The sequence below is a fragment of the Ylistrum balloti genome, unplaced genomic scaffold (genome assembly GCF_031769215.1).
Source record: "Ylistrum balloti isolate Yb309-2 unplaced genomic scaffold, AGI_CSIRO_Ybal_v1 Utg371230, whole genome shotgun sequence".
Lineage (NCBI taxonomy): Eukaryota > Metazoa > Mollusca > Bivalvia > Pectinida > Pectinidae > Ylistrum > Ylistrum balloti.
Window position 1 is genome coordinate 30,223 of NW_026782666.1, and position 72,089 is coordinate 102,311.

Consider the following 72,089-nt stretch of genomic DNA (forward strand, 5'->3'; position numbering starts at 1 on the left):
AAACAAATTAAGATCAAAAATAAACTTTACCCCTCCCGATGGGGGATATGTGAGACCCAGGGGCCATGAAATTCACACTTTTGGTAAAAATGCTTCCATTCATGAAGAGTATTTGATTCTACCGTATATGAGTCTTAAGAAGGAGGCTTTTGAAATCAAAGTAAATTTAACCCCTTTTGGCCCGCCCCTCAGGCCCCTTGTAGGCGGGGACTGTATAATTCACAATTTCAATTCATCGTAGGCCAGGGAAGGTTCCTGCAAAATTTCATTGAAATTTGATCAGGGCTTTTTGAGAAGTTGAAAGTGTTAAATTGTTTATGGCCGTAACTTAGAAATACAAGCATGTCAACATTATCATAACCCAAGCTCTGATTCAATGAAACTTGGGCATAATTTGGAGATAAGGTTTACACAAGGACTCCTGAAAAAGTATAAAAAGAATAAGACCAGGCTCTCCTGATGACATCTGCCATGTACATCTTGGTTAAGTTGAGTAAGTAACGCCACTTAACAGAACCAACAGGCATACTAACGAGAATCCAACACATCCAGCCTTATAAAGCACAAAGAGAATGTTTCTCAATGAGATTATTACGATGGCGGTTGTATTTTCACTTGTTTTTTATCAACCTTTAAGGTATAGGTAAATATTGACCAAACATGGGTCTAGTACCAAATTATCATACGAGACAAATGTTTTCTTATATATTTCACAGAAACAAATCACACAGTGCTAGTATATTCAACGCTTTTATTTATTCTGGCAGTTTAACATATCAGATAATTATGGTAAAAATCTGTGTAAATAAAGAAAGTGATAAAGGCTGTTACAAAACTAACACAAATTAGATAAAATAACTTAATGTTACTGACATTTACAATAAATAAACACATCATGATTAACCTTCCTAGACTGATTTAAGCATGGTGAAATCTGTACTTGGTTGGTTGACATGTTAACGTCTCTCGTAACTCCTCCTGTTACTGGATATACGCTTTGTCTCAATGACGATCAAAGGATATGTCATGGACGAGATACTTTGCCCAAAAAATACACAAAGAAACAAGCACAGTTATCTTATTTTGCTTTATACACTTTCATACTTTTCTCCATCCACACACAGATACATCAGTACAGCTAACATTACTTACAGGTGAAGTAGATACATCATCAGTACAGCTAACATTACTTACACGTAAAGTAGATACATCATCAGTACAGCTAACATTACTTACACGTAAAGTAGATACATCATCAGTACAGCTAACATTACTTACACGTAAAGTAGATACATCATCAGTACAGCTAACATTACTTACACGTAAAGTAGATACATCATCAGTACAGCTAACATTACTTACACGTAAAGTAGATACATCATCAGTACAGCTAACATTACTTACACGTAAAGTAGATACATCATCAGTACAGCTAACATTACTTACACGTAAAGTAGATACATCATCAGTACAGCTAACATTACTTACACGTAAAGTAGATACATCATCAGTACAGCTAACATTACTTACACGTAAAGTAGATACATCATCAGTACAGCTAACATTACTTACACGTAAAGTAGATACATCATCAGTACAGCTAACATTACTTACACGTAAAGTAGATACATCATCAGTACAGCTAACATTACTTACACGTAAAGTAGATACATCATCAGTACAGCTAACATTACTTACACGTAAAGTAGATACATCATCAGTACAGCTAACATTACTTACACGTAAAGTAGATACATCATCAGTACAGCTAACATTACTTACACGTAAAGTAGATACATCATCAGTACAGCTAACATTACTTACAGGTGAAGTACATACATCATCAGTACAGCTAACATTACTTACACGTAAAGTAGATACATCATCAGTACAGCTAACATTACTTACACGTAAAGTAGATACATCATCAGTACAGCTAACATTACTTACACGTAAAGTAGATACATCATCAGTACAGCTAACATTACTTACACGTAAAGTAGATACATCATCAGTACAGCTAACATTACTTACACGTAAAGTAGATACATCATCAGTACAGCTAACATTACTTACACGTAAAGTAGATACATCATCAGTACAGCTAACATTACTTACACGTAAAGTAGATACATCATCAGTACAGCTAACATTACTTACACGTAAAGTAGATACATCATCAGTACAGCTAACATTACTTACACGTAAAGTAGATACATCATCAGTACAGCTAACATTACTTACACGTAAAGTAGATACATCATCAGTACAGCTAACATTACTTACAGGTGAAGTACATACATCATCAGTACAGCTAACATTACTTACACGTAAAGTAGATACATCATCAGTACAGCTAACATTACTTACACGTAAAGTAGATACATCATCAGTACAGCTAACATTACTTACACGTAAAGTAGATACATCATCAGTACAGCTAACATTACTTACACGTAAAGTAGATACATCATCAGTACAGCTAACATTACTTACACGTAAAGTAGATACATCATCAGTACAGCTAACATTACTTACACGTAAAGTAGATACATCATCAGTACAGCTAACATTACTTACAGGTGAAGTACATACATCATCAGTACAGCTAACATTACTTACACGTAAAGTAGATACATCATCAGTACAGCTAACATTACTTACACGTAAAGTAGATACATCATCAGTACAGCTAACATTACTTACAGGTGAAGTAGATACATCATCAGTACAGCTAACATTACTTACACAGATAAACATGAATTGACTAAATACCTTATTCATGTAGAGTTTTTTCAAACTTTGGCCTTATCCATAGCATAAGCCCACTGAACAGTCATTAGTATGTTGATAAAGGCGTAGTATATGTACACTATAGTTTAGATAGGTAAAGTTTTCTATAATATCATGTACATGTATTAAATACAGATACAAACAAGGAAATATTTCCACAATGCTGATCCACGTCAATAAGATAAGAAAATTTACAGATTCCCTTTCGATGGAAAATTACAATAAATGCATCAATGATAAACAGAGAAGAGGCCAAAATGCCCGTAAAGTCACCTGGGTAAAGAAATATGTCGTACAAAGAGTAAATCTTAAGTTCTGCAAAGAATACATACATGTACAGATATCTACATAAAACAAACAAAAAAACATCATACATGTGCACAAAATATCAATTGGATAAAGTATCTGTGAACTTTTTAAACAAAGAAGTATACATTTATAATTCCAAATACATTAAATATCAGAAACAGCTTCAATATCAGAAACAGCTGAAATATTAGAAACAGCTGAAATATCAGAAACAGCTGAAATATCAGCTGAAATATCAGAAACAGCTGAAATATCAGAAACAGCTGAAATATCAGAAACAGATTAAATATTCAAAACAGCTTCAATATCAGAAAAAGCCTAAATATCAGAAACAGCTTAAATATCTGAAACAGCTGAAATATTACAAACAGCTTAAATATCAGAAACAGCTGAAATATTACAAACAGCTTAAATATCAGAAACAGCTCCAATATAAAGAACAGCTTCATTATCAGAAACAGCTTAAATATCAAAAGCAACCTAAATATCAGAAACAGCTGAAATATTAGAAACAGGCCTGTGTGGATACAGATTCATACAGCAGGCAGAATTATTAATAATATTCAATTGTGTGTAGGAAATATCAAAAAGATGAAATATGAGTAAAGTTAGTTGATAAGAAGGCTGGTAAGGCTTATAAAAACCAAGTCTGAAAACTTCGTCTCATGAGGATATATACATTACTTGGCTTCTGTCAACACTCTCTAAGGTAGATAACTCTGTTTCATGATTTTATTTACTGAGCAATTCTAAGATCAATTTCTACAGGATGTAGTTCTTGATTGAGATTTTTGATCACAAATCATGCAAATAGAAGTATATTTTCATTATTTTCAACCCAAAGAAGTACCTGCACAAAAGATGTAGGTACATAGATTATCCTGCTGTTATGGAAATAAATACAATCTGATAGAAACTGTATATGATAAAATCTCACTCTGTATACCAGTACAACTTTATACAGGTACAACTTTACACTGATACATTTTTACACCGGTACAAATTTATACAGGTTCAACATTCCACTGGTACAAAATTATACAGGTATAACTTTATATAGGTACAACTTTACACCAGTACAAAATTATACAAGTAAACTTTCCACTGGTACAGAATTATACAGGTTAACTTTCCACTGGTACAAAATTATAGAGGCATAACTTTACATCAGTACAAATTTATACAGGTATAACTTTATACATATACAACATTATACTGGCAAAATTTTATACAGGTACAACATTAGAGAGGTACAATGCTGTACAGGTATAACTTTACAAAGGTATGCTTTATACAAACAATTTTTTCAGGTACAATTTTACACTGATACAACTTTATACAGCTACAATATCTTAACCTAGTTCAGAATGAAATTTAGATAAGGTTTTACCTAGATTGAATTTAAGTCATCAAAACTGTTTCTACTCAGATCAGCTGTCATCGAGCTATACCTATATAAAAGGTACTGGTTAGTATGGCTTTATAGTAAACAATGTGGCTATATAGTATACAGTGTGGCTATATAGTATACAGTGTGGCTATATAGTATACAGTATGACTATATAGTATACAGTGTGGCTATATAGTATACAGTGTGGCTATATAGTATACAGTGTGGCTATATAGTATACAGTGTGGCTATATAGTATACAGTGTAGCTGTATAGTATACAGTATGGCTATATAGTATACAGTGTGGCTATATAGTATACAGTGTAGCTGTATAGTATACAGTGTGGCTATATAGTATACAGTGTGGCTATATAGTATAAAGTATGGCTATATAGTATACAATATGGCTATATAGTATACAGTGTAGCTGTATAGTATACAGTATGGCTATAGAGTATACAGTGTGGCTATATAGTATACAGTATGGCTATATAGTATACAGTGTGGCTATATAGTATAAAGTATGGCTATATAGTATACAGTATACAATATGGCTATATAGTATACAGTATGGCTATATAGTATACAGTGTAGCTGTATAGTATACAGTATGGCTATATAGTATACAGTGTGGCTATATAGTATACAGTGTAGCTGTATAGTATACAGTATGGCTATATAGGATACAGTGTGGCTATATAGTATACAGTGTGGCTATATAGTATACAGTGTAGCTGTATAGTATACAGTATGGCTATATAGTATACAGTATGGCTATATACTATACAGTATGGCTATATAGTATACAGTGTAGCTGTATAGTATACAGTATGGCTATATAGTATACAGTGTGGCTATATAGTATAATGTATGGCTATATAGTATAAAGTATGGCTATATAGTATACAGTATATACAGTATACAATATGGCTATATAGTATACAGTATGGCTATATAGTATACAGTGTGGCTATATAGTATACAATATGGCTTTATAGTATACAGTGTAGCTGTATAGTATACAGTATGGCTATATAGTATACAGTATACAATATGGCTATATAGTATACAGTATGGCTATATAGTATACAGTGTGGCTATATAGTATACAGTATGGCTATATAGTATACAGTATACAATATGGCTTTATAGTATACAGTATGGCTATATAGTATACAGTATGGCTATATAGTATACAGTATGACTATATAGTATACAGTGTGGCTATATAGTATACAGTATGACTATATAGTATATAGTATGGCTTTATAGTATACAGTATGGCTATATAATATAAATTACTGTCACACAATTAACTGACCCAGCATAAAGCACGCCTCTTTGACTCTGTCAGAATGTGTTTTTGTCTGTTCTGTTCCAAAATAAAACATTGACTAACATAACAAAGTTAGTGTCAGGAAAACAATAGCATCTTTACATTTCTGACGTTAAACTTATCATTGTAAAGAGTAATGAAAAGCACCCTGTCCCAACTGAGGTTCACTGTACCGCAAGACAAGGCTAGTACTCTCAACTTCTACAACATGAACTTTTGTTTGGTAAATCAAGTTTCTTATGTTATACTTGTATAGAGTTGTACCTCTCTAATGTCGAGCCTATATTAAAGATCACCTTTATATAAAGACCTCTTGTTTTCGTTCCCAGTGTACCTGTGATATAATCCATGGTAACTGAATCTAAAGGCCATTTTGTCTGCTTAAGTGGCATTTATAAACAAGTTTGACAATACAATCAAACCCCGTTATCTCAAACTTGCATTACTTGAAGACCCTGTTTAATTTGAAATATTTTATCAGCCCCTGCCTTACTTTACACAAAACATTCAAACTCACTTAAATCCTATACTCAGTTATCTCAATTTTTTTTTATGGTCCCGTCAATTTCAAGATAACAAGGTTTGAATATATATATAAATTGGATCAGAAGCTACTAACCAATAGTAGAATTTGGTCAGCAATGCAATGTCCTCGTTCAATAAAAAATTTCTGAAAGCTTCATTTACATGACTATTTTGTTAAGATGACGTAAAGTCACTTTGATGAATGTGTTAAACAACTATAAAATAATGAATTTGGCATTACAATACCAGAAATAACAAAGATATTAACACTATTGAGATCATGAGATCCTGGTTACAATTTTTTTGAGTTCCTGTATCCATGGCAACCCAATCTGGAAGGTAAAAATCAGCTGGATCTAGATCCTTATCAAGACGAGTACCAGGTTCTGGGAAATTTCTGTAGTACACAGTATGTCCACCTGCCAGCCATGCACCCCACCATCCATATGTCCCTGTGGTAATGATGGAATGGTTGCACATGCTCAAAATTGCAATATCTACAAATTGATGGTTCTGCGGAATAATAACAGTGTCAGGTTCCCTTAAATGCTTAGAACACCAAAGGTAATCATCCGATACAACCAGAAACTTTATAGTTTTACCCACAAATTTTTTGCGCATGTAACTCATGGCATTGTTAATATACTCTAATGGCGCTGATTTAAATCCAAGTTTTGTAGAACTTGGTATCATCATATCAGTTCGTCGAACATGAACACTTACATAGATTGATGTGTTGGAGATATTCTCTGTGTAGTTAAGAAAAATTGTCCTTGCTTTAGAATATATATTTGGCCAAAATGTAAATTCTTTCCGAACTTCTGATTCATAGCCTTCAAAGTATTTCCAGGACTGAAAATACTGCTTAAGTGTCAGGTTTATTCTAGGGAGATTTTCTGTGTGATAATCATATTTACAAGGGTATTGTTCTGTAAAGTCATCCAGACATACTGGTTGCCATGACAATGTATGTTGTAACTTGAAAATTGAGGAGAGACTACTATATTTAGAAATGAATGGTTGACGATTATTTCTCATAGCGATTCCAATTAATGATGCATACGCAAACATCCAGTTACCAAGACGACCATGCAGTGAGAAGTTGATATAGAGTGGTGAATGGATCTCTGTTTCCTGGTGCAGAACACATTTTGAGTATTCAGTATCCCAAATCTTTCTTACAACAGGGACATGAAGTATAGATGGAACCATCTGTTTCAGGGACAACCAGAGATACAAAACTGTACAGGCCATCCCAAGAAACAGGATAATACACGACTTGAAGTGAATCTTTATAGTCTTGTCCATCTTTCAGTCTGTGAACCATTTCTCCTTTGAGGCATCTGTACCATTTTACATCTCAAAATCTGTCTCCGCATTTATCAAACTGAAAAAAAATAACAGAAATTTCAGAATAATTTGGTTGTTTTTTAAATTACTTTTAGAAGGGGTGTCCATTGTTAACTTGGTGAAATTGACAACACAAAGCATGTAAAATATTTTTGGCAGAAATATCGTGTCAATATTTCCGGTTCAGGATGTGAAGAGTCCTCTATACCAGACTCAATAATGCATGTTAAGTTTCAAGATTCTATAACAAATAAATTATGCATGTTTATCTATTCACTTTCTGCAAACAAACTTTTCTTTCTTCTTTCTTTATTTTTTTTTTTTTTTTTAACATTTCCCAAAAGCAATCGTCTTGTCAAAAAAAATCAGTTCCTAATCAGGTTTAAACATAATACAATTACCTCAGGATACCTCTGGATATTATACAGAACACAGGCCTAGGAGACCTCTCTATTCGGCTCCTTTCTAATTGTTCCAGGTGGAGCAGCTCTATAGTCATAAATAAATTCCTCCCCTCGCCAGACCTTATCCAGTGCAATTGCAACAACAAGTCTTTGTTTTTAAAGCTTGATTTAAACCGACTTGAGGCTACCGCTCAGTTTAGTTTAAAGGGGATTTTGTGATACAAAGCTTTATTTAGTAAGCCGATAGATTTATTAACTTCAGGATGTGGCTCCGAGGGCGATCAAGCGTCGCGCGTTAGCCCGTCACAGATTATTAACTAGTGACATGCTTTACTCAAAAGCATCAAACAATTACAGTCGATCATGGATACATAAATTCGATCTCCCATACCTTTCGAGAAAGTTTATGACAACTGACATCCACACGAGATGCCACAAGCCACTGTCCGTCTCAGAATGCTGGAGTAAATGCAAGGGAGATAACTCTACAGAAATATGGCCTATGGGTTGATCTAATATACGGACACCGCGCACTCAACCGGAACACGACAAGTTCATAACTATTTACATTTGCTTTTCTCATGTTGAAGACCAGTTATCATGTTAGTATACAATGAGTGGCTAATAGTAATCACAAATCAGCTCAATGAGTCTATTGTATATTTTAAGAAACTCATCGTCACTTCAGTATTCATTTTCTGGCTGTATAGTCTGAATATCATGATCAGCGATTTTATTTTTAATTGATCGAGGTCGAGAATATGCAATTCCTCGATATATAAAAACGCAACAGTTTAGCTACCGCAGTCGACATTCTGGCTTTATATAGTTTATGCCATAGAGATAAATATAAATCACACATTGATGGAAAGATGATAATTTTTTCTACTGACTGCTATGGTGCGAAATGAAGCAAAAATGTTGTGGACTTTATGTGTTTCCTCTCTCTCTCTCTCTCTCTCTCTCTCTCTCTCTCTCTCTCTCTCTCTCGTTTTTCTCAGTTTTTTTACAACTTGACTTTCTCGGTATACTTACAATGACCGTCTCTATACGGATTATGTCTTATTGAGATCGAGGATAGAGAGTCGGATTTTCGTTCTCATATTCCGACACAATTCTATCAATCAACAAAGCAATCTTGATACTTGGTATGGATCAGAAGATCTTTCAATATTTATTTAAAGCTGCATTAATCAGGTCACACTTGAAATGAGTCCAAATCATTGTGATGTCCTATCGACCTATAAATTTTGACTACAGATGTACAGTATACGTGTGGCGCCAGGACAAACTAAGATATTCTAATGATTGAGAACGTTCAATTTTATAAATTTCATGTAATATAGACACTTGTGTTAGATCATATACACTTGCTAAATTGTCAGTAAACCAATATATGTTTCACTGGTCACTTTCCTTCCAACCGGACACGCTTTGTACCAAATACATTTAATCACTGCAAAATGTCCAGATTATTACAGTATTGTTTAAACTCGGAAACCGAACAAGCTGCCTGACACAACTTCTGTTAATTAACTGGAATTAAAATCTACCTGATACGACTTTAAAGCAAATGTTCGCGGGCTTATGAAAATATTTATTTATCGTTCAGGTTTTTAATAAAATAAACATGTACTATTTATTTATCCCATTCAATGTCATTTGAACTGTGACATTGTTTTCCGCCAAATGACGCGCTGCAAATAGCATCAGTCACGAGATGTCCCTGGCTGTCCCCTACAAATTACATAAACGAAAAGTGCATTTAGTATCCCAGTCTTTAATTGTATACTTCAAATACAATGAACAGCAACTGTAGAAAGAGAATTTGTTTCAAGGTGTTCATCTTTCAAAATGTATAATATCCCGCACAAGACGCTATCTCTCATTTTTGCTCACTTTTGACATAAATCCAATGGACATAGCAAGGCTGCAATATTACAAGAAGAGACATGTAATTAGTGTCAAATTGTGCCAAAACTTCATCGTCAAAAATAATATTCTTTTAAAATCAATTTCAAAGAAATCAAAACAGTATGGTATTATTGCATATGTATTATAAATAGAAAAGGTGAACCCGCATACACTAGTTGTAGATAATAACATCTTTAATCTATATTTAGATAATAAGTTTTCTGTATGTAATGTAATTTTAAAACCACCAATGTTTTGATCCCTGAACCTTTGTGACACCTCTATAAAGAGATAATGATATTGTAAACAGGAGTGCCTTTTATTACACACTGAATCACTTCCGTTTAACTTTGTCCTAGTTAAACCCTGTAATATAACGGTCAGTTACCTGTGATGGGCCTCAGGGGGAAACGCGTCACAATATATTGGAATTATTCATTTTTGCGTTGAATTTTATTGTAACGTCATCAGGGCAATTATCATGTATCAATCATTTAAAAATTCTATCAACTGTGGATGGATTGAGTAATTAGACATGTAACTACTCCATATTACACTTTCAGTATCATTTAAAATGGTTGAAGATCCCTTTATGTACCCCTTTAAAATAAAAATATTCTGAACCGGAAGTGCAAATTATATTAGATTTCTGTCTTCGACGCATGCGTACTTGTTATTTTGGTTTCACTCGCGCCATGAAAATGTGACAAGTCAGTAATATTATATTGTATATGTGCAATACATGTGGATCAGGGTAAGTTCTGGTGCTGTCTGCATCGTGTGGAATATACTTATGACGCGTGCGAAGAAAAAAGTATATCGGAATTCGTTGTAGATCCGTTAGAAACACTTGCGATTATAGCCAGCCCCGTTCGCCGATGGTTTGTTTTGGTTGGTGCCACTAAGTCTAGCTGTGCAGCATTGAAGCGACTTGAAGATGATGCATGATTTATTTTAAAAGAATTATCATAAATTACATCAATAACGTAATGAAACAGTTCCCAAGTTTCCAACTAGACTGTTAATATGACACTACCGTCGTGTGGTAAACTCCACTGTCGATATTCCCAACTGCATGCAACTTTATTTCTTTTTGGCATATTCAGCGACGTTTTCTTACAACAATATCTAGCCCTTATAATGAGATGGAAAATAGCGCTCAGTAATGATCATTTGACATTAATACTTAATGATGCAGATTACTATGTTTTAAAGCTTATCTACATCAACGTTACCTCGACAGAACATTGATTTTCGGAGAGACAACATCTAGCGATAGAAATAGGCACAGAAGAACTGTAATCAGCCATATGGATAAATAACATTGTAGCTGTATGCAATGTAATGTCTATCAATCAATCGTCTTGAATTTGGATTTGGTCTCAAAATTGTCACATATTTGGGTTCTTAATAAGTTAGAAATAGGAGCAGCTGGCTTGCTTCCATATTGCCATTGATCTCCAAAAAGCTTTCAGATCTAGGCATCCTGTTATAAAGTATAAACGTATTATACGTCCCTGGTATAAACAATGAAAATAATTTATGACTTAGATGATCTGATGGAAAAAGAATGTATGGCAGAGATTTTTATGATTAAATGTGTTTTAATACTTTAACAGTTTCTGTAATTAAGGATAACTTAGAAGATACCTGATCTTGGTCACCAAGAAGCTTATCATGTCCACTCAGGCCCCGACATCGGCGGACGCCTGCCTGAGTATCGTCCACAGCCTCATGTGCCACAGACAAGGTGGTGAGAGTGAGAGTTTTGGAAAACGAGCAATTGAAAGTCTGGTTAAAAAATTGAAGGAAAAACGTGATGAATTAGACAGTCTTATAACGGCCATAACAACGAATGGCGCCCATCCTACAAAATGTGTAACCATACAGCGAACCCTAGATGGAAGACTACAGGTAAAATACTGTAATAACAATGAAAGTCTTGTTTACAATTAAAATAAGAATGTTTATGGACAGAAAAGTCTGTCAATTGTAAACTACTGAACTTTTTGGTCAGAAATAAACTATTGAACTTTTTTGGTTAGAAATTCTCATCATGTCTTTTTGATCAAAATGATTTGACATAATGATATCATAGATATTTCCAAATTAAGGCACATGTCTTGGAAACAGATTTGCCATTATTGAAATACATGTAAAGTACAGATATAACTGTAAAATGTTGTCTTGGTTTTCAATGTAAAGTGATTATAAGTTTAAAGCAGTTTATTTAATGAAGAGGTTAGAACCTGGGCGTTTTTAACTATGTATAGGTCAAATATTTTCTGTCCTTCATATTTCTGATGTAGGGAATTTACTTGCAGGTGGCAGGAAGAAAAGGATTTCCACACGTGATATATGCTCGTATTTGGAGATGGCCAGACCTGCACAAGAATGAATTAAAGCATGCTAAATTCTGTCAGTACGCATTTGACCTGAAGCAGGATAGTGTGTGTGTAAACCCTTATCATTATGAGAGAGTTGTCTCCCCTGGAATAGGTAAAGATATCTTGTATCATTTATAAAATTGGTATATTTAGCTGTTTGTGATTTGAATGTGAAAAAAGAAACAGATTTGCATTAGATGTTTTCTAATTTCTGCTGTACATCTACACGTAAGACAGTTCAAGAGGCTCAATATAGCCAATCAAGTGATGACAGCAAGAAAAATGGTTGCTTTTTGTTAATAGTGAAATTTGTCACTCAAGTGTAGAACATAATTTGTGCTAAATCTTAATGTGACTGACTGGCTTATCAGACAGATAGTTTAATTGTGGTCACCTTAGTGTCAGAATCATGCTGTGAAACATTGGCTGGACATGCTCTCCACCGTTGAGACATTAACTGGTCACAGTTTAATTGTAGATCAGTAGAAGACACTTTCCCTATCAGAATTGGATTATAATTACTTTAGGATAAACTGTAAGATCACAGCAAATAGAGTCAGTCCTGGTGTGGCCATGGAAGGAGTAACTTGTTAAGCTCGATACTCAGGCCATACATGTTATCATTGTTGTAACTTGTGCTAATACTCAACATTTGTACTTGAAAACGGTTGTTGCTGGTCTTTTGTATAACATAAGGATAGTACAACATAGAGGGGTAACACTTTTTATAACGGTAATATGGCATCAGGATTTACAAAATATGGTCAGCCTGATATCTGATGTGAAGTTGATACTGTAAATCACTTACATTTCATTTTGGATTTACTTTTGCATTAATAAGTGAGGAGAATCAATCACAGATCCCCTCAGGAAATTTGTACAAAAATAACTTGGGATGGTATGTGTGTTGACTTGGTTACTGATTGTTGAGTCCTGAAGAGTCTATAACTCGGATAGCTCATCATTCACCAAATTAAAATCATTTCTAAATTATTTTTTAAAATCATGTATTCATGAATATGTTTGTAGAGGTAAGCTGGCAGAATAATGTATTTGTGGAATCAAAGTGGTTCACAGTAATCTAATGACACATGGTCACCGGCATAGTGGTATAATTCTCCTTTCACTTTGGTGACAGGGGTAGGATTGCCTGACTTGGCATGGATATTATCAGGTTATGAAACTAGGCCACCTTCCCAGTCACACGTTTTCCTTCCTTGCCTTCCTTTCTGGTCCTAAATATTCATATCATTATCGTTCATGGAATTTATTTGCTTCTTTGTGTTCGTATTAAGTTTCAGAGATTTTAGAGACCCAAATATTTGAGTCCTGAACTTCCATTTTTTTCTGTTCAAACTTCATCTGTCAGTAAGGTGACTCATCTTGATATTAACAATTGTATTCTTGATTAGTCTGATCAAATATTGATAAAATCTGACACAGATAAATTAACATCAAAGTGAAATGTAGGTAATAAAATGTAATTTTATGTTTATTTGTAGACTTGTCTGGATTGACAATTCAACACGCACGTAAGTATTTAAGAATTGTAACAAACAGCATTTGAATTTCTGTATATTTACAAGCACAGATTGTAATGTTGTTGAAAGTCTTTGTGTGCCACTCCCTTTGGAATGAATAGTTACCAATTTACATAATGTATCACCATTCTTTCTTTGCTGGATAAATTGTCCTGTGAACAGCCAGGGTTATTTTGAGACAGGGTCCCCTTCTAGTATGTGGCTTCTTCAAAAAACATAATGTGGAATGTCAGCCATATGTAGTTTGAAACATTTGCTGTTAAAGTGTCTTGCCCAGGAGTGCACAAGACTGTCATGACCTCAACTTTCTAGGAATTGCAACCTGTCCTAGATATAGATCAATCTACACATTTCAAATTGATTTTCAAGTCTTTACTGTGGGACTCACTCGGCGTTGTGACTGGACTTCTCAGAATTTTTGAAATGGTGCTCTGGACTCGCAATCCTACAAAAATTACTGATTGCATTAGTCAGTATGCTGTACTGACTGAACTGCATTTTGTGAGAAGTTGACCTAAGGCGTTCTCCATATCTCTACTGTACCCTCATGTCTCCAATCAATGTCATCACACTAGACACCTCATTTTAATAGGGATTGTGATTAAAGGTGAAATAAACATCAATATAACAAGGATGAGTTGCCAGGTCACTGTCACTATTAAGGATTGATAGACCTGTCTGAGTACTAAACAATTTGTATCCAGTGAACCTGTGATATTAGCCAGAAATAAATTAAGGTACTTAGATTTATTATTGTATCCAGTGAACCTGTGATATTAGCCAGAAATAAATTAAGGTACTTAAATTTATTATTGTATCCAGTGAACCTGTGATATTAGCCAGAAATAAATTAAGATACTTAGATTTATTAAGGTTTGATGGAAAAGCAGCCATTCAAATTGTACTCGCATTACCACAACAGATATGTACTGCTGTTGAATATAAGGTATCACATGTTTAAACCCAGAAAATATTGTCATTTCATATTTTACTATATTAATTAAGCTGTATAAATAAGGATACATAAAACACAGTCTATCCATTGGAAACCTCAAAAAATGAAAGGTTTGGATGTTGAATGTTTAGTACCATTCTCTAATAATTGTCATCCAACATGTTTTGTGGCCCAATTAAATCAGTCCTTTTTTCTCTTGCAAAGCTCTTTTCATCTGACCAAGATATTGTTTTTCACCGAGTAATAGATTTTACTGTAAAATCAGATCTGATAATTGGTTTTACAAAAAAGTCCCTATTTTGTGGGCAGTTTATTTCATGGATAAATATGACTCAATAAATCTTTTTTTACTAATCTTAACATTTTGTTGTCCTGTAAATTTGTGATAAAGAGTACACTTAAAATCCACAAAAATTAATGATATGACTGTAACTAATTTAATTTGACATCAGCAAATTACAAGTCACAACCCAATGTGATGTAAATTTGTTCTATTTATCTACCTACAGACAATAAGGATTCGGTTATTGATCTGGGTACAAGTAGGAATTTAACACCGAATACAGAAAAAAAATTATGTATTGAATACAAAGAATTCTTAAAGTTCACTGTTTCATTTCTGAGCTTGCGAAATTCACTCTGAAGCCTAACAGTTAAATCACCATCACATGGACCGACTCCTCTGGTCGTTTTCTGAGGAATGAAGGGGTTTTATTTCTGCACTTTCTTGCACTTTTTATCAGTATTTTTGTTTGTGTATTATGTATTGTTGTGACTGTTGTAATATGTGTTGCTACAGTTAGAGCTTGAAGTGGTTTTAGATTTTACCAACTGAACGACTTCATTTTTAACCAATTGATAAATGTTTTATGTTTAATTTTCTGAGAGGTTCTAGTTTTTAATCCCAAATTCACTGTTCATGTGAAGATCACTTTCTGACAGCTTGTCATTTGATTTTGAAGATCTGTAATTCTAAGTTTTGAAAGTTCTTTAACAAATTGAAAACTAGCTATAGTCATACTTGAATGTAAGAAATGTTGCATTTGTGTAAGTATGAATGAAAATGAGGAGAATTTTCTTTTGTGTAGAAAAGAATGGATTTGAGGATAAATTTGTCTTATGTGAAAATCAATTTGTGGAGAATTCTGTTTTACACAAAGAAAAGAATGGTTTTGGGGAGAAATTTGTCATATATCAAATTCAGGTTTTAGAGAAACAATTTTTTGTATAGAAAAGAATGGAATAATTTTATTGAGAAATCTGTTTATGCTGAGAATAGAATTGTGAAAAAAATTAAGTTTTTTCTTTTTTCATTTTCTTAGAAAAAAAATTAAGGAGGAAATCTAGGAAATCCGTTTTGTGTAGAAAAGGAAAAATCTTTTTTGTGTAAAGAATGGATTTATGGAGAAATATGTAGTATTGTTAGAATGTAAATCTAGAATGCCAGATTTCTTATCTTGTAGAAAAATATCATGTAAGGTGAAAAGGCGGAATACGATGTAATCACTAATAGCTATAACCAAAACCATAAAAAGCTAGGTAATCTGTTTAGTTGTTACGCAGCCATCTGGATGTGTACAAAAACTTGTTGCTATTAACAATGCCACAGTGCCAATTATTACAGCGCCCCCTAGCAGGCTTGTGAAGGATGAGTACCAAGGAGGTAACCAGCACCCAGCCATTGAGGCAGGGGACAACTGCCAGACCATACAGCACCCTCCACAGGACAGCTTCACCAATCGTGCACTGCCATCTTCGGCACTCGGTATGGTATCCTAGCCCTTACACATCTTAGTAGCCTTAGACACTGGCTGGGTCATCATTTAAGCCATTTGTGGCTGCGACCCATAAGCATTATTGTGTATATAAAATTTTCATCTAATCACTTTGAGCTTGACCTGTTATGGTCAGTTTTCAGAGGAGGATATACTATGACTCTTAACTTTGGCTTTTGAAGCCAGTGTCACTTTATTTTTGAATCTCTTACCTTGTGATTAAAGGGCCAGTCACCTGACTTGGCTGCTGAACTTTGGAGCTGTTAGAATTATATATAGATCCCCTTGCTCCCAAGCTGTTCATAATCTTACATGAAACATTTTCTATATAGTCAGGCGTTAACTGAAAGGGTTAAACTATATTAAGGTTTGGTTTTAAATCTCAGCATGTGAACCTATATTTTATATTTGCACAAAATTTAATGAATTTCATTATTTTTGAAGTTTTTATTATTCCTATTTTTTACCATATAACCTATGCAGTATGTGGCACTTTTTGCTTTCCCATATTATTTCAGAATTCATTATCAATTTTTATTTCCACAGAAAGCTTTGCAATGTAATTTGTTGTTCACAAAGATATGATATTGATGTGATTCAGTGTCTTTTATATTTAATGTTCAGCATATATTTGCATTTTGACAATTTGATTCAATTGTTTGAATTGCTGTCAGTGTTTTACTTTGTGCTATTTCAATGCTATATACTGTATCTTTATGTTCTGCACAATTTTAAAATGTATTTTATAACTTTATTTTAGTAAGTTATCTTCCAGAACCATATCGTCATATAATTCCAGTTGATCTATTTCTTTCAGATAAAAATATTTGAATTATTTTAACTTTTTACTGTACAAAAGGAGTAATGCATTTTGACTGAAAATCTTTGTGGATTTTTTTTATTTATACAGTGCAGAACAATTGAATCTGTTGAGATTTCATTGGTGGATTATTTTTTAGAGTACAGCAGAAAGTGGCATTGCGATAATTTTATTGGTTATTTATCTAGGTCAGGGTTCACCGAGCCCTCAGTCCACTGGGCAGCACCAGACACACCATCCGGCTGTTCCTCAGCACTCTAACACGATAGTGGGGCGAGGTGGCCCCTCCCAGGGGGCAGGGCCCACGGGGTCGGTCTCTGTCCCCCTCCAGCACACTCCCTTGTCCCCCCAGGCTCTTTCGCCTCAACCCTCAGGTTTTATTTTTGTGTCTGTGTTTTCTGTTTGTGTAGCTTGTTGCTGTTTGTGTTGCCTGCATTGTTTTCTTCTGTCTGCCAGTCGTGGTCTAGGGCCAGCACTGACCATTCTCCAAGTTCATTCTTAATTAATGATTATTTAAAAACAATTCAACATGAATCTCTATAAAGAATTTCAAACAGACGAAGTTTGTCATCTACTGTGAAATCAAGACTTAATGATACAAAACTGTGATCACAAACCATAATGAACAGCTAGTGTCATTGTTGTTTAAAGGTGATAACCAAAATATTTTTATTTTATTATCTCCATCATCTCTTTTGTTGATTTATCAGTAGAGCAATATATTGTATACAAGTGTGATAAATCCATTATAACATTTGTGTCAGTGAGAGATTTAATCGTCAGACCTAAAGTTACCCATATGAGGCCCCAATCCTCCCTACACCTAATATACTGAAATTTCCTAGATGAACCTGATCACAAATAGAAGATATGGAAGTTCTTGGGTGAACAAAGCAAGAAAAAATGTAAGAAATATCTGTATTTCCAGTTTCATGACAGTCACAGTTTTTGTTACTGACCCTTAATTTTTGTAACAATTTTGTCAAAAAATTCATAAAAAATTACTTTGTCGATTTTGCTGATGTTTTGTTTGCTGGCCATCCCCATAAGTACAATTGACCTGAGACAAATTCACCTATATGCTTAACATACAATGTATATGTTATTTATAGACCAATTTCAAACATACTCTTGACGTCTTTCTGAGAAGAAACTGGGATATTAGTTTAGTTTTGATATGATGGTTGGCATTGAAAAAAAAGATTCATATTTGTGAAATTGTCAACTTACATCAAATGTACGTCTTGAGTCTAATTATAATTTTCCTAAATACTTAATGTTGAAATTAAGTGACTAAGACCTAGCTTTGTGCATAGGTTCATTCCTATGTATATATATTACAGAAAACAAAAAAACTCCACAAAAATTTTAAAAAAAACAATAGTGCCAACACACAAGACACAATTAATGGAAAAATGGACGTCACACAAACACAAGGATAAGAAAACAACTGAAAACATCAGAAACAAAAGTAATTGTTTCTCAGAAATTCATTTTTAATAATCAAATAGCTTAGATGTTGTGAACATCTTCTGAGCATGATAAATATCTCCTGATATACACATCGGCGCATAAACATACATGACACACAAATGAACCATTCCTTAAATCAGTGTGGTATTGAGAACTTGGTGTCAAGAGCAAGCAAACATTAGTTTTAAAAAGTGATTAGGGAAAAAAACCAGGAAATAAACAAATCGCTGTCTTAAATGACCATGATTTTTATTCGAGCAATATTAAATCAGCAGCATGATGCTTCTCTTTATAACTAGTGAAATATGACATTTTTTTTATGTGGATTCCTCTGATACCAATTATCAGCTTGATTCTTAAGTAGAAGGTTTTCCTTCATGATGTCAACAAAAAATATATTTTAGTTGTTTAATGTCAGTTTGTGTTGTTTTCATCCATTTGTAGCTGGTATGGCTTGAACGCGAGCTCAATGTTTATCCCTTAGTATGGAATCTGCTATTTGTACAGCATCACCTTTTCCTTTAAGCCATTTCTTTGCAAGAACAAATTGTCCAAGAGTCCTCTTGATATTTAACCCTGTAACATTGCTAGATTTTGAAGTGGATATATAATTGGAGTTAGACTCCGCTTTGGAGGTCACTTATTTGAGATTTAAATGAATGTTTTGTGACAGGCGTGGAATACCCGGGAGTGATGTACATTCCTTTGGCCTCTTGTTTCAAAATGATTAATCTTATACCCATTTTTGAAGAAAAGAAATAACAAATACTGACAAGAAAGATATGAATAGTGTTTTTATATCACAAGAAAAGTTTCTTTGAAAAAAAATAGATTGAATTTTGTACTGATGACAAACCTAATCCTCTTCTGTCCTAATGTGATGTCATGGCTTGGTAAATTACTGCATGGAGTATATGAAAATCAATCCATGTGATTTGTAGTGAAGACAACAGTTACTATAGTTACCAGAAAAACAGATGTGTGATTGTGGTTGACTAGGAAGTACACATCACCCCACCAGCCCCCTGACCCCTCAGTATCTTTTGTACATCAATATAAACACTCTTTTTCATGCAGTGGCTTAATACACACCAAGCTTTGATATATTAGCACTTGGTATATACTCTTGTTGTGTGATTGCCTTCTATGCCCCAAGCTTTGATGTATGAGGATGTATATGCGTAAAGACTTTGTTGCTTCAATCCAGCTAACCTTTGGTGTATTAGCCCTGTAACCTTGTTGCTTTGTGTGGTATCACGTGCCTTGTGTATTTACCAACTGACACCTGTGTAAACCTACAAGCTTCTGCTAGCTGCACCTTATAGTAGTTAGAATATTGACTTTCAGCTTAATTTTTCTTGCAACGATCTGCTTTAAATCCTGAGTTGACTTTCACTAGACACATCCTACCCCAATTATATCCATTTTATACCATGTGATGTCCCACTCAAAATATCTATTTTTAGATCACCTGCGCTTAAGTCATGGTGACCTATCGTCTTTTGTTTGGTGTCATGTATCTAGCATCCATAAAAGATTTTCACATTAAGGTGCTTTACTAAAATTGCGAGTTTCCAGACACCAGGATTTCACATATCCCCTTGAGGAGAGGGTAAAATTTACTATAGTTAATATGTGGAAAAATAGACATCTATAAATCTTGATTAGAGTCTAAGCGATAGATGACAGCTTGATGGTATGCACACTTTGACCCTGGCTAACCCCGAGGAGCTGATGGGCAGGTCTGAAGAGGATAAAATGGAATCAAATTTCAAAAATCTTCTCAAAACCTAGATATGGTAGAATCAATTGTTCTTCATGGTTGGATGTCTTTAAGGTTCTTTACCAAAGTTTAGAATTTCATTACCCCTAGTTCTCACATTTCCCCTTGGGGAGGGGGTGAAGTATACTACAGTTTTTATAGAAAAATGCATTTTTAAGCATGACACTGTTTATTTTCTGTTGGGAAATAAATTGGAGAAAATTATTATTATACCATATCTATAATATTACATACCATGTGATGTCCCATTCCAAATATCAATTTTATACCATTTGACATCACTCTGAGAATATATATTTTATACTCTGTGACATTTCCCTCTGAATGTCTATGTTATGTGACAGTTTGGAGGTAGACCTTATTTTGATTCTGTTGAAGTCCTCATTTCCATTTCATTCCAACTTTTCAGTCAATTTTGAATATAAACATTAAACATTAAACCTATTAACTGTATAACTACTGTGTATACACACATCAATATTACTCAACTCGAGTCCTCTGAACCAAGTCTATTGAGAAGTTCAATGTCGCCTGTGTTCACCCAACTGAATTATTAAATCTATATAAAATTAAGGTAAATTTTGACACTATATGTAGAGATAAGTAACAAATACAAATCTCATCTGTAACATTACCTACCTGGTGAGTTGATTAATGGACGACCAAATATATAGTGTGTTGATAATTCTGTGTCTGGTGTGTTTTTAGATTCAGAGTGATTGATTGTGACTGCAGAGTAGAACTGTGGTCATTTGTCTTTACCATGCGAAACCCCCAACCACCACCATCTTGACTTTTCCTTGTAGAGACTTTGTACATGTTTTTTTCTGTCCTGAACATGCTGTATTTCTACAGTATAGTGTATGTGTTGTGATAAGCATTTTGTAGTACAGCCAGTACATTTTGTACATGTGTTCATGAGAAACTTGTGGGATGAACAATTCAGCTTCTGTTTCAGTTCAAGGAACAATCAACTCTCGTGCTGTCATCTTACAATAAATGATATCTTTAATTACAGAATTCACAAATCACATCATTTCTTGCTTCAATTTAAATAATTCTACAATTTCTTACATTTTAAAAAAAAGTTCTACAAACATTTGTTGTTAGATATATTTGACTAATTTCTTTCCTTTACAAATGAACCCAACATATGTCCGGTTTATTATTTTAATATAGGAAACATTTTCTATCTGATATAACTTGAACAAGGGAGATAATTTGAACACATCTCATTTCTTTATAGTATAAAAAATCATTTGATATTGTAAATGTTTGTATTTCAAAAGGAACTTCATTGTTATACCTGTCTGGGATAGATATAATGGTTTATACATATTGAGTTATTTTGTTGGGAGGATATTTATAACAGCTGGATTGGACAGCTAGACTTTTAACTGGATTCATGTACTTGATTCAAGTTCTTTACCACTACTTGTATCTTCTCCTCTAGTTAAATGTTTCTCCATCATACTAAATAAATTTTGGTTATCTATGAACTGTTTGAGCACTGATGACTAGAGCTTGTAGTTAGATATCTGATAGCTGACTCTGCTTGTCTAGGCACTAATCTCTTCTAATAGCTTAACCTGTCAAACAGAGCATATTAACTAGTATTAATCACTTCTATATAAACATGACTTTTAAATCATTATTTGAGTTTTACACGTTTTATATTTTACATATTTTTAAAGATAAATGATAATAATAGATTATGATTTTCAGATATATTTTAATTATTGAGAAAAATTGAAATCTTGAAAACTGCTACAGTAAGGTTGAATGTTTGTTTATACTGGCTGATCATTCAATTGGAACAGGAAGGAAAGTGATCTGAGTAAAACAAAGTATGGAAAAATATTCATTGATATATTTTTGTGTTCTGGTCACAATATTTTACCTGTTGATAACCATGATAACCTCATTTCAGCTTCCAGTAGTATTGGTTTGTCGTCACCACTTGCTGAAAACTACCCACAAATACCTCACTCTAGCCAGGCCAATCTGAGCCCATTTCCAAGGAGTGAGTATTGTTATAGCATTACAGATTTGTAGAGAGTAAATACAAAGTTATTGAATATATTGATGGTGTAAGAAGTCATTTGACTCCCTTGTATGTCAGTTTCTTAAAGATTTCATCCAGATGATATATACCTTTGGAACCTTCCTTATACTAATTCATTGTGTATCACAAGTTATTAGTATCTGTGTTTTTATGAGGTCACCTATTCTAATACCCTTCATCTAGCATTGTGCATCGTGCACCATAAACAATTTAACACTTTTGATCTCTTCTCAAAAACCCCTGATCCGATTTCAATGAATTTTTGCAGAAACCTTCCCTGGCCTAAGATGAACCCAAATTGTGAATTATACAGTCCCCACACTCCAGGGGCCTGAAGGGCGGGGCTAAAAGTGGTCAAATTGACTCAGGTTTCATAAACCTTCTTCTCATGACCAGGATATGGTAGAATCAAATACTTTCGCTGAAAGGAAGCATCTTAAGGTGGTTAACCAAAATTGTGAATTTCATGGCCCCAGGGTCTCACATTTCCCTGGGGAGGGAGTAAAGTTAACAATAGTTTTTATAGGAAAACTAGATTTTTGAGCATATTTTGTTTAATATCCATCAGAAATATGTTAAATGTGGTTAGAATTATGATTGAAGGGTGATGGCTTGATGGCATACCCATTTTGATCCACAATGACCCCTAGGGGTTGATGGATGGGACCAAAGGGTGTCAAATTAACTTAAATTTCAAAATTCTTCTTCTCAAGACCCAGATATGGTATAATCAAATGTTCTTATGGTGCTTTGATAACCAAAATCAGTCTCACATTATCAGTATAGAATGACAGTTTTGATGGAATGTATGTATTAACACTTCCTATATTCAGTGTCGCAATTTCTGTTTCATGCCACTTGACAACTATCCTTTAACCTTTATATTCAATATTACTTATCTCAGAAGACCATCAAGGCCACCAGGCTTCTTGTTTAATGTTCATATTTTTGTCTAATTTCTAATTATTTATTGTGGTTTCAGATTCCTCGAGTGCAACTTGGGCTGGCAGTAGTACAGCTACCTACACACAAACACAGGACCCACAGTTCTGTAAGTACAGTTACCTACACACAAACACAGGACCCACAGTTCTGTAAGTACAACTACATACACATAAACACAGGACCCACAGTTCAGTACACCTACCTACACACAAACACAGGACCCACAGTTCTGTAAGTACAGTTACCTACACACAAACACAGGACCCACAGTTCTGTAAGTACAGTTACCTACACACAAACACAGGACCCACAGTTCTGTAAGTACAACTACATACACATAAACACAGGACCCACAGTTCAGTACACCTACCTACACACAAACACAGGACCCACAGTTCTGTAAGTACATCTACCTACACACAAACACAGGACCCACAGTTCAGTACACCTACATACACACAAACACAGTACCCGCAGTTCTGTAAGTACAGCTACCTACACAAACACAGGACCCACAGTTCTGTAAGTACATCTACCTACACACAAACACAGGACCCACAGTTCTGTAAGTACAACTACCTACACAATCACAGGACCCACAGTTCTGTAAGTACAGCTACCTACACACAAACACAGGACCCACAGTTCTGTAAGTACATCTACCATACACAAACACAGGACCCACAGTTCTGTAAGTACATCTACCTACACAATCACAGGACCCACAGTTCTGTAAGTACACCTACCTACACACAAACACAGGACCCACAGTTCTGTAAGTACATCTACCTACACACAAACACAGGACCCACAGTTCTGTAAGTACATCTACCTACACAAACACAGGACCCACAGTTCTGAAAGTACATCTACCTACACACAAACACAGGACCCACAGTTCTGTAAGTACAGCTACCTACACACAAACACAGGACCCACAGTTCTGAAAGTACATCTACCTACACACAAACACAGGACCCACAGTTCTGTAAGTACAGCTACCTACACACAAACACAGGACCCACAGTTCTGTAAGTACATCTACCATACACAAACACAGGACCCACAGTTCTGTAAGTACATCTACCTACACAATCACAGGACCCACAGTTCTGTAAGTACAGCTACCTACACACAAACACAGGACCCACAGTTCTGTAAGTACATCTACCTACACACAAACACAGGACCCACAGTTCTGTAAGTACATCTACCTACACAAACACAGGACCCACAGTTCTGAAAGTACATCTACCTACACAAACACAGGACCCACAGTTCTGTAAGTACACCTACCTACACACAAACACAGGACCCACAGTTCTGTAAGTACATCTACCTACACAATCACAGGACCCACAGTTCTGTAAGTACATCTACCTACACACAAACACAGGACCCACAGTTCTGTAAGTATATCTACCTACACAAACACAGGACCCACAGTTCTGTAAGTACATCTACCTACACACAAACACAGGACCCACAGATCTGTAAGTACATCTACCTACACACAAACACAGGACCCACAGTTCTGTAAGTACACCTACACACAAACACAGGACCAACAAATGTGTAAGTACAGCTACCTACACACAAACACAGGACCAACAAATGTGTAAGTACATCTACCTACACACAAACACAGGACCCACAGTTCTGTAAGTACATCTACCTACACACAAACACAGGACCAACAAATGTGTAAGTACATCTACCTACACACAAACACAGGACCCACAGTTCTGTACATCATCTACCTACACACAAACACAGGACCAACAAATGTGTAAGTATAGCTAAATTCACAAACACTCTAAAACACACATACAAATCATGTGACCAATCCATATTTCCACTGACCTTTTTCTGGAATTTTATAGTTAGTATGCATTAGGATTTTTGTTTAAAATTAGAACTATTCATGTGACATTGTTCAGGAATAATATTAAGTCTGTTGATAATAGTTTTTCAGGATTGATTCATTTTCCACCAGGAAATTGTAACAATAACATCTGCATTGTTTCTCTCCATTCTTCCTTCCTTCTCATGTCAAGGCTCTATTGCCTTCACTGTTTATCACTGTAACTTTATGCGCATTGTCTGGGTCAACCTAGGTGACATTTACCTATATTTTGACCTTTGAATTACATTATGTGGGCACAATTTTCTATACTTATTGTCAAAGTAGCCCCTTAATTAGGTCCAAACTATGTGAGGAGTTAGTATCAAAAGTAGATCACTTTGATGTACTTTTTAACCTTTGACCCCAATCCAGGTTGAATACTTTGATTCAGATTAATGATATGAATTATTTGTTTGGATGTCTGATATTGCTAACGAGTAATTGTCATTAATTAATTCATTCCCTTTTTTACCACCAAGTTATGTGATAACACGCTGCACAATACATTGATGTGATTAAGAACTGTACATTTTACACCTAGTTTTGTTCTCACAGTTGTTGCTACCAAACAGTTAATAATTTTGTAACGTTATATTCATTTATTAATATCACTTTAGATATTTAGTCCACCATCATCTGATGGTTGGCTATTCAAATCGCCCTACATCCATTGTACATGGTCCGTCCGCCTGTCTGTCCATAACCAATTTTTGTTATCGCTATTTTTTATGGCTATTTCTCAGATTTCATATGTAGGTTCCCTTTGGTCCCTAGTTGAGCCTGTTTGATGTTGGGAAAGATCACAACAAAAATGGCTAACAGGTGGCCATCTCGGATTTTTTCAATGAAGTTTGTTATCACTATTACATGAATCCTTCTCAAATTTCCAATGTAGGTTCCTCTCGATCTCTAGTTGTGCCAGTTAGATTTTGGTACTGATTAAAAAAAAAAGTGACCTACAGGAATCCATCTTGAATTTTGACTTTAAAATATTGTTATAGCTGCTTCTTGAGAATTACCCCATAGATCTTTATCATGCTCTTCTTGGTCACTAGTTGTGCCTGTTTGAATTTGGGAATGACCAGGAAGACAAAATGGCAGACAGGCAGCCATCTTGGATTTTGCCTAGTAGAGATTGTTATCCCTATTTCTTAAGATGTACTGAATGGATCTCTCAAATTTCGTATGTATGTTTCTTTTGGTATCTACTTGTGCCCTTTTCACTTGGGACTAATCAGAAGAAACAAAATGGTTTCCAGGCGACCATTTTGGATTTGGTAGGTAAAGATGAGTGCGGTGATTGCTCTTGGATCTCTTTTTGTAGTACTGCAGTAGTTTTTGTCTCTAGCTATTTCACACATTTGCATCCATATTTTGTTTGTTTTAGGGAACAACAATCATTTACAGACATCGGACAACATACCTCTTCCTCCGCTAACCAATCAGCAACGTAAGTTTAGTTTCTCAGGTCTAATATTTTACGGTTGTCACGATATTTTGGCAAGTTCATGAGAATTCTATTTTTGTTTTCTTAACATTTAGCTGTAAACAAGAATTTGTGTTCTACATTGATATCCTTGTGTGTAACATACATTTTTAGCTCATCTGACCCGAAAAGATCAAATTTCTTAAAATATTTATATGACTTCTTCTCATGAACAAAAGAACTAGAGGAATAATTATTTGGCTGGTATGTACCTAAGATGAAGCCCGACAAAGTTTGCAAAAACAAGTGACCTTGACTGATATTCAAGGTCATTTCACAGGAGGCAAATTTGTTAGAACATTTTAACAACTTCTTCTCTTGAACTAAAAATCCTAAAGAAATAATAGTTGGCTGGTATATTCCAAGGATGAAGCTTGAAAAAGTTTTTGAAAAGAAATGATCTTGAATAAAATTCAAAGTCAAAAGGGTCAAATTTGTTAAAACCTTTAAATGACTCATCTCATGAACTTCAAGGCCTAGAGGCATGATATTTAACAGGTAGATATATACCAAGTGAGTGCTGTAGGCCCATTGTTTGATATTTTGAATCATTTTGAAAATTATTCCTAGTGTTTGATTTTGCACTGTCTTTACTGACACTATGTCATCATAATATCAGTGGCTCTATGTATTACATTTTTATTAACTTGGCTCGACTAAAAATATTTAATATTACAATAATACGCTTGTGACCGCTTTGATTAAGACATGATCATGTTGATGTCTTTCATGATTTTACAGATTCAGTTTTCAATAATTTGTGAAATATTTTGTGATAGTGACCTAGATATTCAATACACCATGACATATTTTGTGATTTTGACCTGATTGTTTAATATGCCATGACCAATTTTATGTTTTTGACCTAAATGTTCAATATACCATGACTTAAATTATGATTGTGACCTAAATGTGCAATATACGATGACATATTTTGTGATTTTGATTCCAACAGCTCCTGAATTCTGGTGCACCATTACATATTTTGAGCTGGACCAACAGGTGGGCGAGACTTTCAAGGTGCCATATAGTTGTTCTACAGTAACTGTTGATGGTTATACTGACCCCTCCAGTTTGGACCGCTTCTGTCTCGGTCAGTTGTCTAATGTCCACCGAACGGAGGCAAGTGAAAGAGCAAGGTGAGTTACTGAACATCAATGAGCCACAGAAAGGTGGCAGCTTGTTATGAAATAGAATGGTGAACTTTTTAGATGAAAACATGAATAGGTTGATCCTGACTGACCCCCAGGTGCTGTTAGGCAGGGCCAGTTAGGCAGGGCCAAAAGGGATCAAATTGACTTAAATTTTAAAAATCTTCTCAACACCGAGGTATGATCAAATCAAATGCTCTTCTAGGATGGAAGCTTCTTAAGGTGCTTTAATTACCAAAATGGCTGACACATTTCTTCCTGAAGGGAGGTTAACCTGACTATAATTTTTATAGAAAAAAATCATTTTTGAGCATAATTTTGTTATTTCCAACTGGAATAAGATTTACTAGTATAGGATGACAGTTTTAATGGTATGCACGTATTGACACTGGCTTACTATCATCAATGTCACAATTTCTTTTTCATGACACTTGAAAGCTACTTAACCTTTAACCTTTATACTCAATATTGCTTATCTCAGGTGACCATCAAGGTCACAAGGCCTCTTGTTTGTTTTAATCTTACTTTCATTGTAACATCTTTCAAACTCTTGGGGAAATCTTTAATGTATAACAATCTTGAAAATATACAGCATTCAATTTGCATCTCGGCATATCTTGAAATTAAGACTATTTTGAAAATCAGCTAGTCTTAAAATTATTCAATATTCTTGTTATTTAAAGAAAAAGATGTATTCTGCTGCTGTCCTTATGAAGATTATGGAAAATATAATATTAACATTACATAGGCATCAGATTTTGTGTGATATATTGCCTATTCATGTTGTAGATAATGAAATGCAGTTGAATCTTGCTCGAGTCAAAATTTTTTGTTTGAGTCAAAATAATTTCCAAATCCTGATTATGTTCCTTCTTTATCTTTGTAATTTTAGTTTGGATGACTTGAATTTCATTGAGTCGAATCTTGTTGAGTTGAAGCGATGTTTCAGTCTCTTCAATAGTAAAGTCATAGAAAAAATCATTTGTTGTCTTAAAATTAATTAATGTCTAAGCAGTGAGGCGTCTTTCGAAGAAATCAGTCAATACATACATAGAGTCAAATATCATCTGTGCGTAAGGCATGGCTCATTATGGCTTATCAGTGTATGTACACACAACATTTGGTCTCTGACAATTAATTACCAGCTTAATTATTCAAATAAATGCTTGCTTCTTAATTAGTATCACTATCCTATAGCAATGAATTACCAGTGTGTTAAACAAGTAGCGGGAATACACAAGCTTGTGGTGTACATCTTTAGGAATGATAACAGCTAAACAGCCTATCCAGTACAAACATTTCAGTGAATCTGATCCCCAAAATTTTGAGAAACTAATATGTGTGCTTGTTTGTTAAAAGACTTTATACTTTGCTTGGACAATGCAGTGCTAAAAGCATTTTTTGTTGAAAGAGTCTATATCTGTGCAAGATTTGTTCAGTCTGGTGCTTGTAAAAGTTCTCTTTAAGAGGTAAAAACTGATCATTTACTGTTACATTGTGAAATTGTAGCTGGTACCCTATTCAACATCAGAAAACTGATATTGTCAACCTTATTCAGATACTTTGTTTAAGTCAAAATTTGGAGTCCAAATATTTTCCGTGGTCTCTCAAATTTGGAGATAAAAAGTTTTGACTGTTTTGATGAATTGATAAGACTATGGTTTGCTTTAGGTTACACATAGGAAAGGGAGTACAGTTAGACTACCGAGGGGAAGGTGATGTTTGGATACGCTGTGTCAGTGACCACAGCGTCTTTGTCCAGAGTTACTACCTTGATAGAGAGGCAGGGCGTGCTCCAGGTGATGCTGTGCACAAAATATACCCAAGTGCATACATAAAGGTGAGATATAGTCAGATAAAGGAAACAGAATGAAGATGGCACAGGGAATGATTACCTGGTTATGATATCTGTATTAACATGTATACTTACCAATCAGAAGATGTGTCATAACATCACATGACTTTCTACTACTGGTGCATATTGAATTGTATTATTCCTTGTGTTCAGCTGTATCCTTGGTTACTGTTTTGATAAACACACTTAACATATGTGAATTGGAATGCATTCCCCTAATAATGATGATTCTGCTAATTATATAGATTCCATTGTTAATCCTTATGTATTCCACTGTGAAGGGTTCGTCATAATATTCCCTTGTAATTTTTTTCTGCAGGTATTTGACATAAGACAATGCCACCGACAGATGCAGCAACAAGCGGCCACTGCACAAGCTGCAGCTGCAGCTCAAGCTGCCGCTGTGGCAGGAAATGTTCCTGGACCAGCCTCTGTTGGGGGTATTGCCCCTGCTGTTGGTAAGTCAGTGGTATTATAGGACATGACCGGTGTTACATTTATTGCATTACATTAAGCTTAATTATGTGATTTGTACCACAATGTGTTATTGATGATGGGGGGATGTTAACAACATCTGTTGGTCCTGCCAAGTCACACATGAAATTTCATCCTGTGTTATCCCATTTAAAATCATTGCCATATCATGTTAACCCCTTCACAGATTTGCTTCCCATTGACCCTGTATTATCATGACTCTGGTAAGCTAAAGAGAATTCATTATCTTGTATATGTACCTTAGGTCTCAGTCTGATAAGAAGTTTAGTCTTGACGTAGATTAATGTTTTAAATATTTTTCTTCCTATTATTCCCAGCTACTCTTTTCCTAGCTTTAGATACTTTTTAATTGTGAGAAGTATAACAGATTACATTCTGATCTCCCTGAGTTATTGCCCTTTGTTTTCACTCTGTCAGTACCTCTGATGTATCCTGCCAGTTTTTTCTGGGTCAAGGCTCAGTCATGTGACCTCTCTCAGCCAATTTGTGCTTTATGTTACAAAGTTTTGAGAAAATTGTTTTCTGGGTAGAAATTGGGAACAGATAGGTTTACACCAATCAGAACTCACCTTACATACACCGTTCTGTTTGAGATAATAGCTGAGAACATACATCATTATAAGTTTCTGCATTAATATTCTCTAATTAAATTTGACAAGGTGTTGATTTTCTAATTAATCATTAATATATAACAATATACATAGATGGATTTGAACAGTCTTAACGCTTCAGTTTTTATCAAACAGTGACTGTGTAGTAATGTGCAGATACCTGAAGTTATCAATGGTAGTATTCAATTCATAGAACTATATTAAATCACATGACATCCTTTACAAGTCGTTCATTATTATATCATACGAAGGATGTTTTATGGTTCATCTGAATAAAAAGAAGTGTGCTCGTCAGTAATGGACGTTGAAACATCTTTTTAATGAGACTTAGACCAAGGATTCATCGTGCAGATATATATACTATAGATACATAGCTGGATATATACTTAAGTAGGATATGGAAATGTTATCAAAACCAAGTAAGGTGACGATACTTTTTCACGGAAACTTTTAATATGGTTTTCCTTTCATATTTATATTTGAAAATGTATCATTAATTCTCAAAATTCTTTTATATCGGTAGACGGCTGTTATAGAATACTGTGACCTGTTATCATGAAAGTGATTGGTTGATTTCAAAATGTGTTTATTAAGTCATATTCTCTCTCGTAACTCATGTAAGAATGTTTTGATCTGCTGGTGCGGACTTAGATATAAGTCTATATCAAAGTCTGCGGTACTTGTGAAGGGTGAGCCTCTGTTATACTGTAATAAAGGTGACATCTGATCTTCTAGCGTTCTTATCCAGGTGAATTCACAATTCCAATTAACTTTTTAATGTCAAAGTTTGGTGTGACCCCTAATCTTCTCTGACTGTCATGCTCACCGTCGCACAACATACCCATTTAGCTGAATTTATAACCCAAGGCGCTAACAAATAACAGGTCCATGTATAACAGAAAGAAAAATGAAAGATATTGAATTGAGTGTCCAATGGGATCTGCCCTTAATTATTGCATAAGGAAGATATAATTTTCAGATCAAAAATAAATGCATGATAAATTAACATGGACATACATATATATTTATATTTGGATGAACATGTATGATTTTATTGAAATTCTCATTTTTCCTGAAGTGAGCTGACCAATCATTTTGTTGGTACTAAGGTATTCTGATTACCAACACAAATTAAATTATACAGAACTAATAAAAAGGAAACTTGCTTTAAAACGTCTGAAATGTTTTGTCTCTGATCTTTTGTTTAAGAAATGTATATATATCTATATCAAAATCTGTGCTTTTCTTTTGTCCATTTTTAACATCAATGCAAATTTTTGATATCATCTGCCGAGAACACTTATATTTTCTGTTCCAAATTTCAACAGTTTACCTAACAATATACTATCTACACAGAGAAGTATTATTGATCACATGTGCTTTTACCTGTTCACTTCAGAAGTAAATATGATCATATATTTCTTACAACATTTTATTATGATAGAGCTTTGACATGTCAAGAGAGCAAGTTTCAGTCCACATCAGGTTTGGAAGATTTTTTGTATCGCTGATTCTGATTGGTCAGTGCAAAAAAGGAGCACTGTGCATGTAATTTAGAAATTATCTCAGGATAACCAGGAGGATAGTATAAGTATGATCTTGGCAGACAATGAGGGTTCAGAATGAACAGATTGCAGAATAACTTATTTGTTGATTTTTGTAAAACCTTAAATACACATTGTGTTGCTGTGTTACTAAGTTATATCGTTCCTTACCTGTATATTCCATTTTCAGGTCTTAGTGCGGCTGCTGGTATTGGTGTAGATGATTTAAGACGACTTTGTATTCTACGTCTGAGTTTTGTTAAGGGCTGGGGACCAGACTATCCCCGTCACAGTATTAAGGAGACTCCATGTTGGATTGAAGTTCAACTCCACCGCCCACTACAACTCCTGGACGAAGTTCTACAGACAATGCCACTTAGCAGCGAAGTACGGCCACGTGGCTTCTTCCTAGGCTAGACTCTCATAGCAGTTTTTATTTATCACATTGCCACCACTTGTTTCCTGGACTACCACACAATGATTATTTCACTGAGGAAAATATCCAGCATTTTAAACAAATGCAGGTTACTGCCATAGCTCATTCTAAAATGTGACAGAAGTTGGTTTCCAGTGAGAAGTGTTCAACCCTGATGTTCAATGTGGAAAAGGGAAAAAAATTTCAATGTCCAAACCAAGTGCTGAATTTCAAAAATCTTCAACCTAGAGTTTGTAATTCCTTTCCATGCTTTTCTTGAGAAAGACTTGAATATATTATGCCACTGGAAAATGAATTACTGTGCCAAGTAAGCTGCTCTTACCTAAGAAATAGACCAACAAATCATTGATCTCTACAGAAAGAGTAGAATATGTAATAGACAAAAGGGTTATGTTTTCTGTGTGGGCAATATAGAATTCTGAAAGGAGTTAAACCACAAGATGTGACGAGATGCTGAACAATATTTTAAACATTAGTGTAGAAATTCTGTAAGATCTCTAACAGTATTGAAGAGATACTGTAATGTCTTTGTTACTGAGACAAGATGCTATAAGACCTTTGTAACTATAATGAGGAGATGCTATAAGACCTTTGTAACTATAGTGACATGATGTTGTAAGATCTTTGTAACTATAATGACAAGATGCTATAAGATCTTTGTAACTATAGTGATGAGATGCTATAAGACCTTTGTAACTATAGTGACGAGATGCTTTAAGATCTTTGAAACATCGGTGTTGAGATTCTGAAAGATCTCTTTCAACAATATTGACTAGATGCTATGTGTAGAAATCACATAGAGTTGAGATTTGTTAGGGAATAAAACAGCCACATTATAAGGTACTTAATGATGACCAGTACTGACTTGAAAACTTTGTTAGATTCTGACATTTAACTCTTGGTGCGTATATCATGTTTAATTTGTTGTTATTGTTTGTAAAGACATTCTTGTTCCATAGATTACCGGTGCACCACAAATGTAAATATTGTACCATCACCGACACCATCATTACTGATAATAAACATTGTAACCAGTTCTTCCATGGTTACTAATGGTAATCATATGTAATCATCATTCATGGATTTCATGGGAGTCAAATGATTTTTATAGTCACTGACAGAAACCTGCCCATTGTAATCATTCATTAAATCTTAATGCAGAAGTTTTAGTTCATCATAGGAATAAGGAAAGGATGTGGATTTTTGTTAAAAATTGACTGATCTTAAAAAAAAAATGACGTGAAGTTATAATGTTATAAGAGTGCATACAAACAGTCTAAGGGTCAATTTTTCTTTAAGGGCTCATGAACAAAGTTTGAGAACGGCATTGGAAATTGTCTGGTCTATAAATGCCAACTGGAAGCAATTCAATGCTTATATAAGATTTGTTTCTAAAGATAAACATAAATTGGTCTTTTTTATGCTAAAAAAGTAAACAAAGCTTTATTTCAAAGGTTGTGTGATGGAGATTGTTGAAATGGTATCATCATTTAAGAAAATAAATGTTTCATACGATCAAACTTTGGTGTATCATGTAAATGTTGTACTGTTACCTTTGTCAATTTTCTTGTCCTTCTAGATACACAGATTGATTTTAAAAGGTTTGTTATTTTATAATTGCACGAATTTCATTTACATGTTAATCATATTTATGTAGTCTGTACAATTCTACATATCCATAAGTCTCCTTGAATATTCATAAACCTTCATAAATAACCATAAAGCTTCATAAATATGCATAGTCCTGAATGCATTAGAGCGCTTTGTTCCATCCGTCAAAATTATAGCTGTATGCTTTTGGGGGTCTTTAAAAAAGATATGGAAAAAGTCAATAATGATTGATTTTAACTTGTGTTAATCTGTGGGTAATGATCCTGATAATTCTGATGTACATGTAAAATGTATCACCAGGACAAGTACATTAATATTACCATGTAATTCACAGAGTTTTACTTTATAAAATACTCTAAAATAATTTGATCATCTCTGACACAAAAACAGCAGGGCTTTTTGGCAATCATTAGCAGGCTGTCAACCGATTCCTATATTTTCCTATATTTTGGTTCAAAACTTATATTTTGAAAGATCTCCTTTATTTCCTTTATTTTCCTATTTTTTAAAAAAATATTCTTATATTTTTCAGGAAATTTTTCGCCGATAAATGTGAGATTGTAAATATTTCTTTAATACTGCATTTTGGCTTCAGTATTTTAGTTTTTAGTCTTTAACAGCATCACCAGCCACCAGAAAATGACTCAGTGCATCTCTTTATTATTTGTATGGGCACTTGCAAGGCAGTACAAAAGGATATTGGCCTTTTAGGTGCCCATGGAGATGATGATGATGATGATGATGATGATGATGATGTTGATGAGCTATGCAGAAGAATTGTTAGTATAAATGCCTTTGAATGAAATGATTTTCATTTGGAGAACTCTTATATTTTGCCTAAGCACTAGAAAAAAACCTATATTTGTTGGAAAAAATATTCCCATATTCCTGCTATATTTTGAAGGAGACTTGGTTGACAGCCTGCTTAAAGGAAAAGCTCTAGTAGAAATCATAAGTAGTAAACTATATATTTTGGGAATTCGGCCATATTATGAAATAAATCGAATTGGGAATGGGACCCACAGAAGAGGTCCCAGGTAAAACGCTGCAAATATGAAATTTGTCTTGAATCAGAATTCAGGCAAAGAAACCACTTTTAAACAATGTTCGTTAGATTTTATGTGGTAGATATTTTGTCTACAGGATTCACTTGATTCATTAAGGCTCCATAGTACATGTTCATCAACATATATCATCATGTTGTCTATTTATGCATGCATCTTTACCTATTCAAAAAGTCTGCAGATTCTCAGACCATCATATTGTTTATTTTTAGCTCAACTGGCCCTTTGGACAAGAAATGACCTTGACTTGTATTCAAGGCCACAGGGGTCAGAATTGTTTAAAAAAAACTTGAAACTACTTCTCCTCATGAGACATGATGTTTGGCTGGTATAGAGCAGATGAGTGCTGCAGGCCCATTGGTTGTCTTGTTGTCTTAACCTATTACTACCAAAAGTCTTCAGATTCACAGACCATCATTTTAAAAATCAAAACCAAACAAAGGCAAACAAAAATTGCAGTTTGCAAATATTCATTTTAATTTCCCGCCTCCCCACCCCACCACTACCACCACACACACACACACACACACACACACACACACACACACACACACACACACACACACAAAAACCTTTTGTTTGTATCAGTGGGATTACACCACTGTAATTTGCAATGACATGAATGGGTGAATTGTTACCTAAATGTTCTAAGGGATACGTGTGTTTATTTTAATCTCAAAAGTATTACTCCGAAATCATAAATTATCTGATGGAAACAAGTTACAAGAAAATCTACAGTGGAAGAAAAATAGTTGTCATGGTGATTATTTATGATGATCAGTAAAGTTTAAAAATAATCAGTATTGTCTGAGAAACTGACGATTAATTTCCTTTGACCTACAATTGTCATTGTCATGCTTTATCGTTGAAAGAAAGTCCTGATTTTGTCTCATCCAGTCAAGGATACATTTCCTCGAAGAAATTCACTTTTCAGTGATTTGTAAATGGATTGGTAGACCCCTTCAAATTTTTAACCTATTTAATATTTACCATTATGTATATATACATGCTCATTGTGTCATTTTTATGTCATATTCATTAAGAAAGAATTACAATTTTGTTTTGATTAAAAAAATCAACGACACCATCAAATGTCATTCCTAGTAAATTCAAAAGCATTTATTAAACATGGAATCAAAGTCAGTGTTTTGTTTTTACCAATAAATATGCATGATACCAACATAATGGTCAACTTAACCCAAGAGGCCATTGAACTAGTGCCATTGTGTGGCCAAAGCCATCAAGATGGCAGTATCAGCTCTCTTCCAAGCAGGTTCCATATTTTTAACTTGTAAAGCATGTCAGGGAGCATTGTTTCCATTAAACTGTTAAGGGAGTATTGTTTCCACTAAGCTGACTATAGAATTTTGTCTCCAAGTGAATTAGAGAATGGTGTCTCCGTGAAGCCGACAAGGGAATTATTGTCTCTCTGTCAAGCTTACAAGCAAGTATTTTCTCTCCATTAAGCTGACGGGGAATATTGTATCTCCATCAAGTTGACCGGGAATATTGTCTCTCCATCAAGTTGATTGGGAATATTGTCTCTCCATCAAGTTGATTGGGAATATTGTCTCTCCATCAAGTTGACCGGGAATATTGTCTCTCCATCAAGTTGATTGGGAATATTGTCTCTCCATCAAGTTGATTGGGAATATTGTCTCTCCATCATGCTGACTAGGGAGTATCGTTCGTCTCTCAAGCTGGCTAGTGAATATTGTCTCAATGAAGCTGACAAGGGATTTGTCTCTCTATCCAGCTGACTAGGGAACATTGTTTTCATGAAGCTGACAAGGGATTTGTCTCTCCATCAAGCTGACAATCAAGTATTGTCTCTCCGTCAAGTTAAGACGGAAACCGAAGAAGAATTTTCTGAAGAGCCACCTGTCAAATGTGTAGTGTTTAAATATCGGAATGGAAATCTTAGAGAAATGTTCTATTATGATTTCGTTAAAAAGAGCATTGCCAAAGTTCAAAACACAGGCGAAAATATTAGATGAAAAACGAATGTTGGTTTTTGGTTACTTAAAAATGTTGTTTCATTTAAAAATTTGTATTTTTCTGGAGCATGAAGTAGGAACTTGCCCTGTTGGCTGAAACCTTACACACTACTATTTCTTATAATAAAAAAAGCGAAACAAACTACTTTTTCTGAGGATTGAGTGAGCAAAACAAACTGCTCTTTCTGAAGATTAAATAGGCGAAACAATCTACTCTTTCTGAAAATTAAATATGCGAAACAAATTCTGTGAGAGAATGAAAAGATAAAATGAAATGAAATCGCTGTCGGGCCGGATTAACTCATGCTAGCAAAATGAAGAAAGCACTTCGAAATACTTAATATGTAACTTCCTGATACCAATTGGTGTGTTTTAAACTAATTATACAGATGTTTTGTCCTTCAGGGTCTTGTCAGTGATGTTCAAGGCCCTATGTGTTGATAATATAGAGGCAGATGAGTGAAATAAAAAAATTGGTGAAAAGACGTATCAAAATCAAGGTGCAATAGACCCATAATGAAATACATCTTCTTAATTTCAAATATCTGTATTTTCTGTGACCTATTGCTATCGCCTTTTGTACAGGCGCACTGAATATAGCTCCCATCCCCCATGGGCATGAGGGGCGGGTCCAGTAATGGTCAAATTGATCGAAACTTCAAAAATCTTCTCAATTCCCGGTTCAGGCATTTTCAATTACTCTTCATGGATTGAAAGGCCTTCAGATGCTTAAGTTCGTTATCTCAGTGTCTCACATTTCCGCTAGGGAAGGGATAAAGTCGACTAAAGTCTTATAGATGATTACATTTCTAAACATTATTTCTTTATTCTCAATCAGAAATAGTTGAAACTATTATTTGTATGAGATGACAGTCTGATGTGACTGTACCCCCAGTGACTGATGGACAGATATAGAAGAATCAAACCCTCGTCAAGTATGTGAGTGCTTTACTAAAATATAATGACCACAGGATCTCGCATTTCCCCTTGGCGGGTGGGGAGGGGATGTCTCCTGGTTTATATAGGGAAATAACATTTTTATATCTTAACTTTTACAAAATCCATTTTCCTTTATTAATTACTGTTCATAGATGGAAGAGTTTACAAGAAAACCATCAATTCTATTTGTTACTTCTTTTAATTCAGACTAAGAAGCCTGAGTATGGGGCACAGTATATTTACAGTTTACATTAGCTGTGTACAATATAGTTAAAGCGTTATCTTATTTTTCTAAATCATTTCTAGGGCGTCATAAATGAAGCATTGTAACTCAGGTGACCGTTAAGGTTCTTGGGTCTCTCGTTTTAAAGTGTGAAGTACACGAGTATAATAGTGTTACAAAGTCAAACGCGACTATCAATTATTGTATATTGACAACTGAACCAGTACAAGAACCTTTTTTAACAGTTTTGACATATTTCTTTCAAAGTAATGTAAGTAACCTGCACGTTACACTGTCAGCTAACATGATAACAAGACAAGATAAAACAAACTCTGGTAGTTTCTTGTTTTATTTAATAAAAATATCTAACGCAAAACAAGAATGAAATAAGGTGGGAAAAAAACACTGTGAACATCTCTGTCAAATCTCTCATGTTTTGGTACATGATGCATTATTTGTTAACAAATTTATTGATTGATGAAGAAACCCATTTCTTATTTGTCTAACTCCTTTCTACAAACTGATTGACGGAGGAAACCATTTGTTATTTGTCTAACTCCTCTCTACAAACTGATCGACGGAGGAAACCATTTGTTATTTGTCTAACTCCTTTCTACAAACTGATTGACGGAGGAAACCATTTGTTATTTGTCTAACTCCTTTCTACAAACTGATTGACGTAGGAAACCATTTGTTATTTGTCTAACTCCTTTCTACAAAATGATTGACGTAGGAAACCATTTGTTATTTGTCTAACTCCTTTCTACAAACTGATTGACGTAGGAAACCATTTGTTATTTGTCAAACTCCTTTCTACAAACTGATTGATCGTCGTTATTTCACTAACTATGATGGTTGACTTCTGCCTTTTTCTCAGTTTTTTTTCCTGAACTGTAGGGCGATAGAAGTAATATGAATCGCTGTTCATGATGATAACGAAATCCTAAAAAAAACAAGTGGTTCCCGGCTATCATATCTGGAAACTACAGGAAAATGAAAATATATATCGAAGGTGAGGTTTATAACTAAATGGCTATGGAAATGGAAACGAAAGTTGTTTTGAAATGATGATCTTGAGACTGTTTGTACAAGAATTCTCACAAGAAATGAAGTACTCAAATTGTTCATCCATAGATGAAAGTCAATGGTTTTGAAAAAGTACGCTCAGGCCTTTAAGTAATCTGGTCTCTACAGTGATCTGACAAGTTGGACAGTTCAATGTGCGTCTGTGATGACGCATTGTCTTGTTTTAATGAAAAACTTGATTTAGAGAACTTGACGTAACACACCCAAGCATTACGTAGTGAGAATAACATTGTTATATACTTTACATTTCATCATGTTCAAGTTCATTTTGCAGTGTTTTTTGATGATCAGTTTAGATTTTATCCGAGCTTAACCAACGATTGTTAACTTAGATACACGTAAACCTGAGAGCAGGGTCAACGGCAGCATTCATGCTGGGGTTGGTTTCATCTGACGGACTTTTGACGCCTTTCTTGCACATGTTCCGAGTTGTCTCCCTTGCATTTTCCCAATCCACGGCACCATACATTAGTGTTTGCTCATATATGTAGATCCCATGTTCTTCTGTGTCGGGAATAAACCATTCAGGAGATACGGTTCCGATGTTGCTTGATCCAGTATTAATATCATGTGATTTGATTTCGCCTTCCCATGACACAGTACATAATCGTCCTACTGGGGTTATTGTTACTTTGGTATAATCGTGTTGACTTTGAGATCCAGTTGATGAAATAAGGTTTTTGAATAACGGAAACTTGCCACTGCATTTGTACTCTATACAAGCTCCACTGTTCTCCACATATTCCTGACGAATTCCCAAGACTGTATCTTCTATTCCGCTATTTGTGCCTGCCTTACTTCTGACTGAAAAAGAAAGATTTGCAGATGAGCCAGTTACTTCTATTTTTATCATACAGATTGTGAAATCAGACATGTCGATAGTTTTTTTGTGTGGATACCACAACTTCGGTCCGATGTCATCTGTGTTTGAGGACCGTTCATAGGCTTCAATTGGATCGATATTCAAGAGAGTAAAATCGGCGAAGTTCGAAGTTGAACGTTGGTAGAAATTAAACATGTTTATTGACGTTAACGAACCATACTTCTTAAATGGACCATCACCAGATAGCAGGAATTTGGTTTTTACGGCAAGGGGGTCCGTTGTTGTTTCATAAGTCAGACGGGAACGAGCAGACTGTGCTAGTCCACTAAGACTGGAAATACCTGGCTCATATTCTTTCCCACTTTTAAATGCTTGGATATAACCCCACGCATCACTACGGCAAAACGTATATTGCCACTCATCACTGTTGCGCGAAGATTCCTTGATCGCTGTGACATATTCTGCGTTGCTGCCAGGATACCTTTCTCCAGGATACGTCATGTGCATCACTCGTACAGTGTAGCCATTAACGAGAATATTGTTTTTATCGGTAACGGCGGTTCTGAAGTAGCATCTGGAGAACCCTCTATAACAGTCTAAATTGATTGCCTGGAATGCACTTACTTGAACTTGTCCTACGAGATAATTTTTTTTTTTTTTTAGCACTCAGAATAGTATCAGCATGACGTTCAGCGTGACGTTCTTCGAATGTCTACGTTCATTCAGAATGTTATAAGCGTGACGTTCTTTAAATGTCTACGTTCATTCTAATATATTAGCATTAATTAACTCAAACATTAACAGGACCAATATACAAAGTAAATACTGAGACAGATAGACAGCCATAAAGTCAAAGACACAGACAACACAAGGAGACAGAGAGACAGAAATGTAGGCAGTCAGACACACAGACAGACACACCCTGACACACCGACAATCAGAGAAACAGACAGACAGACATGCACACAATCATAAACATAGACAGCCACACTAGCAAACACATAACAGTCAAATAAACATACAGCCACACAGACAGACATCCTGACACACACACCCTAACATACACAGACAGACACATAGACTGACATACTCACAGACACACAGATAAATCACATACGGCCTTCCATGAAAAATGAAACGATAAACATGCGGACGACAGACAGATTGCGTTATCATCGGTTACAAGTCACAAATATTAAGATACACAAAAGAACGGTATACATAACAGATCCTAATCATAGACATATATGATATATGATAATTAGTCTAATTTTTTAACTACACAACAGAAGCATAAGAGAATTAACAAGTGTTATATTACATGTTTTGGAACTTCTCAAATCACGTCACATCAACTCTTTTTTTTTCTCTCTTCATCACAGTGCTCGTTTTATACTTTTAATTGTAATCCTGTTCTTTACAAATGAGTTGTTTATTCAATATATATGTTTAAACATAGCTTGACATTTAACTTGTAATAAAAGAATGCCTCTTTCATTGATCTAGTATCTTATTAAGTATATTTTGTGCATATTCAATAGGCAATGTTTTCTTTTTATTGGACTTTACATATAAAATTAGATTGCTAACTATTACTGATTGAACTTTCTTCTGCATTTGATTGATACTATATTTAATACTATTATGTTTTATATCATTTCTACATTTCCACATTGTCCATTTGAATGCAATTAGCGCACTATTAAATAAAATAGAAAAGATACCTTTTTCCAGATAGCCCAGAGCTAATATTTCTGGAGTCAAAAGTTCATTCCTAAAACTTGGGAACTTCACAAATATTTTATTTCTGCATTGAATAAGGACAGATTTTACAACGTTACACGAGAAGAAAAGATGTAAAATATCCTCTAATTCTGTCTTACAAAAATGACATTTTCCGTCTGAATTACTAAATTTACTTATTTTTACTTCAGTATAAATGACGTTGTGTATACATTTCCATTGCAATTCCTTCATCTGTGTTGTCGTAAATGTTAATTCTATGTTATCCCAAACCAGTTCCCAGTCAAATTGTTTTTGAAAAGTTTGTTCCCATTTCAATTTGCAATTCGGTGTCAGATTTTTATTCAGTGTATTCATGATGATTTTAGGTTTTAATTTTCTCATAGTGAGCGGTTTCCCATCTCTTCCAATAATATTTAGGTTACTATCAATAATTGGGTATAAATAATCATTGTTCTCTCTGTTGTTCCCCTTTAACTCATCTAACCATACTATTGGAAAAGCATTTTTTAATCTCGATAACTCAGACATACAATTTCGCTTATCTGTTAACAAAGAGTATATATCACGATCTTTTTTAAAATTCTTGTTTTGTACATCCCATATATCGTTGACTGTACAGATGCCACTTTTCGTAAATGAGGTAAAAAATAAAGGTTTTTCATTAAATTGAATAAAGTGGTTACCGAATAGCGGTTGTTTAAGAATCTCGTTTCTGTTTACATGTCTTAAATTTAATTTCTGATAAGTTGACCATGATTCTAACAGTTTTTTATAAAACAATGGAAAGTTGGATAGGTTCAACGTACGTATGTCCGATAGTTTACAAACAAAAAACTCGATTCTGTATTTGTCATCCAAAGACCTAAGCCAGTGTTTGCCTATCGCGTTCCATGTATCAGTGTCACTTTTTAATATTTTGTACATAGATTTTACCTGTATACTAAAAACAAAATCTTTCACATCTATAATATTCATACCTCCTTCATGATAATGCTTTGATAATATTTTACGATTCACTAAGTCTTTTCTTCCGTTCCAAACAAAATTCCAAATTAACGAATTAATACTTTTAATATACTTTTCAGGTATACCTCGAGCTTCTGTCTCAAAGGCAATTAAGGAAAAGATAAGAGATCTTATAATTAGACTCTTGCCATATAAAGTTAAATGTCTACTTTTCCATACTTGTATACATGCTTTGATTTTCTTTATTTTCTCTTCCCATATCGCATTATTATCTATATTATAACCGTGATGTACACCTAATGTTTTTACATGTTTTTGTGTCCATGAGATATTGCTGTATACGGGTTCTTTATTCTTCCATCTACCTAAATATATTCCGGTAGTTTTTTCTAAATTAATTCTTGAACCAGACGCTGATTGATATACATTAAGCACTCTGAATGATTCTTCAATTGATTGTTCGTCAGATTCAAGGAGTTGCGTATCGTCTGCAAACATATTTATTGCAGTTTCTGTATTATCAGGTAATTTGATTCCTTTTATATTTGGGTTCGCTCTAATGGCGCATGCCAGTGGTTCCGCCTGAAGAATATACAAAATTGGTGCAGCCGGACAGCCTTGCCTCGCTGACCGCGATATAGGAAAATATTTACTTACAAATCCATTTGTTTTGATACATGTCTTAGCATTTTGTAAAAGCATGTTAATCCAGTTTCGAAATTTGGTTCCAATGTTAAATTTTTCCAGACACATATTCAACCATTCCCATTCAACCCTATCAAATGCTTTACTTTGATCTAAAAAAATTATCGCACCTTCTGTTTGTTTTAATTCCGTATATTCAATTATATCTTGTATAAGTCTGTTTGCGTCTGAAATATTTCGTCCAGGTACAAACCCCTTTTGGTCCGGATGAATAAGATAAGATAAATGTATTTTTAACCTATTTGCAAGAATTTTCGCGATAATTTTGTAGTCCACATTTAACAATGTCAATGGCCTCCAGTTTTGAATCAACTCTCTTTCACCTTTTTTGTAGAGTAAAGTAAGCATACCTTTGGTTTGAGACTCAGATAGTTTATTTTTCAGAAAAATTTCTTTTAAGACCAAAATAAATTCGAGTTTGATAATATACCAATATTTCTGATAAAATTCGGCTATAATTCCATCTTCTCCTGGTGACTTATTGTGTTTTAATTGATCGATACTTTTTACTATTTCCTCCTCTGTGATCTCTTTTTCTAAATCATCTCTTTGTTCATTGGACAATTTGTTTTGTACATGTTCTAAAAGTGATTCTGCAGCCCTTCTATCCATGCCTTCTGTCGAGAATAATTGTTTATAAAACTTTGTTTGCTCGTCTAAAATTCCATTTATGTCTGTTTTGTAATTTCCGTCATCTGATTTAATCCGATGCCAAACTTTTTCTTTTGCTCTAGTTTTCTCTAAGCTAAAAAAATATCTTGAAGAACTCTCATTGTCTTCGAAGTATTTGATTCTAGACCTTACTCTAAAACCATTCGTCTTTTGTTGATAATAATCTTTAATTTCATTTTTTAAAGAATTGACTATCTCTCCTGGAACATTTTCCATTTGATATAATTTTTCAAGCAATAGTTCTTTCGATTTTATTTCACTTTCTCTTTTATTTAATATTTTAGAAACGTGGATAGTGATCTCTTTAATTTTTAATTTTGTTATCTCCCACCAGTCAGTTAGATTATTAAACTTGTGTTTTTCTAATTTCCATACCAACCAGAATGTTTCAAACATATTTTTGAATAAATCTGAACTAATAGTGGAAGCATTCATTTTCCATGTTCCCGGTCCCATTTCGACATTACCTATTTCTATTTCGGAGTGTAATAAATTATGGTCGCTGTATAAACATGGTATTATCCTAGTACCAATTATGTCATTGCTTAGGAAGGGACTAACGAAAATGAAGTCAATTCGGGATTTGGAATTCCCTCTGCTAAATGTATGTCCCTTTTTTTCCGAATTTCTTATGCGCCATATATCTATCATTTTATGTTTTTCTAATAGCGTCTTAAATTGTCTTGTACCGGGGTCGTCCCCATTCGTACTTGGAATTCTATCATATTTGTTATTCAAAGTACAGTTGAAATCTCCCAAAAGTATGTTATTTGTTTCCGGTATATTATTATCCAAGTATTCAAAAAATATTTTTCTGTTTGCGCACGTATTAGGGGTATACACATTTGTTAAATGAAAGGAGCAATTGTCATCCGTTGTCACTTTGCATTGTAAAAATCTACCCTCGTTATCCCTTTTTGATTCCGTAATTTTTAAATTTGTTAAACTTTTAGATAACAACGCCACACCTCTCGAAGCAGAACTACCATTGTTCCAAATACTATCGTTACCTCCCATATCTTTCCATTCCTTACTCCATTTATTTTCGTCTGTATTCGTACAATGCGTCTCTTGTACGGCTATTATTTCAAATTTCCTTTTTATTAGCCATAGAAAGAATTCCTGACGTTTTGTTTTATCTCTAAGACCATTTATATTGATTGATACGATAGAAATGGATGGCATTAATACAAAATTAAGATATAATCAGTTAATCCTAAATATGTCTTAAGAATTCCGTCAAAACTTGCTCATCTTGTTGGCTTGACGTTCTGCTGACCGAGGGGTTGCTGATCTGTCACTATTGGTTCTCTTCCGGTAAGATGTCGGGGTGAAAGCAACACCAGGATCTTGAGTAAAGGTGGCATTGCGGATAAAGTTCTCCATGACTGACCACATCTCAGTGGCACCCGACTCATTGACATGAACCCCAGAAGAGTCATTAGGGTCAAACAATTCTCTAACTGTTTGACCTTGACGCTGAAATGCGATCGGAGTGTCCACATACGTAAGAGAGCCAAATCTTTCACACATTTTCTTTGCAAATTTATTTACACTTTGCGCAGTTTCGTTTATGATCTTAATCTTTTCACTCTTGCCTTTACGTGGAATGATACCACATACTCCAATCGCCGTTTCAGGAAATGATTCCTGCACTTTGTTAATTGCAGTGGATAGGTTACATGTAACCTGTTCTGGATCATCAATGTTCCTGGTGATGTCGTTGGTGCCGAGACATAGTGTAACATTTTTTACTTCGGCGTGTTCTGGAATAAGTGACAAAGCCCTAGAAATAACGGAGTCAACCTTATCCAAAGATGCACCGGAGATAGAAGCGTCAATGACATTTTTATCTGGGATGCTTATTCGCTTGACGTTGGATGCTCCAAGGATAACAGAAACATCGGGAGGTTTAACGAGAGTTGATGTGTCTTCAACATTGGTGTTAAGTACCTCATGGACTGATTCAAGATCACTTTCTACATCCGATATGTTTGTACCTTCCAATACGTCATTTGCATACTCGCCATACAGACGAGTTGGACAGTTTCTTTGCACATGGTCATTCTTTTTACAAATATAACAAAGCTTTTCCTCTTTCTGTGGACAATCGCGTGCTATATGATTGCTATTTTTACAGATAAAGCATTCCTTTGTTCGCACTGGTTTGTTTGGACATCTGTAGGACGGATGGCTCTTTTGGCCGCAGTGTATACATTCTGTTCTATTGTTATCCGCAAAAATGCGTATGTCAAATCGCCCAATAGAGTTTCGAATTGGGATCGTTGGTACACAACCTACGACACTCAAGTACCGAGTTCCGTTCTCTATGTCGGTGCCCTGTATTTTCCCTCTACGTATACTTCCAGGGATCACTTGACCAAATTTAGCCATGTACGCAATGATGACTTCGTCTTTCAATTCAAACGGCGCGTCTTTTACTGTTACATTTGTAATCGTTTTTTCAACGTCAAATAATTTCACAGTTCTTCCATTCAATTCAATATTATTGATCAGAAGTTTATTTTTCGCTTCGATGTTTTTACATGAAACTACACAGTTTTTTTCTGTTATTTGAATGGCATTGATTTCATCTACAATATTCATTTTTTTAAGTTCATCGACAACATTTTCGTGAGTCAGCCCTTGAAAAGATTTATGATAGAATTGGACCGATAAATCTCGCTTAATTCCATCCATGGTGTTGTATAGTAAGTCGGATAGTGATATGCACGTGCTAAAATAGCCTACAGTCAGTTTATGACCATGTATACGTATTCACTACATCTTCACGGTTGACTGCTTACACTAAAAAGGTAACATGGCTATACTGGCGAGTAACAGAATGAGAGTGGATATCGTGCACCCTTCCCGTTGTATAAAATACAACCAATAAACCAGTCCATACGATAACCAACTGATAAACAAAAGCAGCGATATGAACCTCAAACAATATGAGTTCCGACAAAAGACGAGATACATGCAAATTTGAATAAAATGACGGAGCTCATAACTCACCCAACCTTCTCTTGCAAGGGCAGACAACTCTCTCCTTTCTTGTGTTTTAAAAATATTTGTATATTGCTGGGAATAAAATGATAACATTTTCTAATTCTTGCAAGGACATTGCAGAAAGTTTGTTTCAATGATAAGATCATTCAGTATGATTATTCCTTTCCTGTACCAGTTTCCATAGAAAACACTGTTATCACATTTGTTGTACATTTTTGAGATTAAGAAAGTTTGTTTCAATGTTAAAAATTTGTCTGAATTCTTGTGAAGTGTAAACTAAGTTGGTATTATTCCCACTCATAAGATCATTCAGTATGATTATTCCTTTCCTGTACCAGTTTCCATAGAAAACACTGTTATCACTAATTTTGAAAGATTTGTTGTACATTTTTGCATTGGAGTTATCTCCCTTGAATTGATTCTCGCTTACTTTGACTAATTTGCTTTATACATTAAATACATCTTTCTAAAATAGGGACCTTAAATGTATCATTTTTAACCCAACATCTATATAATTCTTTATTTCTATGTCCCTTTTAGTTTTATCTACCTTACTTTTCAATAATTCTGTGTTAAGGTGTTTAAGAAAATACTTATCTGGATTTGGTAATGCAATAAATAGGTGATTTAAAATTACCATATAAGCAATTCTACCTATTGGTGTAGTAATTCTCCTAAACCAAGTATTGATAAGTGCCTTTATTTTTACAAATCGTTTTATCATAATTCAGTCTAGGGATGAAGTGTAAATCTACCTGAAAGTTGATGCCAAGAACATTAAATTATTTAATTCCACAATGTAATTTCCATTCTGGATATAGAATTTCCTCGCTATATTTTTTACTCCCTTTCCATATAGCCTGAGATTTTGATATATTAATTTTCAAACCTGAGATTTTTGCGAATGTATTTAATTCATTTAATGCTTCTTTCAGAGGAATTTCTGTTCCATCTATAATTAAAGAGGTATCATCAGCATACTGAATACATATTAAAATAGGACCATTATTTATACTACTACTTTACTTTTTTATCATTTCTTATTCTTATTTCTAGTACCTCTGCACACATTATAAACATATATGGAGCTATAAAATCTCCTTGACGACAGCCCCTTTCTATTTAAAAAAAAAATCTGATAATTTCCCCCCTTGATTTATTGCTGACAGTGCACTTGTATGTAAAACTTGAATCCACTTTTTAATATCTTTCCCAAATCTAAAGTAGTTTAATAATTCATTAATAAAGTTTCAAGTCAAAAGCTTTCTCAAAATCAATAAGCATTAACATTCCTGGTATTTACTTTTATTCTATTTTCAGAAACAAATAATGCTATGGAAATATAGTGTACCGATACAGCTAGTAATAATATTGTTAACTGATATACTTCAGGGGAATATTTGAACTCTTTCTGTTTCCCGTGCTGTAATATTATTTCATTGACATTTCCTGTCGTTTTTTAATACTCTTGACTACATTTCAGTTTTACCAAATTTAACACCACATTAATAAACATAGCAGTAATTGTATATGAAAAGACAAATGAAACATAATTAGATTGTGAACAGTGACATGTATAGAAGAATTCAGCATATGTATAAGTTCTAACCAGAACCAACTGTGATATTTAAAATATATGATGGAAATGTACATACCATTGTTGAAATATTTATCAAGAAGATCATTTCGTTTAATTTCAGCCAACGCACTGAAGATTATGTATTGGTGCTTGAGAGTATGCAGGCCTATGACGTACAACCATTTTTCCATCAATGAAAGATAATGAAGAATACTGTCCTGTCCATCTTCTTTGAGTTCTAATTGTTTTTCCTTGAATCCAATTTTTAGCGCAAAACTTGGAAAATCATTCCCCAGTTCCACAGGCAAGTTCGATATCCACTTGTTTGTTTTGGAGACTAAAATACAACATATTGCCAGCGGAGTGAAGATATCGTCAAAGGTTAAGCATTTTGCATATGCATGTGCAATCTATGAATATAGATAAACCCGCAGAAACGACACGACCGCTGTACATATGCAGTAACAATGGGTATAAATCCGCTATAATGTTTGTACATTTGTTTGTATTTTGCGAAAAACTCACATTCACAGCATATGAATTCAAAGGTGAATATTTAAAATATTATGGAGCTTTTTACTGTTTACTGAATGTAGATGACAATTTGTCCTAGTCATTTTTAGGTTTGTTCCTTCAGTGTATAAAACGTCCAAAGAATGACATTTATTAATCTGATTAATTTTTTGAACAAGCGCGCAAAACAAATCTCCAAATGTTAATATAAGAAATAATTTGCCGTTTACTGGTGTATGCGCTGCATTTTATAAAGATATTCAAACATGACGCTTCATTCTAAAATACATGTTCACCTACAATAGAGATTTATTTCTTAGATAATATTTACCTTCAGGACTACCTCTGCTCTTAATAAAACTCTCTCGAAGTTCTCCACCACATGCCATCTCTCACCACGCGAGTTAATATCTACCAAAGAAATATTTCGTTAGAATGAAATAAGTCACAAAATTGAGGTCGATCATTAATGTAGTAAATAGGAAAGCATTACTTATATATTTAAGCAATGCGTTTATGCATGAATGAAGCACATGGCATGGAAAAATCGCTTTAATACGTTTTTGCGTGAAAATATTCGGTTAAAAAAGAAGAAACCAATATGTCAACAGAATCATAATTCACAATAAAATGCAATGAAATATGGAAAAATGTAAACAGAACAAATGATTACACGATGACTGAAAAAAGGAGAATAAGACCAGGTGGTTCAGAAAATAAATGGTCTTCTGTTACATCCACGACACCCGCCACCTGTATCTTGATCAATTTTAGAAAGCAATATTGCGTTCCCAAACAAGGTAGGAAACAAGGAAATCAATAGGTTTACTAACGAGCATAAAACACACCAAACGCCTTATCGTATAAGGAGATAACATACTTCCCAATAAGATCATTATGGCAACTGTTCACCTTTACTATCATTGTCATCAACCTGCATCCCTCGAAAGCCTGTGTTGAGAATTTGTCTACATTTTGCTATAATTGTGATATTCAAAACAATAATTTGGATGTGTTATGAACTGCAGCAAGTGAATGTTGCTCACCAGAAATGGAACGTTCACATTAAGGAAATTGAAATAATATCGCTTATCATACAGCTTGGTAAAATATTTCCCTGTTGATTTCGTTATAGAGAAAGTCCGAAGTAAACAGCTGATGTAGAATATACTGTCGTGTTCTTGAAATTCAGATGGATATATACAATGGACATAAGAAGTTTTTTGGTATCAAAAGTCAAGACATTTTCGATATAACTGAAAGTGAAACTGAAAGATTTCGCAATGTGTTTGTGATCTGTTTGTTGAACTTCTCTTTGAATACGGTCTCGTATCAAACTCACCAGTATTCTTTATAAAGCTACTGTATTAAACTGGCATTTCACGGCTTCTCTTTCCCCATAACTGCAATATACCAAATCAATATATTTTGAAATGTGTTAAATGGTTCTTTCATAAATGCATTAGAAGATAAAGTGAAATATACATACAGAATAGGCAGAGTATTTTATGAGACAATGAAATAGATCATTTTTCTTTAAAATAGATGTTTTTCCTGAGGCTTTAAGAAATATACCTGGATATTACAGGTTATTCACGATACTGCAGTTCTTGTGGTAAATGCTAATGTGTATTTGTCTACTTTGATAAGAAAACAAAACAATGGAATGTACATTGACATCAGTATTTCATATCTTGAGTCTATGAACGGGGGCCTGTGTCTTAACTCTCTGAAGATACAGAGTTTATTTAATTAGGATGTTTCCAGAAGTCATAACGCAGTACACATAATGTAAGACAAACTGAAAGTGCAAAGCGATTATGCATTTTCAAGAAACTACATAAATGAATACAATAGTAAATAACGAACCCCTGACATAATCCTTATTTTCAAAAGAACAACTAAGCTTTAAGTGATAAATGAATCATTTTTGTATTGTTTACATGTTCTGATATAACTTATTCAGAAAAAGAAATGGAATCATTTCCTTTGTTTAGCTCACTGTGAAAAAGAAAAAGAATGTACTGGTATGTTTTTTCTTCACGTTAACCCCACGAAACCTGATAAGATTTTAACCGTATTGTTTTCTTATTTTAAACAGGACATGTTGGAGGTACCGAGCTCCAAATAGGGTTTAATCCTTAACGCTTAAGGATGAGAGTTAATTAGAAAACCGAACATATATTTTTTGTTAAAAAATCCTCCATATTAGTTAATAGTTATATGTATGCGTATCTCTGTAAATGACACGGCACCCCGTTAAATGTAGCTGTACATAATGACCTACATTGAAATTTCCAACAGTTGCATGCTGTTCGGGAACCGTCATTTGTATCGGCTATTTTTGTAACTATAGATTATCGATATTGATTGATATCCTCAATTTCCGCCATTATTATGTTGATACTGAGATCCCATTTATCGCGGACGTGTATTACAGTATATACATATGTATAGTGTCTCTTTATATAGGTATATTGTGACGTTATCACGTTTGAGTATGTGTGCGAGATTGTGTTATGATCTGTTTGACCTGTCACTTGACTAATTTTAAACTCCGATCACGTTACAACAGATAAGCTTACAAGCGACGCACTTTATATAATTTGCATTCATTTAGCCAAATCTGAAAGCGATCGTGTATTTTGTATATGTGTAACTCCCAATGAGTATACACATGAATAGTTTCATTTTTAACAGGACACTATTTATTAATTTTACTGTGTGTGTTGAAAGATTGACTCACTTGCTAAAAACATTTTTGCGTTATATATAAGCGAAAGTGAAAGTAGAAATAAAATTCCAAGTACTGGTTCAATCATTTTGTGAAAACAAACACCTCTATGTTTGTTTTTATATCAGCCTAGCAACGTTATCTCAATCAACGCACATTTTTAAAAATGACAACAAAAGAAATAGATAAATTATGAATACTTTGCAGACATTTAAGCGTGCCTGACATAGGTTTGGAGTTATATTCATTTCAACTCTGTAAGGAGATACTATTTCTACACCAATATATATCGAGATAGTACAAATTTGTACAAAAATGTCTAAATACAAATATATACATAAAGAATTGAATATTTTGCATGGATGTATTGTCTACTATCGTGAATAAATACGTCAAATATAAATATTTCAAACATAGTTACACCCTAACATGCTATGGTATCTGATTTCTACGAATGCTACATGACCCAGCTCAGTAAATAATAAAAATGAGTACATGCCTGTGATAAAAGAATGTCCAGAAATGACATCTTGTTTTGGTGCCGTCAATGGATTTCTACAAAAGACTTATCAGTGTTAGTTATGTTATTTTAATGTCAGGATTTAAAGCAATATTTGTAATGCAGGTGGTACATTCATGTACTTGCAATCTTCATAATTATATCAAATATTGTGTTTGTATTGGACACTTGACGACACTGAAAAATGGAGAATATATTTTGTACCGAAATAGATATTATATGTTCATACTGAATAAGCAAATGATCAGTTATATAGTTATATAATTTAGATATCACATGAAACATTGACTTGTGTAAATCTTCAGCTGACAAGACAACCTTACAAAGGAACAACATGGCCGAAAACATATATATAGAACATTCTAAATCAGTATTAGATTTTCACAAATTTGATTATGTTTATCGAATATTCACACTTCTTTTTTCGATGCTAGTTACTTACTTTGAATTTAGTAACAGTGTTTGTGTCTTACCGTGAGCATTAGATCGACGTTAGGGTGGGTTTACTGTAGTCAGTTCAAATAGGTAGCGTTCACGGTGTATATACTCATTGAAGGTCAAATCCTAACAAAAATGTGTTATTACGTAATATTAAGGATACTCTACCCATGAATAGGTGTTGTCACTGTATGAATGCTAATACTTGGATTTCTACCTTGTTTTTTCATACTGAAACTGTAGCATTTCACGTCGTTTAATCAACAAGCTATCGTTATCCCTTAATAGTGTTATTTCACTGAAATAGCAAAGGTGTTGACATGGAGTCCCTCAAGGTCTGTTAAACCAATATCGACGGACTTGGTAGGGGTTGATCTTAAATATGTAATAGGGTCGGTTTTTAGCTAATTTTGGCCGCCGTTGTTTAGCGTCGCGTCGTTTGAATTTTCGCGTCGTCTGTTATCGTTAAGATGTATGTATATATGTTGCGTCCAGTTAACCTATGTGACGTAGTGTGTCTTCGTATGTCCAGTTATTGTCTCGTTTTCGTTCTTTGGTCTTTGTCTGTATTTGGCGGGTTTTTTAGTGGACAAAGAGGACGTTGACCATTACGGACGTTTCAAACCTCCGTTCGACATTTGAGGCGTTTGTCCCGTAAATTGTAAGTTATATTTTTATATATTGCTTTGAAAGATCGATAATTGTGTTATATATCTTGTGTAACATCATTTGTAATGATGTTGACAAGTATTTATCAAAATCCGCGTGTATTGTGTACGCCAATAATATCGTCGATCTTGTGTAGTTTTATGCAAAACAAATATTCAATGACCCGTACTGTTTAATTACTTATACATGCGTTGTTTTTATTACAGTTGATCGTCTACGATCCTGATGATATTCATGTGATTAATGAGCCCTATGTTACTTTAGGACCCTTGACCCATTGTTGGGGTAGGTTTTCACTCTGCATATTGTTTGTAGCATAACGTTCTATTAAATGCAGTTTAATAATGTATAACGTACGTGGCTATAGCGCATCGCTATATTCCTTTTTTTTATATTTACAAAGTATTACCCGTTTGTATCCATATACAACAAGTAGATATACATTGTGTATAGTAAACTCCCTTTTGAGATAATGACAGCTGTGATATGATCTACAATGTACATTATGTGTGATATTTAATGTATTGATATGTATTATAAGGGATCGTGCTTATGTGCTTTATGTGTTCTATGTTGTAGGGTCTTTATAATTAGATAAACCGAATAAACAACCGGAACCGGTGTTCACCCTCGTTATTTCAACATCGATCAAATTTACATTGGCGCCCATGTAGATGTACTCGACAGTGAGATGAACGGATGAGACAGCGTCGTAAACCTACCGCTGATCCGGACGGTTCCGTTCCTTTATTCCTGATTGTACTACGCACCCTAGTCTTGTGTTCCGGTTTACGCTACTTCCGGTTCCAACACGTGAATGGCAAAGTGACAACATTGGTATTTCAGTGAAGTAAAAACAGTGACGTTTTACAGTATTAATACCCAGTGGTTGTGTCATTTATTCAGGTAACTTCGCTATGATTGTTATGCCTTTATTGAACTTTACCTGTGTATGATACGGTTCGGTGCACCCGATAACGATAGACTGACAGATTTCACTATCAGACAGTGATATATCTATTTGGTTTTTATCTTCGCATATGGACTTCTGTGTTCCTTATGTTTTCCTGGTTCCTGAAGCTGATACATGTTGTGACATTATTTCTACCTGCTTTTGAGGATTTCACTCTATATGCTGAATTGTTTGACTTTATTTACGTGGACTCGGAATGCTGCTGTTGTAAAGTAAACCATGAGCATTATTTTCTTTGGATAGACTGAACTTTACTAATTTTTATTATTTTGCTACTTCCGGTTTCGGATTCTTACTTCCGGAACTTTGTTTATATTGATTACCAGATTGTATTGGGTGAGATTATTGTATTTTCTTGTATTTAATAATCTGATCATGAAATTACATTGTAATTATAGGATTTATTTATTTATTGTGTTGCATTTTATGATTAAATGTTAATGTGTGTATTTTGCTGAATTTAGTGTTTTGGTATTTTTTGTTTCATTGCTGGAATTTATTTATTTATTTTTCATCCTGTTTTTGGTATTTATTTTGACATGGAGGTTTTTGACATGTTTTTTCTTTTGACATTAACTGACTGAGGAATGTTTATTTACCTTGTGCTTCAAGTGTTTTTCATGTTTTGATGTCCTTATTTGTTTTATGTCATTCTGCGGTATACTTTATAGCCTCACCGTGTCATTTCGCTTTGTTGCGTTTAAACTTTGCTGATTTTGTGTGTAGTTTCCGCCTGAGCCTGATGTACTGTATTACATTGCATTGATATTATTGCCTATGATATACTTCTTTTGCTTTTTATGTTTAATTTATTTCAATTTTGTACTGTTTTGTATACACATGTATTTTCATACTGACACAGTGGACTGTTTCACAATTAATTAGCAGGGATTTGCACTTAACATTTATATTTCAGCTGTTGATTCATATATATTTGAACTGTATCTTGTATTTAACTTGTTTGTTTTCAGGAAATTGGACTTTAATTTATTCTTCAGGTCTCATTTTGTACTTCTTTGTGCATAAGTATTCTTTATACATGTACTTTTGTTACATTGGACTTTTGGTTTTGTGCTTGACACCATTTATAACCATGGATAGTGAACAGTTAGAGAAGATGAAAGATGTGTTTGCAGAAATGGGAGTTACCCCAAAATGTGATTCTGCTGAAGATTTCAAGAGCTGGATGTTTGACTACATGTCATCAACTGGAGCCATCTCAAAGGTAGGAACGGATGTTAAACCAAAGGAACCTACTGCTGAAGGACCATCCAAACAGCATGTGTTTACTCTGCGTCCGCGCCTACCATTCTTTAGTGGTGATCCTACATCCAAAGGAGAAGTTCCTTATGAGCTCTGGAAATATGATGCTGATTGTCTACTGCGAGATGAGACCATCCCCAAGGAAACAGCTTTACGTGTCATCAGAAGTTCTTTGGGGGGAATGCGGGGATGATTGCTATGAGACTTGGACCCCACGCATCAGTTGGTGAATTACTGGCCCACCTGGAGACCAACTACGTTGTTGTTGATGATCATGAGGCACTTCTTGGAAAATTTTTCAGCGCACACCAACAGGAAGGAGAGGATGTTGCCACTTGGGGTTGCAGACTGGAAGATCTATTGATGAAGGTGTCAAGATGTGAGATGCTGCCCATACAGAAGCGTAATGAGATGCTACATAGCCACATCTGGAAAGGTCTTCAGTCACCATTAAAGGAAAGATCTGCTACTAAATACGAGTTGATTAAGGATTACAATGAGCTGAAAGTGAACTTGAGGAAGTTGGGATCCGAGATGAAGATGGAAGGTGCAGTGGCCAGTGCCAAGTCAGCCACTACGAAGATGATGGATGCCAGTGTTGCAGAAGATAGTCGACTGGATAAGTTAGAAGGAATGATTAAACAGCTATCTACAGATGTCAAGTCATGGAAATCCAGTACACATCAACAGATGAAGCCTCATAAATCACAGAAATACCAACAGTATCAACAGCCTAGTAAGAAGAGGGAATACAAGGAGCGTGGTGATACCTCGAACAGAAGTGATGCTGATGATTCCTCCAATGAACCTCAGTGCTGGTGTTGTGGACAGTATGGACACATACAGCTAGGATGCAAGGTCAGACTTGATCATCAGCGTAGAGGTCAGTTCAACAACCGAGGTCATCATTTAAACGGAAAAGGACCTGTGGGAAGGGGACGGCCATAGGTTTTACATCACAGTCTCCTACAGATACAGAAGATGAAGTTCAACTTGTTGGCTCACCGAATGAAGTTGACATTATTATTGCTGGACACAGGATTACATCATTATTGGACACAGGCTCCACAGTGTCTACAGTTGGAAATTCTTTTTATTGTAACTATTTGTCACATATTCCCATACAACCATTGGACTGTATTTTAAATGTTGAATGTGCGGATGGTAATTCACTGCCTTACCATGGATATATTAAGATTGATGTTGAGATGCCTGGATTTCTGGTATTCATGTACAGGACTGTATTTTACTTGTTTTGTCAGACAGTTACTACAATTGTAAAGTTCCGGTATTACTTGGTACTAATGTTTTAACTGTTTTAATGGACAAATGTCAGAAGCAAAATGGAGCAAGATTTTTACAAAGTGCAGACTTGTTTACTCCTTGGTTTTTAGCCTTCAGATGCCTTTCACTTCGGGAAAAAGAGCTGAATCGGAGAAATTTCAACTTGGTGTTCTCCGTTGTGCTGAGGATAAGATGGTTACAGTAAAGCCTAATGCCCAGCTGAAAGTTAAAGCTTACGTTGACAAGGAATTACCTTACCACCCCACTTGTGCCTTGATACAGCCGGCCAAGGATTGTGTTACATCAGATGGTTTGGATCTTACCCCTGGATTGATTTTTTACCATTACAAAGGGAACCGTTGAGGTCGAGCTTGCTGATACTTCTAGCAGATGTATCTCTGTTTCACCGTGAGCTTTACTTTGTGAAGTTACACCTGTTACCATTTCGGATAAAGATGACTATGAAGAAGAAATTGAGGAAGTAGAGAAGCTGATGGAGAAGATTGAGATGGACACAGAGTTTCTCACACCTACTGAAGTTGAGGAAGGGAGACAACTCCTCATGTCATTTCATGATATATTCTCCAAGAGTGACAAGGACATTGGATTCTCCAGTGCAATGAAACATTGAATAGACCTGCATGATCCAACACCCATCAAGCAAAGACATAGAAGGATACCGCCATCAATGTATGACGAAGTAAAGAATCATCTGCATACTCTTCTGGATATAGGAATCGTTCGTCCTTCACATAGCCCATGGTCATCACCAGTGGTTCTAGCTCGGAAGAAGAATGGTGAACTACGTATGTGTATTGACTTTCGGGAAATCAACAAGAGGACAATCCGTGATTCCTACGCTCTTCCCAGGATTGAGGAGATCTTAGAGTGCTTATCAGGTTCCAAATATTTCACGGTGTTGGATATGAAGTCCGGCTATCATCAGGTGGTGATTGAAGAGTCCCATAAGGAGCGTACTGCATTCACTGTTGGCCCACTGGGGTTTTACGAATACACTAGAATGCCATTTGGGTTGACGAATGCTCCAGCGACATACCAACGTCTGATGGAGGAATGCCTCGGGGACCTACATCTCAGTGTCTGCTTGATATACTTGGATGATCTCATCATCTTCTCAGATATGTTCGAGGAACATCGTAGACAAATGGAGAAAGTACTTCAAAGGCTGAGAGAATGTGGCTTGAAGTTATCACCAAAGAAATGCAAGTTTCTTCAGAGGAAGGCAGTCTACTTGGGATATATGATCTCCGAAGATGGAATTTTACCAGACCCAAATAAGATAGAGAAGGTAGTAAATTGGCCGACACCGACTACTCCTGAGGAAGTCCGTTCCTTTCTAGGATTTGCTGGCTATTACAGGAAATTCATTCAAGACTTCGCTAAGAAAGCCAAACCTTTAAATGAAATTTTACCTGCATGTGCCAAGAAAGGGAGAAAGAATATGAAGAAGGAAAAGTCTGAACATAAATGGAAATGGAGTGATGAGGAGATGCAAGCTTTTGAGAAGCTGAAGACTTGTTTTTCTCTCATTTCCACCTGTGTCAGATAGGCCTGTCCAGGGCAATAAACATGGTCATGATAGACGTTTATTACACAGGCGCCTGTGTAATAAAGCCTCGCGCGCGGAGTAATTCATAGTTTTTTCCCGCGCACTCATCGACTATGTCCTCGTCATCCGCGTCATCCACAAACACGCATAGTCGATTGGAGTCATTGTTTGCAGGCTCGTATTAACAAAACTGTTTTATAAATATCAACATCACCAACCCTGGGACTCGGCCTTTCCGCCGTCGTCCACGTGTGATTGAAAGTGACAATGACTAACTTTCCTCCTGTCGGTGTGGCGCGAAATGTGTGACGTAAGTGACGTCATCTCACAAGCAAACCAAGAATTCCATTCATAAATGTGTAAGATTTGTAAGATTACTATTGACAGTGAAGTAGTATTAATAACTTGACCAACATGTTCAAAGATGTAAAAAGTGTTTATGATATATTATACATTGAGCAATAGTAAATATTAAAAAGAAAAGTGTTGTTTTATTGCGTGTTTTAAGGCACTATATTTGAACGCGTACGCATGTCTCTGGGTGATATATTTGACAGGGTATTTGACCCAGCCCGCTTGAAGAAAAAACAGTTAAACACTGACGTTGGATGTTTACATTCAAAGTCCATATTATGTTTTCGACCGCAAACATAGTTTGCAAAATTCGGGGATGGAGAATCTATTTCAGCATATTTTTTATGTATATGGCCCAAGGAAAAAAATAGAAATCTGAAAAATGGCGGCGTCCAGTGATGGCTACCGCGAGGTGAGTGCAAATATTTGATAATATGAGATTAGAAATGAGAGAAAAAAACTCTTTTCTATATGGGTATGTAGGATAGGGATATTCCACCCTCGCGATCACAAAATATGGTAAAAACCCTCGGCAAGCCTCGGGTTTTACCACATTTTGTGACCCCTCGGGTGGAATATCCCTATCCTACATACCCATATAGAAAAGAGTCTTATAGTCTACACCCCCAGTTCTGAGTTATGCACAGCTGAATCAACAGTTTGAACTCCATACCGATGCATGTGGTCGAGGTCTGGGAGCTGTGTTATATCAACATCAAGGTGGTCGTCTACGTGTGATCAGCTTCGCCAGCTGAGGATTGTCAAAAATGGAACAGAATTATCCTGCCCACAAATTAGAGTTTCTCGCGCTAAAGTGGGCGGTCACCGAGAAATTCAATGACTATTTGTACGGACAACACTTCGCTGTTTTTACAGATAATAATCCCCTGACATACGTCTTAACTTCTGCGAAACTGGATGCCACTGGCCATAGATGGGTTTCAGCTCTAGCTGCCTATAATTTTGATATCCAGTACCGCCCTGGCAAGATGAATACAGATGCAGATGCTCTCTCCAGACTTCCCATCACCATGGATTCTGTTCGTGCAGTGAACCAGTCTGTTACTATACAGCCATATGTTGAAAGTCTGTGCTCTCCTGATTGGAGACGTGCACAGTGACAAGATCCATTTCTCAAGCCATGGATGCAGTGGGTATCCAAGTACACAGATCCTAGTCGTCATGACTTCCCGAAGACAAAGGAACACTCACAGATGTTCAAGATTGCCAAGAGTTTAACGATGCATCGTGGTGTTCTCTTCAAGGAAGTAAATGAGGATGGGGTTTACCACTACCAGTTGGTGTAACCATCAGCCTACATCGACAAAGCCCTTGAAGGTCTTCATGATGCCATTGGACATCCTGGTAGAGATCGAGTCTTGTCTCTTATGAGGGATAGATTCTATTGGCCAAACATGACTAGAGATGTAGAGAGTTGGATCAGCAATTGCCCACGTTGTATTAGAGCGAAGTCCTCCAGGAATGAACGTGCACCTCTAGTTGGAATTCATACTTCTTATCCACTAGAACTTGTTTGCATGGACTTTCTCTCGTTGGAACCATGTAAAGGAGGATTTGCTAATGTACTTGTAGTGACTGACCACTTTACGAAATACGCCCAAGCTTTTCCAACAAGAGACCAAACTGCAAAGACAACAGCAGAGGTACTGTACAACAACTTTATAGTACACTACGGAATACCTAGAAGACTTCATTCCGATCAAGGTGCTAACTTTGAGAGCGATGTCATCTCTGAGCTGTGTGCTATACTAGGAATGGACAAGTCTAGGACAACCCCTTACCATCCGAGTGGAAACGGAATCACAGAAAGGTTCAACATGACTCTCATTTCAATGTTAAGAACCCTTGAGCCAGACAAGAAGAAGGACTGGAAGGCATACATTCCATCATTGGTGCATGCCTATAACTGCACACGCCACGAGTCCACCAAGGTCTCACCATTCTACTTGATGTTTGGAAGAGAGCCTCGTTTGCCTGTGGACATTCTGTTTGGTTTGGGAGGACTTGTCAATGAAGAGAATACCCTGTCCGAATACACAAAGAACCTCAGAAACAGACTTACCTTCAGCTATGACCTAGCATCGAAGACGATGTCAAAGGCTAGAAGACGACAGAAAGCGCATTTCGACCTGAAGGTTCGCGGATCACCTATTGCCGCTGGTGACAGAGTTTTAGTAAAGCGATTAGCCTTTGACGGCAAGCACAAATTGGAAGATCTTTGGGAGGAAGATGCTTATATTGTAGTCAAGCAGACTAACCCCAGCATTCCTGTGTTTATTGTAGAGTCGGAGTCACCTGAAGGACGCACAAGAACTCTCCACAGGAACAACTTGCTTCCAATCGGATATGTCCCTCGAGATGACAGGGAGGAAGAACATAAAGAGGACACAGATCATGCTCTTGCAGATTCCAGCGATACCGATGATGATGATGATGATGATGATGATGATGATGATGATGATATATTGGTGCCTTGTGCCACTGGCTGTCAGCAGTCAGAGGATATAGGAGGCGTTTTGGCAGCACAGGGGCCGGGTGACGACTTGATACCTCCTGTGTGTGCCACTGCTCCACCTGGTGACGACCAGTCCTCTAACGTGGAGGGAGGATCAGATGATGCCAATATAGATACTGTTCCGGGATCATCAACTGGCAATGATAGTGTTCAGTGTTCAGCTGCGAGCCCAGCTGATGATGTCCCTGATGACAAGGATTCGGATGAGGAACAGTCAGCAACAGAACAACGTCAAGTTCCCGCTCCCAGGAGATCATCGAGAGTTTCCAGACCTCCAAAATGGCAATCATCTGGAGATTTCGTCATGGGAGGGAACGAGAGTGTTCATGCTTGTGTGGAACTATGGAAAATAAAAGCTGGACTGATAGAAAACTTAGCTAAACAAGGTGTGTTCTCTGGTGTTCCTCCGGACGTTTCTAGTATTGTGATCAAGACCATATGTGATGGGTAGATTTTTTATCTTTGGTCCATTTGCTGCCAAATTCAAATTGTTTTGCGTGTAGTAAAGCTTAATACTTCACCGTGACGTAATGACGTTTATGGCGTCACAGCAGTAAGATCTATAACCCTGTCCTGCTCAGGATCGTCACCAACGACATCACTCAGAATTGTCGTCACTGCTTCCACAGATGATTGGAAGTCACAATGAGATACTGAGGCCGCAGACACCCTTATCTGCGATCGTGTCGGCTGATTGGCGGTGAACAAGTCTGCACGTGATTGTTGGTCTTCTTCATATGGCATATTTCGCAGATAAGTTATTTTTAATCAGGTTTCGGACTATTTGTGGTATCTACCGAGAGTTGTCATACTTTAATTATTCAATCTTATTTAGTGCTACATGTCTATTTGACAGTATTATGGACATTTCATTTATTGTGATTTATATATAAACATTGATCTGTGTTTGATTGAATGCATGTGCAGCTTGATATTTGATAGCTGATTTTCAATTTGCTTGATAATTAACAGGGAGCTGATACCCAGAATCTGTTAATCATTGATTAACAGGGAGTTGGTCACCCTCAATCCGTTAATCCTTTGATGCACACAATAATCAGAGGGGAGCTGTAACCAGAAACCGTTGATTAGTGATTTTGATTGTTGATTGTGGTCTTTCAAATTACACCCATATTGGCTTATTGGGTCGACGGCCGTTTAGAAAGGTGTGACCGATAAATCCAATCAAAACGTATTTCTTGTGTTTGTCATTGATAATGATACTTTTTCAATGTGCGTAAATGACTTTTAATATATTTCTTTTTTAATCTTGAAATTGTAATTGTCAATATGAGGTCAGTTTGTTCTCAATGTTACACTTAGACGATCCAGCGTTATTCTCAACGACAGTGGCAAAACACAACGAAGATACAAACATGGCAACATAGTCATAATTCAAACTCAAATTCCATAAAACGAGGACAAAATATGAACAGATGAAATATTTACAAGGAGACTTCTGCAAAAATACAAGAAAAATCAGACAGGGTGTTCCGGAAGAGTAAGCGTATTTTGCTTCATATTAGAACTAGGTATACAACAACGAAACCACCAGGCAAATTAACGAGCAACAAATACGTCCAGCGTCATGTCACATAAGAAATATAATATTTCTCAATGAGATACTATGGCGCTTATAAAACCACAGTCAAATTGGCATTGACTGCTATTTTCATGAATTCTTTCAAAAACTTTAATGGGTGCATGCTTTCATTCAAAGTTTGTCCGAACTTCACTTATATTGTTGGTTGATTTGTAACTTTTATTCCTCCGACTCCTGTCAGCGCTTGTGATAGATGTAATATAACAGCCTTTTTTATGAATCGCGAAATCCAATACCCATGCCACTTTACAGAACCGCAAAAGACTGCACACAGGTACATTTACTATATATGTGCAAACCGTATTTACACCGGTAGTTAAAGGTACGCTATACATAATGATCCAAAAGTAAAGTCCTAAAGTCCACGATCCATTAAACAAATATAATCATAGCAATAATTGAGTACATTCAATACTTTACAAAGAAATTTAAATCGTAGACTTACATACAGCATGTTGAAATTTACACACCGTATATAGAAGTTATATTTCCGTTGTATAAATTACGATAGCTTCACTATCGAATGCGTTGATTCGTGCTGTTAATTCTTACTTTCGATATTTAGAATGTAAATGCCATTCGTTTCATGGAGAAACTTTAAACAAAGATCTGAAAACTTTTTTTTAGCATGTATATTTGGCTTAACGCCATTACATGCAACCAAAGTGGTACGGTGTCATACTCTCGTGAGATCTGTTCAAAAAGTGGCTGAACTTGGCATCGTAAGGTGTAAATATGAAGCTTTCAACTTTCAAACCATCTATTTGACGAATATTACTTATCATAAATCGGTCAATTTTCTTAATATCAAACTAAAAAATGGTTCATACAACAGTACTTGTAACTCGACTTCGTTTGGCTACCCTTGAATGCTAAATCTGATCATTATCACGTGTAATACTGTCTCGTTATTACGTGTAAAATTGTCTCGTTATTACGTGTAATACTGTCTCGTTATTACGTGTAAACTGTCTCGTCATTACGTGTAATACTGTCATGTTATTACGTGTAATACTGTCATGTTATTACCTGTAATACTGTCTCGTCATTACGTGTAATACTGTCTCGTTATTACGTGTAATACTGTCTCGTTATTACGTGTAAACTGTCTCGTTATTACGTGTAATACTGTCTCGTTATTACGAGTAAAATTGTCTCGTTATTACGTGTAAACTGTCTCGTTATTACGTGTAATACTGTCTCGTTAATACGAGTAAAATTGTCTCGTTATTACATGTAATACTGTCTCATTATTACGTGTAATACTGTCCCGTTATAACATGTAAACTGTCCCGTTATTACATGTAAACTGTTTCGTCATTACGTGTAATACTGTCTCGTTATTACGTGTAATACTGTCTCGTTATTACGTGTAATACTGTCTCGTTATTACATGTAAACTGTCTCGTTATTACATGTAAACTGTCTCGTTATTACATGTAATACTGTCATGTTATTACTTGTAAAACTGTCTCATTATTACATGTAAACTGTCTCGTTATTACGTGTAATACTGTCTCGTTATTACGTGTAAACTGTCTCGTTATTACGTGTAAAACTGTCTCGTTATTACATGTAATACTGTCTCTTTATTACGTGTAATACTGTCTCGTTATTACGTGTAAAACTGTCTCGTTATTACGTGTAATACTGTCTCGTTGTTACGTGTAATACTGTCATGTTATTACGTGTAAACTTGTCTCGTTATTACGTGTAATACTGTCTCGTTATTACGTGTAATACTGTCCCGTTATTACGTGTAAACTGTCTCGTCATTACGTGTAATACTGTCTCGTTATTACGTGTAAACTGTCGCGTTATTACGTGTAATACTGTCATGTTATTACGTGTAATACTGTCTCGTCATTACATGTAAAACTGTCTCGTTATTACGTGTAATACTGTCTCTTTATTACGTGTAATACTGTCTCGTTATTACGTGTAATACTGTCTCGTTATTACGTGTAATACTGTCTCGTTATTACATGTAAACTTTCTCGTTATTACATGTAATACTGTCATGTTATTACTTGTAAAACTGTCTCATTATTACATGTAAACTGTCTCGTTATTACGTGTAATACTGTCTCGTTATTACGTGTAAACTGTCTCGTTATTACGTGTAAAACAGTCTCGTTATTACATGTAATACTGTCTCTTTATTACGTGTAATACTGTCTCGTTATTACGTGTAAAACTGTCTCGTTATTACGTGCAATACTGTCTCGTTGTTACGTGTAATACTGTCATGTTATTACGTGTAAACTGTCTCGTCATTACGTGTAATACTGTTTCGTTATTACGTGTAAACTGTCGCGTTATTACGTGTAATACTGTCATGTTATTACGTGTAATACTGTCTCGTCATTACATGTGAAACTGTCTCGTTATTACGTGTAATACTGTCTCGTTATTACGTGTCTCGTTATTAAGGGCTGGCTAGCTATCTCTTTTGTACAAAGTCCACGAAATTCAGAGAAGACATTATACATTTAATGAAGTACATGAATCAGTTACAATAACGTAATGCTATTAATAAGTAATCATAATGAAGTAACGTCACAAAAAACTGAATATAAACCTCCTTTTACATATATCATTAAAACATTGACTACTAATTAAAACGGTAGCAAACAATGTTTGTATACTTAACTTCTTTTTAACAGCCAAGGTAATGTATAGATGTGACGTATGTGAGATGGTGGCTGTACGATATAGCATTTTCCTTCTTACGATAGCGGGACTCTCATGGCGGCTATACACAATGATACCGTATTCCACCCGGTCACATTTTGGTGACAATAAGTGTGTCAAATGCTGCATTTACACTATATGCTAAACTTTCAACAGGGAATAAACACTAGAGTTTACAGGACATTGCTATTTGATTTATTGCGTGGGTGAATGTACAATACCAAGGTCAAAACTTAGATATTTTCAATGAAATTTACATATACATAAGTTAGTGTTTGTATCTCATAAAGATAGATATTTTTCTTCAAAATCGGGTATGGATTTGGTCTGCAACTTCAGGAAATTCACCCAAATCAGACTACATTACACAAAAAATATCAAAATATCAAAATATCGTTTGGTCGGACACGGACTCGTAACCTAATTAATTGAAAATTTCCTTATTTTAGAAATGAAGTGAAATAACAGACCCATACCTCATTTCAAAGAAAAATATTCATGTTTTCGTGTTACTGACATTAAAACTGACACGCCTTAAAAACGACGATTGCGGAGTTATTTGTAACTGTCATATTATTTTCCTCTACATACACTACTACATGTACACTGTTTACATTATACAAGTCAATGGTACCAGCATTCTCCGTGTACTGTAGGCTGTTCATATACAAAAGGGAAATTATAACGCTTCACCAAATAATAGTAATTACATAATTTATTTTAGTTTTTAATATTATTAACAATGATATTAATTAAAAGTTCTAGTATATACGTAATAACTATAATATGTACAATATAGCCTAGCCTTTAGTCATATCATGATGGCTTCCCGTGATATGATATGTTTACAAAAGTACACCATGCTTTAAGTACAGCTTTTACACTATTAAAGTTTAAATGTATGCTATTTAAAATATCTTACCGCTCTAACGGGCATACCTGCTATGGTAATCACTAGTTATATTCCATATAGAATTTCACATAACTTAATACAATTCATTTGTATACACGTGTCTCTTGATCTGTGTTTCATGTCAGTATGCATGCACACCTAATGACCGTCTCCCACGTGCATAACAAGTGTAGTTTGATTTCATTTATATTGCCCTCCACTTCTCCTAACTACTACCGTGGGAGCTGTAAATACTTAATTCTATGCTAAAGATATGTTTTTATTGAATCTTCGCAACTAAATAAAGGCGATCCGAAACATTAAGGGACCGTCTACAAATTAAAATTACTGCTTGTATTCTGTGCAGCTTCATATTATGTTATCTACCCATTTATTCTACCAGTGTCTCAAAAACGTATATAGTTTTTAGTTGTATAATCGAGATTTTACGTGGTTCATATATATTCCAAAATAATCGACGCGTGTTAATTTCTGAAATTTGACCCGCTTTTCGAGTTGCGTTTTTCCGAACCCCTATCTTGAATTTCAAGCGTCCCAGGCACCTGAATCATGATGAGTCACCTCCACTTCCTTATTTGGTGAACATGTGCGTAATTGAAAGGTGTGAGAGTTTGTATGTGTGTATGATTGTTTGTGTTTGTCCTGTTTTCTTCATACAGCCGTGCTCAGTTGGTGTTGATATATAGTGTCTGGAGAACTGAACAGCTGGAAGATCACCAAAACCTGCTCAGTCCTCACCTTTTTGATTGACAATGGTTAATGCTGATTTCGAGTGGTTTAAACCAGATCTCTGGCTGATTCAAAGTTTATTTACAGTATTTAGTGCACGTCTTGGTTTTCACAACACCATTATTTTAGTTGATGATAGCTTGTATATTTTGATAATCTATCGTTTTCTCTAATTTCACATTTAATTGTCTTAGCGCTGTGCTATGATGTCGAAAGTAACCCGGGTCCAGAACAGAATGTAAATCTAGTTCATTTAAATGTAAGATCTCTCAGAAACAAAACAGCCCTGATAGAAGCAGAACTTGAAGATAATGATGTTATTTGTATAACTGAATCCCACTTAAACCCATTAATTTCTGACCTTGATATCCAAATCCACTCTTTTAATTCCAATCCTCATAGAAAAGATAGAACTACAGGTCGCGGTGGTGGGATTGTAGTTTATTATAAGGATACTGTTGTTATGAATAGGAGAAGAGATTTGGAAAGGGATGATATTGAACTATTATGGTCTGAAGTATTAATTCATAATCACATTTCTACTTGGTTGTCTATACCGACCAGAAAGTAATATTGGTTATTGGACTAAATCAGATGATACACTGACCAGAGCTACAGATACTTCAATGGATATTGTACTGACAGGTGATATAAACATTGACAGGTTACATATACCTTTAAATGGTCATTTATTAAGGCTTCTCATTAAACATAACTTATCTAGTCTTATAAATGAACCCACAAGAATAACATCTGACAGTGCAACTTCCATTGCTGTTATCTTCACTAATAACCAAAATATAGTTAAAGATACTCATGTGTCTCCACCATTTTGTAGTGACCATTCCTCAGTACATGCTTCCATTTCTTATTCCGTATTCAAAAAGGTAAGCGATAAAAAAAACTATTCTAAGATATGAAGAAGCAGACTTTGATAGCATGCTCTTAATAATTTAGATTGGTTGAACCTGTCATTAAACCAGGACCCAAACACATTCAGTGGTACTATAGTCTGTATCATTAAACATTATCTCAAACTAGTGCATAAAAATAGAATTAAAGACTAGATTCTAAGAACGAAACTTTACTTGTTTTTGTTTTAAAAGATAACAATTTTTGATCTTGTATTTCTGAGATGTAATCTACAGTGCAAAAAAGTTACCAAAGCCTCATTATAATATCCTTGCAGCAAATTCTTATCTTGCACTTTTTGAATACATTCACTGCTTTAAAAAATGGGACAATTGCAAACAAATAACGAGCGTTATTTTTTCTGTAATTCTGTTGTGTTTTATAGAATTAAACAGAGTGCTGCTTAATGGTTATTATGATATATTTCAGTCTCAATAAAGGTTGTAATCTTGAAAACACGGAGTTTATGCTTTACAAGCAGTTATCTCCCTTGGTATGTTTCGTTTCTTTTCGAAATTAATTGTAAAAAAAAACTTGTTTGCGGGATCATTTGCTCGTTAAAAGAAACTGAATTTCTTTTCTTATATATAATGTCTTTTTGCTAAAGGAATACATAAATGCGTTGCAAATCAGTAACTCAAGACAATCAGGAAGGGTATGCATTGATTAAAATAAATTCGACCTATCTCAGGAGATCTGCTGATGTTATTGGTTTTGCTGTTGTTACTTTTGTTTTCATTTCTGAACATGGCATTACTTACCTAGATTAACCAAAGGTTTTACATGGCGGGTGTCGTCGATGAAGCAGATAATGTTTACTCTTCCGGACACCTGGTCTTACTCTCCTAAGATTATTTTGTCACAAATATCTCCATATAAATCTTTCTTTTTAATATTACCTCCTAGTTTTATTGAAATTGTGTTTGAGGTATGATTTCATTAAAATGTCAATATTTTCTTTGTTAATTTTATTGATATTGTAGATGTCGTCCATGAAGCAGAAAACGCTTTCCCTTCAGAACCATCCTTGTATTTTTCAAGTTGTACATTGTATATAATGTAAATGTTTGTTAATATATACCCTTGTATTTCCGGGTTTGATTTTGTCTTATATTACGTAAATTTGCCGGTATGTCTAGTTGCTGTGATAATCAACAATTCAATACTGAGATCGGAGAAATTGAATATCAACACATATATTAACAGAATATGTTAAAATACATAAAATACATCACTGACAGAATGCTAAGTTGACTGATATACCCTACTGCATAGATCGAAGGACTCGTCTATCAAAGCACCATGAATGTATTAACTAAACGTGTGAAATTAACAATTTAAGAATATTTATTCACATATTTTGAACAATAAACATTTATTTACTAATTAGCTCATGACAACCGTTTGGTTTACATTTGATCTTTAACAGAGTTTCATTAGGGACATATCATACGGTCGTTCTGAAAACCATGCCACGCAGTAATTACAATAAAGCTTGTAATTTTCACGGGTCATTTTTTCGCAATATTCTGTGAAATGTATTCTAATATTTATGATAATTATAGTCAGAATGAATAGTATTACTGGTAGCTCAATTCTAAATCAAAGGAAAAAAGTATGAGATGTTGTTTAAGATGGCCTTACGTTAATCACTGTAGTTACTTTTCCTTAAATGTATACTTACTTTTGCACGTCAGAATAGAAAACTTTAACTTAAATTTCAATTATATTATTAAACTTTATTTTACACCAATTGGAAAATGAATTATCCATCTTAAATTTACCATCCGGTTTGCCATTCTCGGGGTCGTACTGTCTTACAGTTTCAAATGCACATAATGTCAAGGATTCATTACATACCAGTATCACTAGTGTTAAGAATAGCCATAATCAAGTGAAGAAAGGTGTTCAGGCTAAAAACATATCCATAACTGATAATATTGATCTAGGCCTGTTCTGTGGGATGGGCCAATCAAAAGACCACCAGAGTAATTCTATATTAATCCTTTTCTTTACAAAATGGGTAGCTACCTTATCATACCCGGACAAAAAAAAACAGCCAACAAAAAGGTAGAACAGCACACAATATACCACCAATAAATACTCTTCAAACGCCACAATCTGAACATTATTTCATCACATCAAAGCCGTGTTTAAGGCACGATGGGTGTGGAATGTATATATTTAAAATAAAACTAACTGGTAAATTCAATCAGCCGAAAAATCAATCAACATATTGAAGAGTTTTTCATCCTGTCTAATAAACAGAAAGATCGTATAACTTTTATATTTAAAGGTACTCTTAAGATTATAGATAAATAAATGAATAAATTAATCTGTCGGTATACGCAGTAAAGGCATTTGTGACTATATCTGACCACTGGAATGTAATGTAGATACATATATCTCAAGGATAATTATACCCAGTAAAATAAACAATACTTTTATCATTTCTGGTCTTACTATGTAGCCTTCAAAGATTGTACAAAAGATAAATGAATGATAAAAGTCGTTATCAGACGGACAACTCATAACACAGGGTTTCAAATGATGCAGCATGATGAAAAATATGGGGAAGTTTTACGGTCGTCATAGTGATTAAGAAATACTGTATTTCCTTGTGTGATATGAAGCTGGACGTGTTTGATGCTCGTTAGTTTGCCTGTTGGTGCATTTGTTGTATGCCTTGTTCTCATTTGGGAACGTGACAT

The 72,089-nt window shown here is 35.0% G+C and overlaps 3 protein-coding genes across 6 annotated transcripts; 1 reads left to right on the forward strand and 2 right to left on the reverse strand.

The window, feature by feature from the left end:
- Positions 1 to 5,650: 5,650 nt before the first annotated feature.
- LOC132561587 (galactoside 2-alpha-L-fucosyltransferase SEC1-like) lies at positions 5,651 to 8,550 on the reverse strand. The gene is made up of 2 exons (XM_060226285.1): positions 8,500 to 8,550; positions 5,651 to 7,741 (listed from the first exon to the last, which is right to left on the reverse strand). Exon 2 carries the CDS (start codon positions 7,660 to 7,662, stop codon positions 6,592 to 6,594), a length of 1,071 nt encoding a protein of 356 aa, XP_060082268.1. The 5' UTR covers positions 7,663 to 7,741; positions 8,500 to 8,550; the 3' UTR covers positions 5,651 to 6,591.
- A 2,174-nt stretch (positions 8,551 to 10,724) lies between these two features.
- LOC132561584 (mothers against decapentaplegic homolog 4-like) lies at positions 10,725 to 36,425 on the forward strand. 4 transcript variants are annotated; one of them, XM_060226279.1, is made up of 13 exons: positions 10,725 to 10,776; positions 11,642 to 11,936; positions 12,347 to 12,521; positions 13,912 to 13,941; positions 16,515 to 16,670; positions 17,689 to 17,874; positions 22,687 to 22,779; positions 23,804 to 23,872; positions 27,060 to 27,122; positions 28,114 to 28,297; positions 29,981 to 30,149; positions 30,484 to 30,622; positions 33,005 to 36,425. In XM_060226279.1, the coding sequence occupies exons 2-13, from the start codon at positions 11,700 to 11,702 to the stop codon at positions 33,229 to 33,231; spliced, it is 1,728 nt and encodes a 575-aa protein (XP_060082262.1). In that variant the 5' UTR covers positions 10,725 to 10,776; positions 11,642 to 11,699; the 3' UTR covers positions 33,232 to 36,425. The 4 variants fall into 4 exon arrangements, with proteins under 4 accessions (XP_060082262.1, XP_060082263.1, XP_060082264.1 ...); XM_060226280.1 differs by having other exon boundaries at positions 16,530 to 16,670; XM_060226281.1 differs by lacking the exon at positions 17,689 to 17,874.
- A 4,073-nt stretch (positions 36,426 to 40,498) lies between these two features.
- Positions 40,499 to 41,494, reverse strand: LOC132561586 (cartilage intermediate layer protein 1-like). Its single transcript, XM_060226283.1, has one exon. It carries the CDS (start codon positions 41,492 to 41,494, stop codon positions 40,499 to 40,501), a length of 996 nt encoding a protein of 331 aa, XP_060082266.1.
- Positions 41,495 to 72,089: the final 30,595 nt, after the last annotated feature.

Excerpts from the sequence above, each read along its gene's own strand:
- LOC132561587 (XM_060226285.1), bottom strand. The coding sequence starts at position 7,662 with ATGGACAAGACTATAAAGATTCACTTCAAGTCGTGTATTATCCTGTTT.
- LOC132561586 (XM_060226283.1), bottom strand. The coding sequence starts at position 41,494 with ATGACGTATCCTGGAGAAAGGTATCCTGGCAGCAACGCAGAATATGTC.
- LOC132561584 (XM_060226279.1), top strand. The coding sequence starts at position 11,700 with ATGTCCACTCAGGCCCCGACATCGGCGGACGCCTGCCTGAGTATCGTC. Across the intron at positions 12,522-13,911 it reads AGTTGTCTCCCCTGGAATAG|ACTTGTCTGGATTGACAATT; the intron begins GTAAAGATATCT and ends GTTTATTTGTAG. Across the intron at positions 23,873-27,059 it reads AACACAGGACCCACAGTTCT|GGAACAACAATCATTTACAG; the intron begins GTAAGTACAGTT and ends TGTTTGTTTTAG.